Source organism: Muntiacus reevesi, chromosome 17, assembly GCF_963930625.1.
Source record: "Muntiacus reevesi chromosome 17, mMunRee1.1, whole genome shotgun sequence".
Taxonomy (NCBI): domain Eukaryota; kingdom Metazoa; phylum Chordata; class Mammalia; order Artiodactyla; family Cervidae; genus Muntiacus; species Muntiacus reevesi.
In genome coordinates, this window is record NC_089265.1 from 44,972,404 (window position 1) to 45,030,570 (window position 58,167).

At 39.9% G+C, this 58,167-nt stretch overlaps 1 long non-coding RNA gene across 1 annotated transcript; it reads right to left on the bottom strand.

Moving 5' to 3' along the window:
- Window positions 1-30,597: 30,597 nt before the first annotated feature.
- LOC136148765 (uncharacterized) lies at window positions 30,598-52,058 on the bottom strand. Its single transcript, XR_010659554.1, has 3 exons — window positions 51,926-52,058; window positions 39,717-39,910; window positions 30,598-31,202 (listed from the first exon to the last, which is right to left on the bottom strand). It is a non-coding gene; the product is annotated as an uncharacterized lncRNA (long non-coding RNA).
- Between the last annotated feature and the right edge of the window lie 6,109 nt (window positions 52,059-58,167).

Genomic DNA, 58,167 nt, shown 5'->3' on the forward strand with positions numbered 1-58,167 from the left:
ATTGCTTCTCTTGTGACTTGGTTGATCAGCTGCAGCGCATGATAAGATGTTTCACTATGTGCTCACTTAGTGACCACTGACAGACTTTCTGTCTTTAATAGGGCCTAAAAGCATGGCAGGAGTACTTTTTTAAAGACATGTGATTCTCTTCTGCAAATAACATGGCCTTGCTCCCAATTCCCAAGGCTCTGCATTGTGATTCTCCCACTGGAGAATTTTTTGCCACAAAAGCCATACAGCATCTTTTCCTACTGCTGATACCTCCAACACCATGGAGTCTGCAGGGTCATAGGGCCCAAGTAACTAGGCTGCTCACACCTCAACCTGGTGTGAGCAAAGTGCTCTATTGCACAAGGCCCCCAAAGCCCAACATGTACCTGGCAGCCTTTCATGTCACTGAGCATGTGAGCTGGAGAGGTAACTAACACATACATATGGCTTCAAGCAAATTCATCTGTTTTTGATAAACGTGACAGTGAAGGTAGTTGAATACCAGGGGACCCAGCAGAACAATTTCAATTTGTATATAGGAACCCAGCCAGAGTAAGTAAAAACTACAGAATACAACCCCAAAGTCATCTAGGACCTTTTTTTTTTCTTCCCAAGACATGCAAAAGTCAAACTTTCTAGTTGATTAGCCAGGTGTGAAAGTTCTACCTTGACAAGAAAAAAGTACATCCTGTTGTCTTCATTTTTTTTTTATCACAAATGGGGTCTTGTCAGATACTAATACATTACAATTCTTTAAACACAGGAAGTGGCAAGAACAAATTTTCTCAAAGGCCCAGAATGGTACAGTGTTGTTCCTCCCCTGCCCCCAACACACAAAAGATATCTGAGAATATACCTGGATGTTATGTGTAAATTTTCATTGACTCAAGTCTGCTAGAAGGGTCTAAGCAGCATATAGCATTGTTCTATTATAAATAAAAGTTCAGGATTTATTTGCAGTTATTTTAAGGGCATTCACTTTGGAAAGTATTCATAAAGTTCAAGAGTAGTTAGTGCCATTTTTCTGTTCCATGTCCTTTAAGCATAAGACTCAAATCTACTAGATTATCACAAGATAAGTAATACTCCTACCGATCACTTATTTGTGTTATTATTATTTATTGTCATAATTTATGCTGAGTGTAATTACATTTAATACTTGGAAAAAGCTAGTAAAGGAGGCTATGTGAGGGGTCCACAGGCTGCTTCCAAGTACAGTGATTTGCTCAGAGGACTCACTAAGCTCAGCATACGGTCATAATCATGGTTGTGATTTATTATAGTAAATAAATATAAAGAAAAATCAGCAAAGGCAAAAGGTGCAAGGAGTGAAGTTTGGAGGAAATCACAAGAATTTTTATCAAGGCTGTTCATGTAGGCACTCTCTGCCTAGGATGTACTAAAATTCCAGACTCTCAGAAGGAAAACAGGTATCCAGTATAAACCATATTGTCTGCAGTTTAAGGAAAATGAGCCACTTTTATAAAAGAATGGTGGAACTCCCCTCCAAATCCAATTTCCCAGGTGTCAACCATGGGCCAGCCTTGCAAGCAGGGCTTTCAAAAGATGACTACCTTGGGAGTTCTGTGTCTTTCTACATCAGGGGTCTCCAACCTTTAAGACACAGACCAATACTGCTCAGAGGCCTGTTTGTTAGGAACTGAGCCACACGGTAGGAGGTGAGGGACTGTCTTCTACAAAACCAGTCCTTGGTACCAAAAAAGTTGGAGACCACTGTTCCACACTATTCCTTTTAATTCTTTTCTGTAAACAGGCACTATCATCCTTTTTAAAATATATTCTGCATTTTCAAACTTTTATTTTTAAATACTATTTTACTTATACATTTAAAATATTTATATTTTACTTTTATACTTGAGCTACCAAGTCATTAAAAATGGAGAAATCTTAAATGCATGTTACTAAGTGGAAGAAGTCAATGTGAAAGGCTATATACTATATGACTCCAATTATATGACATTATATGACATTCATAGAAATAGTAAAAAAGATCAGTGGCTGCCAGAGGTTAAGGGAGATGGAGGGATAAACAGGCAGAGCAAAGAGAATTTTTATGGCAGGGAACCTAATTTGTATGATACTACAAAGATGAGTAGGTGTCATTATACATTTGTCCAAACTCATGGAATGTGCAGCAACAAGAGCTAACACTAATGGCCTTTGAGTGATAATGATGTATCACTGTAGGTTCATTAATTATAACAAATGTATCACTCTGGTTGGGGATGTCGATACTGTTGGAGGCTATGAACATGTGGGGACAGAGGGTATATCAGAAACCTCTGTACATGCTACTGAGTTTAACTGTGAACCTAAAACTGCTCTAAAATATAAGGTCCACTATACTCACTCTAAAGAAAAGTCAGTGAGTGAATGTATACTTAATGAATATGTTATATCAATAAACTAATTATAGATTTTTTAAATGATACATGAAAGAAAAGTAAGGAGATTCAGTTATGAAGTTTTGTTTGCTAGTTTCTTAGCTTCTTTGTTTTTATTTTCTTCTATGAAGAAAAGTACCAAGGAGAGGCACCCAAAAGGAAGTTCCCAGATTGGGTATCTTTTACTGCTTTCCATTAAAATGTCTCTGCTACTTTTCAGTAGAGGAAAAAGAAAGAGAGGTAATGTATCAAAGCTTATGTATGAGAGGCAACTCTTTTTCAGTTTCATCACAGAATTGAAGAAGTCTCCCTCTGAGTCATAACACACTAAGTGTTTACAGGACCAACAACTATTTTGGCTTTATAGCTTCACATGGGAAAAATCCCTGACACGGCTCTCAGGTTGAAATGAATGGAGAGATACCATACAAAAGATACAAAAATAAGGTCACCTATAAGAACTGTTTCATGGCTATTAAAGCACAAATACAAAAGGATAAACATATTGTCTTTTTAAAAAAAAGTTCAATCTACTCTTAACTTCCTTTTACAGTGCTAAGAGACTACTTTGTAGCACCGTCTATACAGTATATCCTGAAAGATTCTTGCATTTGATTTGCATGGCAGAAAAAGATGTTCTCGTAGAGCATTATTTACACAACAGTACAACAAGATATTTGATCAATTAACCAATTCAAATAAAATTAGAGCCCGTTCATGATTCATCTCAGTCTCACTTGTTTCCCGTCAAATCATAGAAGCTTTGTATAAATGAGATCAAGTTTACACTTAAGGAAGGAAGTCAGTGGTTATTTCAACCACCTCTTAGACTCTATGTCCTTCCTTTAGTCTCCCCAAATGATGCTTTTATAACCAACATCCTGCTGTAAGTCTGGCTGAAAATTTCAGCTTCTTAATTTACAAATGAAGTGAGCTTTAGCAAGTCACTTTAACTTTCTGGGACTTAGTTTCTTCATCTGTAAAATGGGGATAAGAGTAATACTCGTCTCATGATATGGCTGTAAGGATTAAATAATACAGTGCGTGTTAAGCTCTCAGCATACTCTTTAGCATATAAAAAATGCTCAGTAAGTTTTGTTTTTCATTGTTATCATAAGGGCCATTCAGTGATAGATGACAATCCTTTTCTGAACTGTGTGTAATCTATTAGGACAGATTTTTTTTCTTTTTAACCAGGAGCATTTATGCAATGCTAGCATCATTCTTATCTATGGAGCCTGGATATTGGGAAAGTCATGGGAAAATCCATGTGATACCTTTGGTGCCAAATGTTTGGAGTATTGGGATCCACCTGGGACTTTTCCAAAGCTCATGGGTGACAGCTGAATGTCACAGGATGCCAGAAAGCAAGGACTGAACACCAGTTGAGATCCTGGAAATAATTTTGGAACTAGGAATGGGGGTTCCATTTGCTGGCACTTTCTTACAAGCTTTCCTGATTGAACTTTTGCTTATTTGTCAAGTGGGTTTCTATGGTGATGGGATAATGGGAAGGAATTCTGCAATGGACTGTCCTAATCTATTTAAACTTTACTGATGTTTACTCCTTAGAGGTAAAACTGTGACAGCACATACCTAGCTGCCAAAATTTTGGTGAGCATCCTGAGAATACACATGCCTCTATCTCTCCTTCCTTTCCTTGTTACCCAGGAAGGCCACCACTCAGGCCCACTGGAAGGGTTCGGTGAGGGGTTATGGGTGTTGGCAGCAGTAAGAGTTTGCTTATGAAAGTCTCTAGCCTTTTATTGTGAGAATCATTTCACAATGTTTATAAATATCAAATTATTGTGTTGTATAACTAAAACTAATATATGTCAATTATATCTCAATTTTTTAAAAAAAGCAATCCAGGGAGACACCTGGCAGTTCAGTAGTTCGGACTCTGTGATTTTACTGCCGTGGCCCAATTTCAGTCCCTGGTCTGGGAACTAAAATCTCACAAGTGGCGTGGAAAAAAAAAGAAAGGAATCTAGAACCTTTTACTCTACGGTTGAAGAAAGAACTTGAGGTTTGGAGTAACAAAAATGAGGAGTTGAAAGCTTGCCTCTACCTCTTAATAACTCTGTAAACTTGCATATGTTAGTTTACCTCTGGAATCTTGTAAAACAGGTCAATAGTGTCTATTTTCATTACTTTAGAGTTGTTAAGAGAATCAAATGAATCAACAAATATAGAAACATAAACTGTCATACGTTAAATTAACATTACAGCACTGTCTAAATGACAGCCTTGGAGTGAAGTTTACCGCAGTCTTTTCAGAGAAGGGAATTTTCTGCCTCCAAGAATGAGCTGAGTGAACTTAGTTAGAAGATGACACTCCCTAAACAATCCCCCAATTTATGAGCACCCTAAATTACAAAGTTGGAAAAGTACTACATTCAGTATAATTTATTTTAAACCTGTTACTTACCTTCTGTCAGAAATTTCTCAGTAGGAAACATTACATTCGAAATTAAACTATAGAAATTAAAGTTCACCTGAGAGAATTCTCTGGAAGTCCAATGATTAAGATTCCATTGCAGGGGACAAGGTTCATCTCTGGTTGGGGAACTAAGATCCCATATGCTGCGTGGTATGGCCAAAAATTTAAAAATAATACATAAATAAAAATTAGAAATTTGCTTAATGTTTAAAATTAGTCACAGTATGGTCATTTCTTTGTTAAAAAAATAAATAAATAAAATAAAATAAAAAAATAAAACAGATTGAAATGAGTACAAGTCCCTTCATATCTTACCTCAACAGAAAGAATCAAGCTGTGAAATTTAGTGACAGTTTGAAATAGGATTTGTAGGAATAATAGTAGTATCTATAAGCCCTTAGGCTTCCCTCTATGAAAGGGAAATATAGGTAAGGTTACCAAATATTTTTTTCAAGTTGATTTTTTTAAAGGTTTGACAGGCTATGCCTCAGTTTCTTTGCAGTACATGTTTCAAGTTGTTAACAGGCAAAGCTCAAGAGTTTTGTACTTGGCCTTTCAATTTTTAATAACATTAATAATTTTTGATAACATGCCAATAGCTTTGAGGTTTTTTTCAAATAAGGATATTAGGGGCTTCCCTAGTGGTTCAGGTGGTAAAGAATCTGCCTGCTAGGCCAGAGACCCAGGTTTGATCCCTGGGTCAGGACAATCTCCTGGAAAAGGGAATGGCAACCCACACCAATAGTCTTGCCAAGAAAATCCCATGGCCAGAGGAACCTGGCTGGCTACGGTCCATGGGGTCACCAAGAGTCAGACACGACTAAGAGACTAACACTTTCACTTGGCACAGAGAGCCTTAGTTTTATTAATATTATTAGTGGCTTGTCTTTGAATATTTATTCAACCATGTGAGAGATATATAAGTGTTGTGAGGGTTTAAATTTGCCTGAGCACTTTAACAAGAGTAGAGCAAGCCAAATCAGCATATGTGATACTTGTAGTTGCCTCAGATCATTTTTTTAAACATACGCTTCGATTTTCTATCTGTTCTATTTTTGAAGATACCACGTTCTTTGTACAGAGCATGAAGAAAATAAATGTGTGGCATATTTCCATCACTGTAAAATATTTTTTACTTCACCTAATATATAGACTTGTAAGATTATTAGTGCCTATATTAAGCTTTAATCTTTTAAAAAAGTTTTTCTCATTGAAAAGAAAACAGTGTTTTTCATCATATGCTATATTTTACAAGACTTGCAACACTTTGCTTATTTATTAAAAATGTTCTGGGGAAATCAAACCATTTTACTGAGGTGCTTTGGGGGAGAGTTGAAGGAGTTGGAGGGGAATGAGATCTGAAAGTGGGGACAATGAGATCCAAAAACAGAAACAACATTTTAAAAAGAATTTTCTTCTCAGAGTGAATAACTTTTTGCTTCTTAATTATGCAATACATACAAAAGAAGCCATTAGTGTAAAAATACAGGGCAATATAAAAGCCTTTTGTTTTCTCTTGCTTTAAGGAAATTCAATCTAGTGTTTCAGCAAGGTTGGCAGGGGTGCCAATAGAGAGGTCGCCTTGTCCCAATTCCAAGTGCTTGAAACTGCATTTACTTTCTAGGCCATCTACTATTGTGGCAGGTAGGCCTTTGAATTCGAATATTTCACTAGATAAAGAGAGTCCTTTCTTATGGAATGTTTCATGACATGTATGGAAAATTAAAAAATAAGATGGAAGCAATTCTTCCCACACAGCGATATCAGGCTACTTGCTGCAAATTCTTCATGTCTCAAAAGGCAGTAGTCCTCAGTGGTGGGCTGTGGGATCATGGCAGGCCTCTGTGGGCAATGATACCATGAAAGGAAAATACAAAGTGGGTTTGGTTATTTTGCTGCAGTCTGGTCATGAATGGCATGCAGATTGCCTCTTCAAATCTGGTTCTTTGTCAAACGACTCATCAGCTTTGGCTATTATGCTAATACATGTCTATATCAGCACAAAAGAGCTAGATAATCATCACAATTAAGATAAGAATAGTTTAATTAAAACAAATAGAAAATGGCATCTATTTTTTTGTATAGAATACAGTTTGAGTTGTTGCATCTTAATTTGTAGCATCATTCAAGTCACTCTGTAAATAACTGCAGGTTCAGAAGCTAGCATTGTATAGGTGATCAACTAGTAACTCAAGATAAAGCAGGAGACTTTTCCTCTCTGAAAGAGCTGTCTGGGGTTCCTGTTGCCCTAGAATCAGAAGAGTCTGTCAGTCCACTTGGAGTACTAATATACATCATTAATATTGTTTGGGAGGAAGAACACTTTCTTCTCTCCTTCTAGATTCTTCTAACTAGTCTAAGAATTAATTAAATTGACATGAGACAGATTAGCAAAAGAAAATAAAATTTAATTTTGTACATATGGGAATCCAACATACATAAGAGAGTCAGAGAGTTCCACACATGAGAGTTTTTAGACAGAAAGGTAAAATGAGGTATACATGCCATCCTGAGCCAAGGAATGGAATAGGGGCTTGGGGCTCCCAAGGCCAGGAAGATCATTCATGGGACGATAAGACAAGATGGGAACTTCCCTGGTGGCCCAGTGGTTAAGCCTCTGCCCTTCCAATGCAGGGAGGCATGGCTTTGATCCCTGGTTGAGGAACTAAGATCCCACATGCCACTCAGCCAAAAAAAAGAGCACGTATTTGGTAATTAGATGTTTACCTTGCATATAGCTGGGGCCACTTAGATAAAATGCATTTCTGATAATAACATTTTTTCTGAGAAAAATCCCCAATTAAATTAAGGGCAGTAGTTTCTCTCGAGTTCACAGAGTCTTCTTTGCCTTTAGCTCAAAATAATCCACATGCCAAGGTGGCATATCTTGGGGAGACCTGTTCCAAATGCCTACAGTGTCTTATAAAAGAACTAATAAAACATTACAAGAATGGATACCTTCCTTTTAAATATGTAAAGATATCAAACATGCATGAATATGCAAGATTTCCCAGCAATCATCCTGAAAGTTACCACTTTTTCTTTTTTTTGGCTGCTTAGTTTGTGGGATCTTTGTTTTCCTGACCAGGGATAGTATCCTGGACCCCTGCAATGGAAGCCTGAGGTCCTAACCACTGTACCGCCAGGGAAGTCCCCCCAAAGCTACAATTCTCCCATGTAGAATAACTTTTAAAAACACATTGAGAGCTTGTTTGGAGGTTCTAGCAGGGGAGCGCAGCTACTCATATACCCTTGACCGAAGACCGGTCCTCCTCTATTGGGGATGGTCGTCCTCTTCGAGCAGATGAATGGATACGGAAGCTGTGGTACATATACACCATGGAATATTACTCAGCCATTAAAAAGAATTCATTTGAATCAGTTCTAATGAGATGGATGAAACTGGAGCCCATTATACAGAGTGAAGTAAGCCAGAAAGATAAAGAACATTACAGCATACTAACACATATATATGGAATTTAGAAAGATGGTAACAATAACCCTATATGCAGAACAGAAAAAGAGACACAGAAGTACAGAACAGACTTTTGGACTATGTGGGAGAAGACGAGGGTGGGATGTTTCGAGAGAACAGCATCGAAACATGTATATTATCTAGGGTGAAACAGATCACCAGCCCAGGTTGGATGCATGAGACAAGTGCTCGGGGCTGGTGCACTGGGAAGACCCAGAGGGATTGGGTAGAGAGGGAGGTGGGAGGGGGGATCGGGATGGGGAATATGTGTAAATCCATGGCTGATTCGTGTCAATGTATGACAAAAACCACTACAATATTGTAAAGTAATTAGCCTCCAACTAATAAAAATAAATGGAAAAAAAAAAACCCAACCACATTGACATAGATTTTAAGAACTACTCATATTTTTGATGGGATTGCTGAATAATTACAAACATTGTGATGCATTTGAAAAGAAAATATGAAGAAGCTGTAGGAATAGACCTGTATTTTGGAGGTAATGACCTTCCTAACAGATACACATGGGCATTTGTCCTGCACAAAGGAATAGAAGGAGGAGTCTGGCACCTGCGGATGTTTTCACCCTTCCAACAGCATCCCTGAACTAGTTTTGTATATGATGAAGATGCTATTTTAGAACTGAGTTAAAACTGTAAACTGCTGAAAGGTTTAATGCACGTACACAATAAACTTGTGGATCCACTATACATATGAAAGAAAGAATTTGAAGGGGATTGGAGCAAAATTCTGCTTGAATAAGCAGAATACTTTTTATAAGAAGTAAATGAAGCTCAGCGAGGCACTGTGATGAAACACGGGGGATTTCTAAAATTGTCATTTTTTAAAAGTCCAATATCCGTATGTTAAACAAATGCTTATTTAGAACGTATCTATTTTACACTAGTCTTTATGAGTTAGCCTTCATGACTGATCAGACATTTATTATACATTGCTGTTACTGTTGTTTAGTCACTAAATTATGTCTGACTTTTGGTGACTCCATGGACTGTAGCCTGTCAGGCTTCTCTGTCCATGGGATTTCCCAGGTAAGAATACTGGAGTGGGTTGCCATTTCCTTCTCCAGGGGATCTTCCTGACCCAGGGATCGAGCCTGAGTCTCCTGCGTTGGCAGGTGGATTCTTTACCACTGAGACACCAGGGAAGACCTTTTTATAAATAAATATCTTAATTACAAATAAATGCTATTACACATAGTCAGAGGCTATGAAAAAGCACAGAAATTAAATGTCTGAAGTACAATAAATTTTAAAAGTCACTTTAAAGGTACAAATTCTGTACATCAAATACTGTTTAAGATATAACTCCAGTGACATAATATAATAGGTGTATAATTTTAAATTATATGAAGACACTCCAAGCCTTTCAGGTATTGACTATCATTGCGGACTTTTGGAATGAATCTTTACATTTTCTCTGCTCTGTATGCAAACTTTTTCTACACAGTTGCTTTAGTCATCTTCCTACAGTGGCATTTGGACGTTGAGTATATTGTTAGTAAGGGAAATCTGAAGATAGTACCTGAAAGTATAGTTTATATCCTTTTGAAAAGTATAGTGCATATTTGGGTGCATCTTCTTTAGTATTTTTGTTTTTTTTTAGTTCTACCAGTTTATTGCCACCAACCCATCTCCCTCCACCTTCATGCACGCAAGCTCAGTCATGTACATGGACTGCAGCCCTCCAGGCTCCTCTGTCCATGGACTTTTCCAAGCAAGAATACTGGAGTGGGTTGCTATTTCCTTCTCCAATAGCATTTTTAAAAGAAATGTATCCTTAATATAAATAGCTTGGTTATTATGAGGTTTATACTAATATCACACTAAGGAAATTCTTCTGAAGAAATTTATTAGTGTTAAACTTCATAATGATTAACTGTATTCCTTTTATATGTTGAAAAATGTCTAAAAGGATAATTCGATGAAGCATACATAAAAGGAATATTGTAAACTATTTTAGACTGCCATAGAAATTTGCATTTTAAATTACAAATATAAGCATATTGCTTTCCACCTTGCTCAAATAAAGTTCATAATAAATACAGAGGTAGGTGGAAGATCTTCGGTGCTATAGAACGATTTGTTTGAGCACCCAGAGCCGTCAGATTCTCCATCCCCTTTCTGAAAATGGTCTGCTCTGCCAGCAGAGGGCACTGTTGCCTATCAGGCAGAGAGAGCCACAGGCTTGTTATCAAGTACTTCTGCTTCTAGCTCTTGGTTTCTTTCTCTCTGAAGTAATAACCCAGCCAGTGTGGGTATGATTGAGGGTATGATTGACCTGTGTGGAACAGTCAAGCTCTTCTAAAAATGCCCCTGATCTTCTCAACACCCAGAAGATCCTGAGTTCAGCCTTATCCCTGCTGAGAAAACAAAATATAATTATAATTGAATGACTGTTTTTAGAGGCTGCTGACAAAATGGATAAAGAGTGAGAGTTGAGGATATATCTTTGAAGTAGGTAAGGCAACAAAAGTCAGACAAGGCCTGGGGGTCAAGAGACCTGGTTCTCTTTTCAAGCTAGACCAATTCCTGAATAACTGTACAAGCGAAGGAACCAAGTTCTATATACTAGAAGCTTTGCCTTGGCTTTTAAAATTCATGCTCAATATGAGGACTCATATTTCTTTTACTTTGCTGTTATAATTATGAAAATTTGTATTTCTATCATTTAAATATTCATTAAATATTTGATATGGAAGAATACATTCATACTTTTTATTCATAGGATATTTAAAGATTTAACTACAGCTACCATTAATGGCAACCCACTCCAGTACTCTTGCCTGGAAAATCCCATGGACAGAGAAGCCTTGTAGGCTACAGTCCACGGGGTTGCAAAGAGTCGGACACGACTGAGCGACTTCACTTCACCATTCACAAAGTAACATTAATATAATACAGAATTACCTAACTGATTTTTAATCTGGCAGAAGACAGATAGCAATGGCTGATTTGCAAACTTGTGCATATTCAATTCAATATTTCTTTGAGACGCTCCTAAAAATAGGCATGCAATGCCTCAAGATTAAAAATGCTCATATTTCCAGAGGCAGAATTTTATATGAAGGGGAAAAAACCCACATTGTTGAATTGTTCAAAATATTAGACAAAATGTATATGAAAGGGCTGGTACATAATAAATTATTTTCTTCCTATTTACTCATAACATTATTTTATGATACATAATAAATTATTTTCTTCCTATTTACTCATAACTCAAAATATTAGACAAAATGTATATGAAAGGGCTGGTACATAATAAATTATTTTCTTCCTATTTACTTATAACATTATTTTATGAGCGATGGCTGCAATTGAAGTAAGTCTCTCTAGCTCATAAGTCTAATCTGAAAACAATAGGAGCATCTCATGTCCTGGTTCATTACACTGTCATGTCTAAAAGAAAGACCAATCCTGCTCCAGCGAGCAACCAAGAGTTATATAGATCTTAACTCTGGGTCTCATTGCACAACACAGAGCAAACCTTTATAAACATTTTCCTTAGTAAACACCCACCTATTCTTTCCTTTTCCCCAGTGTCAGTTGCTTTCACTTCTTGAATCATTCTCCTTAAAACACTCACCATTCCAGCCTTCCTTCTCAATTCTCCTGTTCCCTAGTTTTTCTTTCTTTGGGTAGTTCCCTGCGCTTGCTTCTACAGCAATAATTCAGTTTTTTCTTCAGCACTGCATCTTTTCCATTCCCTCTCTCAGCAAAAGATGTCCCTTGGGAAGTGAAGAAAAGGGAAAGACTGTATTTCTATCTATACCACCTAAGAAATGATGGGGGGAATTCCTTGGTGGTCCAGTGGTTAGGACTCTGTGCTTCCACTACAGGGAATATGAAGACTCATATTTCCTTTACTTTGCTGTTATAATTATGGGGCATGGGTTCGATCCATGGTTGGGGAACTAAGATCCAACAAGCTGATTGGTGCAGCAACAACAACAACAACAACAAAAAAGTGATGGAAATATCATACTGCCAAAAGAAACTACTTCTATAAAGAGATACTTTGCAAAATGATGTTTGCTTTAGTTAGATTTGACATCAGCCAAATTTGACACCACCTGGCTAAACTGCATTATCAAAATCACAAATAGAGTCAGGAACTCCTTGACCTGGAAGAGATCAATAAGTCCAAACCCAACATTTTACAGATGAGAAACCGAGACTCAGTATTGGGTTGTCCAAAATTCCCTCACTGGTCATAAAGGTGGGATCAGAATTCAGATCCATTGATCCCTCCCTCTTTTGTCCATTTCAACATAGTTTCTTCAGCTAAGTGTTTAGCTGAAGAACTGCCAACATTCACTGGATTATAGAGAAAGCAAAGGAATTTCAGAAAAACATCTATCTATATTTCATCAACTATGCTAAAGCCTTTGGCTGTGTGGATCATGACAAACTGTGGAAAGCTCTTAGAGAGATGGGAATACCAGACCATCTCACCTGTCTCCTGAGCAACCTGCATGCGTGTCAAGAAGCAACAGTTAGAACCCTGTATGGAACAACTGACTGGTTTAAGAGAAAGGAGTAAAACAGGGCTGTTTGTAAAACAGGGCTGTTTGCTGTCACTCTGTTTGTTTAACCTATATGCTGAGCACATAATGAGAAATGCCGGGCTGGATGAGTTACAAACTAGAAGCAAGATAGGCAGGAGAAACATCAACAACCTCAGATATGTGAATGAGTGAATGATACTACTCTAATGGCAGAAAGCAAAGAGGAACTAAAGAGCCTCTTGTTAAGTGTGAAGGAGGAGAGTGAAAGAGTCAGATTAAGACTAAATATTAAAAAATCTAAGATCATGGCATCCAAACCCATTATTGCATGGCAAATAGAAGGGGAAAATGTGGTAGTAGTGACAGATTTTCCTCTTCTTGGGCTCAAAAATAACTGTGGACAGTGACTGCAGCCATGAAGTCAGAAGATGATTGGAAAGTGACTACAAACCTAGACAGTATGTTGAAAAGAAGAGACATCACTCTGTCGACAAGGGTCCGTATGGTCAAGGCTATGGTTTTCTCACTGGTCACATACGGTTGTGAGAGCTGGACTGTAAAAAAGTCAGAATGCCAAAATATTGATGCCTTCGAACTGTGGTGCTGGAGAAGGCTCCTGAAAGTCCCTTGGACAGCAAGGAGATCAAACCAGTCAATCTTAAGGGAGATCAACCCTGAATATTCACTGGAATGGCTGATGCTAAAGCTAAGGCTCCAGTATTTTGGGTATCTGATGCAAACAGATAACTAATTGGAAAAGTCCCTGATGCTGGGAAAGATTGAGGGCAGAAGGAGAACAGGGCATCAGAGGATGGAGCGGCCGGATGGCATCACTGATGCGATGAACATGAACTTGGGCAAACTCTGGGAGGTGGTGAGGGACACAGAGGCCTGGTGAGCTGCAGTCCATGGGGTCACAAAGAGTCAGACATGACTGAGTGACTGAAAAACAACAACAACAAAGTGTTTAGCTACAGCATTTGTATTATAGTGAGATCTTCCATAACACAAGAAAAGTCAAAATCTTCAAACAAATAAAATCATCTTTCTTAGGATTTTCTCCCCTTGCTGCAATTATAGAAAAACTTTTCTATCTATACAGAGAATAAACATTCAATATTAAATAAAGTATTTATTAACTGCAAACATTTTTCATCCAAGTGAAAAACTATAAACGCTTTAGAAATATAGTGCATATATTTTTTTAAAAAAGATGATTTTCCAAATATTGGGGAAACCAAAGGTAGGTAACATTACACAAGTTTACTTAAAATTTTAATTTTAATCATCTCCTTTTCTTTTATATACAATAAACTTTTTTTCTCCTTTACCCTTGACGGTTTTGTTTTCAGATCAAGTACCAGCTTTCATGAGAAGTAGTAAATTCTGAGAACATGTTTCCCAGCACAGCCATAGGCACTAGGAATATGAAGATGAGTATGTCATTCTCTTGAGCACAACAACCTAGCCATACTTACTCCTGATTATTGAAACCGTCCAACCAACCAGAATGACTTGTTCCTCTCTAACAGTTTATAAATAATCCCACAAAAATGTTTCAAGTTTTTCTTCCCAGAAAGTGGGAAAAAGTCTATTCCAACAATACCTCTACTGTATGAAACATTTCATTTTTATCAAAATATTGCTACACAGAAGAATTTACCCTGACTTTACTGGCAGCGTACTTATCATACTCATGAAATAAATATTTGTTGGAAATATTTCTTATCATAACTGCGAAAGGCAGAATAACCACTTTTCTTCTCTGAAAAAAAAAAAAAAAAGATATAGCACTTTATCTGCTCCAAGATGAGTATTATTAGCTGCAAGCTGAAAAACTGAGTCTGGGATGGCATCATGACTTTTGTGCAAGGAACAAGAATAAAAATTATGTATACAGAAGTAGTTCAGCTATGATTGTCTTTGGGAACAAACCTGACTGTGTGAGTCTTTGTAACTTTTGTTGTTGTTTCGCCACTGAGTTGTGTCCAACTATAGAGCTAGGCTCCTCTGTCCATGGGATTTCCCAGGTAAGAATACTGGAGTGGGCTGCCATTTCCTTCTCCAGGGGATCTCCCGACCCAGGGATCCAAATTTACATCTCCTTCATTATTAGTAGGCAGATTCTTTACCACTGAGCCACCAGGGAAGCCCTTTTTGTAACTTTAGCTCGGTTTAAATTAAGGAAATGCATTGTGGTCAACTACCTATTGTTGTAGCCACGCAATCCGGGAAACAAACTCACTCAGAAGGACAATGCAGATAGTGGAGTGCAGTTTATTACACCGGCGGGCCCAAGGCAGAGTCTCCTCTTAGCCAAGGACCCCGACCAGCATTTGTGAAAATCTTTTATACCCCATGTGTACGTGTCCGAACCCACCACCCCAAATTCCTTGAGACTTACAAAAACAAAGGAAGGGTAAATACAATCCCAATAACCCCATATTCATGTTGCCATGTGCTCAGACAGTTAAACAACTAGCCAATAATCAATAAGCCCGAGGTTACACTCCAATAGGTACAGAAAATTTATGGCCTGTCTGGAGGAAGGGATGATTAGTGTATATGCTCTCTTAGGCGAGGAGTAACCTGGATACGATCCTCAAGGTTCCCCAGTCCGGAGGGGGTCGTTTCCATAGGCACTAAACACAGAGTTCTGAGTCCATGGGAGACGTGGCCGATCGTGATCAGCAGGCACAGGCCTGAGATGGAATCCAGGCCTCACTATATTTAAGGGCAAAGCTGAAATGCCAACATTTTTCCCTTATCATATCGGCAAAGATTGTACAAGCTAACCCCCTGTGTTAGTTGCGACACTGAAAAACTGGCTAATACACCATTGGTGGGAACGTAAATTGGCATAACCTTGCTGGAAGGCAATTCAGCAGTAGACAGCAAAGCTTTAAAACTTGAAACTAGTCATGCTATGATTCAGCAATTGTGATTTAAAGACTCTGCTTTTTAATACAATCACAGTTAAGGTTTATCACCACATTACATTAAAAAAAAAAGCTGAAGAGCACTTAAATACCCAGCAATAGAATTATCAGCATAAAATGACTATGCAAAACTGCTAAAAATAGTGTTAAATAAGATTTAATGGTATACAAAAATGTTTATGATGTATTTTAAGAAAAAAGAATATAATATCATATATAGAATCCATATATATACGTTTTAAAATCTGTAAAGAATATATATAATATGGAATTCCCTGGCGATCCAGTAGTTAGGGCTCTGGACTCTCACTGCCGAGGGCCTGGGCTCAATCCCTCATTGAGGAACTAAGATCTCACAAACTGTGTGGTGTGACCAAAAATAAATAAATAAATTACATTTTAAAAGAGCACTTCCTGATTATTCCCCTGGAATAACAATCTAATAGTTGGCATTTATTTTCTTCTTTGTGTTTGTCTACACTTTCTAAATTTTCTGTAATAAAGATGTAGTACTTTTGTAATTAAGAAAAAAATTTTGTTTTTTTTCTTTAAAATCTGGTCTTTCTCAGTTGATTGTCCCAATGTGGTGACATGTATTTAGGAGAAAGTTTGCAACAGTGTGCAATTCTGTTCAGATCATACTTCCTGTTGCACATTCATGCGAGCCATTTGTCACCCCTGGTTCTGGAGCTCAGCACAGAATTTACTTTCCTCTAGCAACATGTGATCAATCCAAGGAGGAACAGGAGCACCTCAGTGGACTGGCCCTGAGCCACCTAGCCTTCCAAAACCCTGTTGGAGGAGCAGAAAGGGCAATTCCCCCACTAACAGGCAGATGGTGAAACATCCTCTTGGCTCTTGTAAATCCAGCCATCTTGGTTCAGACACAGATGAAAAAAAGACAAGCAAGTTCTCCAAGGCCAGGCAAAATTAGTTCTCTCTCAAAGGAGTTTTGTTTCAGGCCAGCTGGCATTTCCTGCTATGCCCTCAGCTTTTTTCAAGGATGGACAATGGGCAAAAAAGTAGAGGCCATAATCTTGAGACCTGAGCATCTCAGCTGCTGAGGAGATAGGCACTGAATACACTGTCCGGAAGCAAATGATTCATATTGCAACAAAGTAGAAAGAGCTCTGGATTGCTTAGGAGCCCTGGGTGCTAGTCAATGCTTCCTTACTCCACTTTTCAAATTTCAGTTCCTTTTATAAGGTAGTAGGATGGGAGGTAGATAGATTAAATGAGCTAGAAAGTTGCTTCTCACCTAAAGACCTTTACAATGATTTATAATGTGGTTATACAATATATTTCATTTTACTCAATGCCTATTATACCAGGCAAGTGGGAGCCAAAGTGAAAAACAAAACAAAACAAAACAAAAACAAATTGCCTACCCTTGGGATTCACAGTCCAGAGCATTGACAAATTTCCCAGTTCTGATATGTAGTTATTCACTATACCATTTATTTTAGAAAATATTTTTCAGAAAGATTGAATTTTCTCTGTTGCTAATACAGTTCCAACCTGTCAATCCTAAAGGGAATCAGTCCTGAATATTCATTGGAAGGACTGATGCTGAAGCTGAAACTCCAATACTTTGACCACCTCAGTTTGAACCAACTCACTGGAAAAGACCCTGATGCTGGGAAACATTGAAGGCACGAGGAGAAGGGGACGGCAGAGGATGAGATGGTTGGATGGCATCACCGACTCAATGGACACAAGTTTGAGTAGGCTCCGGTAGTTGGTAATGGACAGGGAAGCCTGGCGTGCTGCAGTCCATGGGGTCGCAAAGAGTGGGACATGACTGAGCAACTGAACTATACCGAATATAGTTTCATTGTCGATAAGCAATGTATTTACTATATATTAGCAGTCAATATAGATGTGGGTTAAAAGCATGAGCTAGGATCAGAATTCCAGTTAAATCTAAGCTGTACCTTTTGCTAACTGGATGACTTTAGAAAAATAAATACTCTCTTCAGTTTCCTCAAGAAGGAAACTACTACTTTCCTCAAATTTTTAGAATTTTAGATTAAAGGTGACCTTAGAAATAATCAATTTCATTTCAATTCTCTCACTTTACAGTAACTCAAAGAAGTTGAGTAGGGCTCTCGGACCTGTTACTCTCTTTATACATCTCACAAATTAATTAGGAAACGTAAGTTTACTAAATTATGCAGAAATTATTTCTATGATTTCTATTATTTGAATCTTCTATTTGCTCTTTACTGAAATTCAATTGCTATTTCAGAAAGTCTTTCCAAAAAGAATTTGGCATTTTGGCTAAATAGCTCACTTGAACCTTGCCCCAGCTTCTCCCGGTAAACTTAGAATCTCCTTCCTCTGTATGTGTTTTGACGCAGTCAGTTTTCTCTCTTGGTTTTTCTAGCCACTCTTTACTAGTTATAGAAAAACAATTTCAGGTTTAGTTATGCCAAGTTTGTTTAATTGACTCCAATCAGACAAAAAAGACCTTCTCTGGAAACCAAGTCTCTGGATATTCAACAGTATCTGCAGGACAATAAGATAAAAGAAAAGGGAGCTGATAGAAAATAGAAAATAGAGAAAACAAGCTAACATTTATCCCATGCTTTCCATGCACCCAGGGATTCACTTAATCCTCACAACAACCTTATGAATTAGATATTACTATCCCCACTGCAGGTGAAAAAGCTGAAGGCCAGAAAGCAACTTGCATGAAGTCACTCAGACAGGAAATGATGGAGTATGAATTTGAACCCAGGCCAGTCTGTTTCCAAACTCTTTCCAGTAAATCAGCCACATTCTCTTCTATCCCTAATCCTTATGACATGCAATTGATAGAGTATTTCTTAATGCAAACAATAAAAAAAAAAAGGATCTCAGCAAGATGGTATAGTCACACATTTGAGAAAAAGAGATCCACTAAAAGTATGTTTAAGGTCTAGAAGCTGTTACTAAGGTATTGTACTTCAATCATTAAGACTCATCCCAAGTCTGAATGACTCTTTGGTCCTTCCTAATAAGATGTGCTCGTATTATGTATTATGATGCTAGTAATATAAGGAGAGACTTAATGGGTAAAGACATAGAATTATATACATTTTATTTCTATAAAGTTTTTTCTCTAAATTCAATCTCCAATTGATAGAGTCATTTTCCATGGCCTTTTGAAGGCAAAGGTTTTGTGTTTTCCTTCACCTCCCTCTCTGGCTTTTTCTCAAAGCATTTTCCCAGTCCACTTACAGTTCAGAACAGATGTAGATGCTGGCCTGCTCCCAGAACCTTGCTGCTGTATCATGACTCCACCATTCCCCGTGGACATAGTCGTGCCAAAGTAGAAAATGACTTCAACCCGTGCAGTCAACCCAGTATGAGCCCAAAGGAATTGATTCTGCTTGCAGTTTTTTTTTTATTTTTCATTTCACTTTATGCTGAGAATTGTAGTACATTGCATTTTGCATTTTGATGATTTATAGAGTACTTTCCCCATCCCCCACCCCATCCCAACATGGTCATTTGTCAATTCTTCAGACTGAAGAGGAGCAAAGAGACAAAAAAGTGTTCAGAAAATCTGAGACAAGCAGATAAACAGGAACTTGACGAGAAAATAAGAAAATAACCGCAAATTATTGAAAATGTGAATAGAGTATATGAACCAGAAGACTAATGTGATATAACTTTGAGTTACTCGATATATACTAATGTTAGCAGTACCATTTTCCCAACACTGACAAGTATAGGGAACTGTATAATGTTGACAAAGACAAGATGACTGTCAGTAATTCAGCCTTTTATTACAGCAAAACTACTCCAGAAAACCCTGACTCAAAAATTATAGTGTGCAACAAACAGCAGGAACACAAAGGGACCAAAAAATATTGTTACCACCTTCAACTCCAGAAACATTTGGAGAATATCCAATTGAAAAGCCATGTGCTAGTTACAACTGATCATCTTTATTATAGATCAAGCAGAATCATCAAGTGGTTTTCAAATGGCAAACTTTTAAACCTCAAAGAAACTGTCTCTTCAGAGGTGTCTTCATTTGCTTCAATATATTTAGGTTCTTTAAATTCTGAGATTCCCCCAAATGAGCTTATTTACCTCATTCACTTATCCATTCACCAAATATTTGTTGAGCTCCTACTAGGTTTGTTACAACAGGCAGGTAGATAGGTATGAGCAGAGAAAGGCGGGCAGAGGCCAGGTGGCAGGAAATTATACATCTTGTGGACAGCAGAGGTCCCTGGGCAGAAAGAGGAAAGCAGGAAGCAAGTGGCAGACAGAGAAAGGTGGGGAAAGGTGGGAATATCCTGTGTCCAAATGTAACCCATTGTTCATCATGCTCTCATTGCAATAAAATTAGCCATACAGATAACAAGTACCCACCAGGCACCAACGCCATGAGACTTCTGATCTCAGCTGTATAAGGACAAGGATCCCTCTTCTCCTCAAGAAATGGGAGCTGAGATGAAAAATCAGAGAATATGATCCCCAAACTCCTCCTTCCCCAGTAAATATTCCACCGCTTCTTCTGTATGCTCCTTATAGCCAGCTTATCAAGGAGGCTGGGGCTGCAGCTCCACACCTGCCTGCCCACTCTCCCTCTGAAGCATATCCTTATTAAATAAACCTTCACTTTACTGTCTTAATCTCTGCTTCATCTCCAGTTTCTTTCCTGACAAAGAAAGAATCTTAAATTCACAGATAACAGGGTCAGGCACTATCGGAGGCACCAGAATCAAGCGTTGACTAAGAAAGACATGGCATTCATTCCAGAATCATACCTCTTATGTTCCCAACAGACAAAGTTTAAGCATGTAATCTATTTTGTCAGTGTAGAAACTACTCAATCTTCACAAGGATGTTTCAAAACGAATGTGTTTTTACTGCCAGTGTCCATGTTTTTCTTTTTCAAGGGAATCCCTTCATTTTTCAGCCACAAAACAGTGTCTTAAACGGTAGTAAAAACAAGCAATGAAAATATGGAACTTTTAGAATAAGAGTCATTTATCTTATCGCTGTCACCTGTGCTAAGCTTACCCCACTCTAAAATCTCCATAGAATGAAAACACAAAGAATCCAAAGGAGCACACTGGTCTTTGACTCATATAATGCTCAAAAAATAACTTAGTTTTCTACTGATAACTGATGACCTTTGACAAATTAGCATAAAGGACTAAATGAAATGACCTCTTTTAGTAGAAAACCTAAGCAAATGGAGCAGAAAATAACACGTAATTGAAAGGGAACAGAATTTGTCCCACCAAAATATACCTCTTTGGCATAATGATTATCTTATCTTGAGAAGCTGTAGACAGCGGAGTATCTCTGAAAGCAGAGCAAAATTGCTCTTTTGTGAAGGGTATTTACATGTACGGGGAAATCTCCATTTGTAAGGAATTTTCCCTTTATTATGAGGAAGAGAAGGAGAAGACTTCTAATCTCTAGAAACTCTTTACCAATAGACAGGATTCCATTTATATCTGCATAACAACCTTATTCTTGTTTACAGTGTTTTTCTTTTGTTCTTGCTCAGGCACTAAGTCATGTCCAACTCTCTGCTACCTCATGGACTGCAGCACACCAGGCTTCCCTGTCCTTCACTATCTCACAGTTTGCTCAAACTCATGTCCATTGAGTGAGTGATGCTATCAAAGTATCTCATCCTCAGTTGCCCCCTTCTCCTTTTGCCTTCAATCTTTGCCAGCATCAGGGCCTTTTCCAATGAGTCAGTATTAGAGCTTCAGCTTCAGCATCAGTTCTTTCAATGAATATTCAGGGTTGACTTCTTTTAGGACTGACTGGTTTGATCTCTTTGCAGTCCAAAGGACTCTCAAGGGTCTTCTCCAGCACCATAATTCAAAAGCATCAATTCTTCAGCACTTAGTGGTGTTTATTTACCTCAAGTATTCTTGCCTGGAAAATTCCACAGACAGAGGAGCCTGCTGGGCTACAATCCATGGGGTCACAGAGAGTTGGACATGACTGAGAACTCATGCTTTATGCTTTTATTCACATCCGTACATGACTACTAGAAAAACCATCGCTCTGACTATATGGACATTTGTTGGCGAAGTGATCTCTCTGTTTTTCAATATACTGTCTAGATTTGTCATGGCTTTCCTTCCAAGGAGCAAGCATCTTTTAATTTCATGGCTGCAGTCACCATCTACAGTGATTTTGGAGCCCAAGAAAATAAAATCTCCCATTGTTTCCATTTTCTCCCATTCTATTTGCCATGAAGTGATGGGACCAGCTGCCATGATCTTAGCTTTTGAATGTTGAGTTTTAAGCCAACTTTTTCACTCTCCTCTTTCTTTTTCTTTGTGAGATCACATGGGATTTTTCTTTGTGAGATCACATGGGGTTCCCTGGTGGCTCAGATGGTAAAGCATCTGTCCGCAATGCAGGAGACCTGGGTTCGATTCCTGAATCGGGAAGATCCCCTGGAGAAGGAAATGGCAACCCACTTCAGTACTCTTGCCTAGAAAATTCCATGGATGGAGAAGCCTAGTGGACTACAGTCCATGGGATTGCAAAGAGTCGGACATGACTGAGCGACTTCACCTTCACCTTCTTTCTCTTTCATCAAGAGGCTCTTTAGTTCCTCTTTGCTTTCTGCTGTAAGGGTGATATCATCTGCGTATCTGAGGTTATTGCTATTTCTCCCTGCAATCTTGATTCCAGCCCGTGCTTCATCAAGCCTGGCATTTCACATGATGTACTCTGCATAGAAGTTAAATAAGCAGGGTGACAATATACAGCCTTGATGTTCTCCTTTCCCAATTTTTAACCAGCCCGTTGTTCCATGTCCAGTTCTAACTATTGCTTCTTGACCTGTATGCAGGTTTCTCAGAAGACAGGTAAGGTGGTCTGCTCTTCCAATCTCCTTAATAATTTTCCACAGTTTGTTGTGGTCCACATAGTTGAAGGCTTTTGCATGGTCAATGAAGCAGAAGTAGATATTTTTCTGAAATTCCCTTGCTTTTTCTATGATCCAACAAATGTTGGCAATTTGATCTCTGGTTCCTCTGACTTTTCTAAACCCAGCTTGTACATCTGGAAGTTCTCAGTTCATGTACTTCTGAAACCTAGCTTGAAGGATTCTGAGCATAACCTTACTAGTATGTGAAATGAGAGCAATTGTAGGATAGTTTGAACATCCTTTGACATTGGAATGAAAACTGACTTTTTCCAGTCTTGTGGCCACTGCTGAGTTTTCCAAATTTGTTGACATATTGAGTGCAGCACTTTAACAGCATCATCTTTTACTATTTTATCCATGGAATTCTCCAGGCAAGACTACTGAAGTGGTAGCCATTCTCTTCTCCAGGAGATCTTCCCAACTCAGGGATAGAACCTGGATCTCCTGCATTGTAGTGGATTCTTTACCATCTGAACCACCAGGGAAGCCCAGAAGATCTTGTAGCTTCATAGAACCAGTCAACTTAAGCTTCTTTGGCCTTAGTGGTTGGGGTATAGACTTGGATTACTGTGCTGTTGAATGGTTTGCCTTGGAAACGAACAGAGATCATTCTGTCATTTTTGAGATTGCACCCAAGTACTGCATTTCAGACTCTTGTTGACTATGAGGGCTACTCCATTTCTTCTAAGGGACTCTTGCCCACAGTTGTAGATATAATGGTCATCTGAGTTAAATTCGCCCATTCCCGTCTAATTTAGTTCACTGATTCCTAAGATGTTGATGTTTATCATGGCCATCTCCTGTTTGACCACGTTCAATTTACCTTGATCATGGATCTAACATTCCAGGTTCCTATGTAATACTGTTCTTTAAAGCATTGGACTTTACTTTCACCACCAGACACACCCACAACTGAGCATCTTTTCACTTCTGCCCAGCCTCTTCATTCTTTCCCAAATGAAGAATGGAATTCTGTTATTTATTCCCTCTGACTCTTGTTTACAGTGGTTTTCCTGGTAACCTTTCGTTTCAGGTTCCCCCAGGGCGTCCCAGGTGGTTTAGCAGTAAAAGAATCTCCCTACAAAGCAGGAGATGAGTGTTTGATCCTTCCATTCGGAAGAGCCCCTGAAGAAGGAAATGGCAACCTACTTCAGTATTCTTGCCTGGGAAATCCCATGGACAGAGGAGCCTGGTGGGCCACAGTCCACAGGGTTGCAAAAGTATCTGACATGACTTAGCAACTAAACAACAAAAACAATACTCAACCCCAAACGTCTTTCTTATGTCACTAGCTGAAGATGGCACTTAAGATGGGCTTCCCAGATGGCTAAGCAGGTAAAGAATCCACCTGCAATACAGGAGACACTGGAGATGCTAGCTTGATCCCTGGGTCAGGAAGATCCCCTGGAGTAGGAAATGGCAACCCACTCCAGTATTCTTGCTTGGGAAATCTCATGGACAGAGGAAACTGGAGGGCTACAGTCCATGGGGTCACAAAGAGTTGGACATGACTGGATGACTAAGCACTGGGCCATTGTGAAGAGTTAATCAGAGTTCCTGGGTTTCTCCTATATATACAGGAGGTATACATGTTATTCATGTTCTTTGTTTTTCTCTTTGTAATCTGTCTTTTATTACAGAAAGCTATAGAGGAGAAAAAATAATTTTCCTTCTACCCTTCTAGATTCTTGGCCAAGAGCCCCCATATAAAAACCATTTTCAGCTAAAGACAAAACAAAGATGTTAGGAGTTGGAGGAAGCTGATTATGGGAGTTTACCAAGAAAAGCATGGTAAACAAGGGTACGCTTATTATGTAGATTTAAATAGAAACTTCTGCATTCATAGTTTCTGGAGATTAGAATCTCATCTTGCTCTTCCTGAGAGGGAGACATTCTCACAAATGAATATTTCCCTTATAAATGTAAATGTCTCTTACAAAAATGTAACTTCTAATACTTAGTTTTCTGAGCTTTTCCTATGTCTGCTCTTTCTTAAAAATCACCTACTCAAGATAATCCTTATGGCAAAGAGGCATATTTTGGGGTAGCATATTCTACTCCCCTTCAGGAGTCTCAGCCAAGAATGCAGAAAAGTAGAGGAAAAATTATTTTTCTCTGCTATTTAATTCTCTTATAAGAGATATTAGATTAAGTGTGCCCTTTTTATAGATGGAGAAATTGAGACTTCCAAGAGGTAAAGTTTCTGTCTCCTAGTAAAGAACAGAGGTCACTAGGGTGGGGCGATCTCTACAATAAAATGATGACCACTGGCTTTCAGCTCCTCATCAGTAAAGGTTCACTTCCTTCTCATGGAGGAAGTGAAAAAAAAAAAAAGATGGACAGAAGCCAGGAGCCAAGTTTTAGCTAGGAACAACAGGAAGCAGCAGCACATGAAGAATCACTGTGGCTACTTCAAAAGGCAAGAGGTGAGGAACCAGCATGGCCTAGCAATTAAAAATGTATCTCTGAGCACAGGAAGACAGAAATCAGGATTTCAGAATCTGGAGTGCAATAATGAATAAGACATGGGGGGGATTCTGTTCTCCAAGAACTCTGAGTTTAGTAGCAGAAACAGATACCACGTGAGAAAAGGGAATGCAAACTTAAAAAATATTTATGACCTAAAAGTTGAGAGTTATATATATATATATATATATATATATATATATAAACAGGATCTTTTTAAAAATTTTTATTTATTTTCTTTTTGGCTGTGCTGGGTCTTCATTGCTGTGTAGGCGTTTCTCTAGTTGCGGCAGGCAGGGGCTACTCTTGAGTTGTGGTGTGCTGGCTTCTCATTGCAGTGGCTTCTATAGCTGCAGAACATGGGCTCTAGGGCACTCAGGCTTCAGTAGTTTTGGCTCCCAGGCCCTAGAGTGCTGGCTGAATAGTTGTGGCACACGGCCTTAGCTGCTCTGTGGCCTGTGGGATCTTCTCAGATCAGGGACAGAACCCATGTCTCCTGCATTGGCAGGATAATTTACCACTGAGCCACCAGGAAAGTCAGAGAGTTATGTTTTATTTGGTAGGAATTTTTTTTTAAGACTTCAAGACCAAGAGACAGCATCTCAAGTAACTCTGAGAGAACTGCTCCAAGGAGGCAAGGGGAGGAGCCAAGAGGAGATTTTGCAACAAAGGGCAGGTAGTCAATGTCAAAAGATTATTGTAGATTAAAGAAAGTCAGATAACCCAGGTTAAGGAATTTAGAACTTTTCTGTATATGGGAAGATGCAAGAGTCTGGACTCATTGAAGTCATTCATTTGATATACATCTAAGCTATTTGGGGCCAGTTTCCTCAGGGCTCACTGTGAGAAGTGGCTGCAATCTGATATTTGCTAGATGACAAGTATTCTTTCCTTCCTGAGATTCCCTCAGGGCTACCAGCTCACCATCTGTGGTGGCTGCAATTGTCGATGACTGTGACATCTGTTGTTGACTGATATGGTGGGAAACATTCCATTTCTCAGGCACAAGAGTCAAAATGAGAAACACAGTCCAGGAAAGTCAGGTAATTAAGTCTGTCAAATAACATAGGCAATCACACAGGAGGGATTATATACTGGGTATGAAAGTATAAATAGGAGTTTTCTAGGTAGAAAGTAGATGAAGACCATAGCATTCTAACTTAGAGAACAGCAAGTGTAAAGGTAATGAATTGAATCATGTTTTAAGGGCTTCCCAGGTGGCACAGTGGTAAAGAATTCACCTGCCAGTGCAGGAGAGGCAAGAGATGTTGGTTCAATCCCTGGATCAGGAAGAGCCCCTGGAGTAGGAAATGGCAACCCGTTTCAGTATTCTTGCTTGGAAAATTCCCTGGACAGGAGAGCCTGGTGGTCTACAGTCCATGGGGTCACAAACAGTTGGACACAACTGAGCGACTGAGCACACACACATATTATGACTGAAGCTTCAACCCCAGAGAGAAAAACAGCAGAAGGTGAGTCTGAAGAAGTAGGTAAGGACTTTGGACGTTATTCTGAGGAAGCCAATGATGTTTTTGCTTTGATTGCTTAATTTCATTTTTAAAATTATTTCAAACTTACAGAAAAGTGGCAACAACAATAAGAAAAGTACATAGAACACCTGCATATCATTTACCAGATTCATGCTTAACATTTTGTCCCATTTGCTCTATCATTCTCTATCTCTCTCTCTCAAGAGCAGGAAAGAATAGAATCCAGGTCTCTCTCTGAAGGACAGGGAAGAATAGAATCCAGGTTTTGGAACTGGCAACTAAATAGTGGAGGGACTGCCAAGACAGACAGCAATCACGGTGGAATATTACTCAGTCATAAAAAAATGAAATATTCCCATTTGTAGCCATGAGGATGAAACTAGATAATATTATACTAAGTGAAGTAAGTCAGACAAAGACAAATATATGATATCACTTATATGTGGAGTCTAAATCATAATACAAATGAATCTATATACAAAACAGAAATAGACTCACATACATGTGAAACAAATTTATGGTTTCCCAAGGGGAAAAGGAGGGGAGAAGGGATAATGTTCTAATTTACAGGATTAATTGATGCAAACGACTATGAATAAAATAGATAAGCAATAGGGCTTACTGTATAACACAAAGAACAATATTCAGTATCTTGTAGTCATCTTATTGTATCTATATTCAATATCTTTGTTATATGGAAAAATAATCTATCTATCTATATACATGTAAAACTGAATCACTCTACTGTACACCAGAAACTAACACAATATTGTAAATCGACTATACTGCAATTAAAAAAAGAAAAGGACAAGAAAAATGTGGGAGCCATGGGTCAAGAGACTATCTTAGAAAATTTGGAATATTCATCCTTTAATAACATCAGGAGATAGCTTGTCACTCTCTAAACCTCCAACCTTAGCCTGAATACTAAAGTGAACAGTGAAAGTCGCTCAGTTGTGTCCAGCTCTTTGGGACCCCATGGACTATACTGCCCATGGGATTCTCCAGGCCAGAACACTGGAGTGGGTAGCCTTTGCCTTCTCCAGGGGATCTTTCCAATCCAGGGATTGAACCCAGGTCTCCTGCCTTGCAGGCAGATTCTTTACCAGCTGAGCCACAAGGGAAGCCCAAGAATAATGGAGTGGGTAGCCTATCCCTTCTCCAGCAGATATTCCTGACCCAGGAATCGAACCAGGGTTTCCTGCACTGTAGGTGGATTCTTTACCAACTGAGCTATCAGGGAAGCCCTTGAAGGCTAAAGATTACATTAATTCTATATCTTTGTAATACTGGAAATTTTTATATATATATAAAATAAATATATATTATATATATATATGTAAGTATATGACAGTAAGAAATGCTGTCAACCACAAATTTATTTCAAATTATGAAATAAAATTAGATATGGAAATGGAAAACCAATTTTATTTGTATTTTAACATTCGAAGTGTTTTTAAATCATTGGGATGTAAATCAGCATCTCCCAGGCACCACTTTTTGGTCTTGGTTTAGTCATTTCCAAATTGACCCTGATGGACAGATTTACCGGGAGAACTTTATGAAATAGTTTCCAAGGTTGCGTCTATGATCAGAACAGGGTAGGAGAAGACCCACATTTTTATAAAGCTCTCTAAAGTGATTTTGATGACCAGCCAGTGTAAAATCCGACAGCTCAAAAATTAACTTTTTTGTTGTTGTTGTTCACCTGAAACAATTTCAGATTCAGTTTTTAGAACAAGAAGGAAACTTAGAAATCATTTTGTCCTGTTGCTTCATTTCACTTGTGCAGAGACTGAAGCTAAAGCTGTAAAATGACTTGTCCAAGGTCACAGAGAAAGTAAATGGCCAAACCAAGAGCAGAACCTAACACTTCCTGGCTCTAAATTCGGCGAGACTAACTGGAACAATTCAGTCTAATTCAATCCGTCTCCACTTGTTTACCCTTAACTCCCTGAGAGTTCAATAGTGCCATTACCTCCATAGCACTTCTGACTAAGGAGAGCGTGGGCAAAGTTGCTAACAGATATTCTTTGAAGAGAAATTCTTTCCTTTTTAATATTTGGTTTATTTTAAAGATTGATTTTTAGGAGGCAGGGGAAATTAAGCAGGATAAAGTATTCCCTATAAGACAAGCCACTTCTCCAGAATTTATGTGAGCTTTGAAGGAGGACTCAGCAGGATCCCCTTTCCCCAAATATCAAAGTATCGCCTCTTGTTCCATGTTAAAGCTAATTGTTATTTGGGTCTTGAAATTTGAAACAGCAGTTGAAAACACAGCTTACAGGGAAGGGTAACAGGAAAAACCACCTTCTTGTCTGCCCCTAGGCAAGGATTAGTGAGTTAAACTGAAGAAGGATGGACTGAGGCATGGGCAGGTGCTGAATGAGAAAAGGAATTTGTAAAGTAGGGAAGTAGGCCTGGCAAAGTTTGTCTACTTCATCATTTCCCAAGGGTTAGATCTGTTTATCCCCAACATAATTTCTGGGATTCCTTTTGGTCCTTACTCTCTGGTCTCTTTCAGAATCCACATCATCTTTGAGAAGTTCTGGGCTCATCTAAAACCTTGCCTTTTCAAAATTCAGAGGAGTAGCCTGGGTATCTCCTGGGAGCTTGCTAAAAATGCAGAATCTTGAGCCCCACCCAAAACCTACTGAAGCAGAATTGGCATTTTAACGAGATCCCCAAGTGATTCACACGCATATTAAGGTTTAAGGAATACTGCTCTAAAAGATAAACTGCCAAACACGAATACTGTGGCTGGAAGAGAAACAAAAGTTTTCCTAGGCCAGTTCAGAGTTTTCTCAACTGTATTAAAATCTAGGGTTTCATGAAATGTTTCCATGTTCCAAGAAACATAATTATGTTTTGCTGAAATTGTTGGATGTATAAATATTTTAAGCTTCAGGACTATATCAGAATCCAGTTTCTCTTCCTTTAAATTATACTCTTAGTTTCACCTGCAGTGGGGCATTTGATTCTAAATACAATCGAAAAGGACTAGTTCAAGCATTGTCATTCGAAGTAGAAACTACAAGAAGGTGACAACGGCTCTCAGCATGAGTGTTCGGTCACACTGAGACACTACTGTTTACCCTGTATACCTCCCCAAAGAGTAGAAGATCAAAAGAATTCCTAGTTTCTGGAAAGAGTGCTGCTGATTACTTAGTGGCTCAAATCAGAAATGTGGAAGCCATTTTTTACTTTGAGATCCATTATCCTTGTTCTCAAACTTATGACTTCCCCCCACAACCTTCCATTTCCTTATTCTCACCGCAACTAATCGAGACCAAGCCATCACCTATTTTTTCCTAAATCATGGCCTCCTCTGTGTGACTCCTGACCCTACTGCCCTTCACATTACCATTTACTCTGAAACCGGAAGGATTTTTCAAAAAGCACAATTCTGATGACAAACTTTCCCTACCTAGAACTCTTCACCAGCTTTCTAGGGCCTAGAAAGACCTTCCCTTTATGGAAAAGTCCCAAATCCTATGACTCATTCTGCCTTCAGATCTGGCCTTTGCCACCTTCTTTACAACCTCTTCTCTTGCTGCTCTTTAGTTCTATCATTTTTGAAAATCAGAACATCATCCAGAAACGGTATCTGTCTCCCACTGTCCCTTTAACCTGTTTCTTCTCTCATGCTTGGATGAAAATGCGTGCAGTATCAATAACTTTTCAGTTCCCTATTGGGTAATAGAAAATCTTATGGTCACTTCCAGTGTCAACACATTTTCAGTTCAATATTTCAAACCATCCAGTCGCATATGACACTGAAAACACTCAACTTGATTTAAAATTGAATGGTGCCCTCCCTCCTGCTGGAGTCCAGTGTGGGCTGGCTGCTTATGAAGGAAGGGGGTGGGTCACAGTTGCTTCTTTTTTTCTCCCACATGTTGCTCCCACCTCTCACGCCCCACTCTAATGTGTTAACTTTGGTTTGAAGCAGGGAAGAGAGGAGAGGTAAGAAAAGGATGAAACTTCTTTCCCAGCTCATATTGTATAAAGACGCCATACCAAATGTAACTTCAAGCTGATGTCTGTTGACCTCTTTGCTGGCTCCATAACTGCATTTGACTCCAGTTTTTAAAGCATGAGTTGAGGTCAGTTCACCATGTCTCCTAAACTCCTCAGTGTACATATTAATTCTACTCGTCCCACTGAAGTCCTCCTCTCTAATCATGCGGTGAAAGAAAATATCCCATCTGCCTCTCCCTGGGAGGCAGTGGCGGAAATAACTCTCTATCCAGTCATCTCCACAAGTCATTTCCTCACTTGGAATTCAAGAGTTAAATCACTAGTTTCTGGATATATACTTTGAAACAGACTATAGCATAGTCTGTTTAGAACTTGCTTCAAATTCAGATCTCTCTTACCTTAAGGTCAAAGCTTCCATTTTAGCATCATATAGCATGGAAGTTCTATTGGTTTCTCCAACACACCACATTTTCAGTGATTTCTGGCCTTTCAATCACGGTGTCTTCTCTTCTTGGAACATTCATCATGCCCATTCCTTCTCATTTGCCTCAGCACTACTCATGTATCTCCAACTCCTCACCTACATGTGGATATAAAAGGGTTGAGAAAGTAAAGAGAGATATGAACTGTATTTACTTCATAGATAAGGAAATCAGAAAAGCCAATAAACACATGAAAAGATGCTCAACCATATTAATTATGTAGGAACTACAAATTAAAACTAATAGATAGCACTTTCCACCCAGCAGACTGGCAGACATAAGAAAGGATGACAACATCAAATGCTGGGAGGATATGTAAATACTTAGCTCTTGCTGATACCAGCATAAACTGGTCCAAACTCTAGAAAAGAATTTATCATTGCCTTACTATGGTGGACGTGTGCATACTCTGTGACTCAGAAACTTATACACTTCCAGGCAGTTATAGAGTGATCAAGAGATATGTATAAGGATGTTCATGATAGCACTATTTGTAATGGTCAAAAAAGGGGAACGATCCAAATGATCACTGACTCAAAGAATAGATTAAGGTATGTTCATACAATAGAATACTATGCAGCAGTAAAAATAAATGAACCACAGCTGTATATGACAAAATGGATTTGTTCTCAGGAACATAATGTTAAATTGAAAAAAAAAAGCAAGTTGCAGAAGAATACTACAAGTATATATAATACCTTACATATAAAGTTTAAAAACAAAGTTAATAATATATTTTGTACATGCATATATATATACTTGTAATAAAGCCATAAAGAAAAGCAAGAGGAAAATAAAAATTAAGATAGTAGCAATTTCTGGATAAAGAGATACTTTACATACAGTATATACATGTATATTGATATATAAAGAAATTTTATTTATATGAGTAGTGGGCACACAATATTTCTTTTATTATATTCTTTATAACTTGTCTATATTTTATTAATATTTTATATACAAATGACACCCATAAATTATTTTTTATCTATAAAATATTTGATTTAAAAAGTATGGTTTTACTTATTTCTCCACTTATCTGCCATAATCAGTAGTCCCAGTCTGTTATTTCAAGGTAGGACATATGATTCTTGAACATCAACCTGTTTCAGGGCTAAAGTCTGAGCCCCAGTTCTAAGGAGACATTTTGCTTCATACTAAGAACCTGTCATTCTCCATCATGAAAGCAATAAGGTAAGAGTCTGTGTTCAAAATGGTGAGCAACCATCACTGTTATTTACAAGCTAAACTGAAGTCTGGGCACTACTTTAGTTAACTTACTATTTTATTTGACAACATTCATTGAATGATTACCTGCACCAGATGTTTTAATGAAGGTAGCTTCAATCTCACAAGTGAAAAATAGCATTTGTTCTAACCTTAAGGCTAGGCCTAATGAGGAGGTTTCTGACTCAAGTCATGTACAACATAAGAATAGAGTTATAGGAACTTAGGCTGTGAGCAAGTAAAATGTTTAATAAATATGAAAATATAACCCTTGGTGCCAGCATGGTACACAAGGCCATTCATACTCAACTGCCATCTGCTGAGTCATTGCTAAGCTGGGGAAACATGAGTTTCTGAAGCTACCCGGAAGGCTGGTTATGTCATTTCTTGTGGAAATGAATCCGAAAATACATGTCACCTCCTCAGGTGGTGGGGGTAGGAGGAGAGGTTTTAACTCCTGGGAAGTGAGATATTACTTTGTTCCAATTTGCAAAAATGACCTATTAGACTCCATTCCCAGAAACTGTCTCCTGAATGACTTAAAGCAAGACTGAAGAAACAGAATGCATATTTTTAATTGATTCTTTCTTTGAGCTGAACTCCAAGTTGCCTAATAAATTTTTTAATTTCCAAAGAGCTAGACACATTCAGAGTGACTCCAAAAAAGATGATCTATTTTGGAATGTCACAGGCATTACTCCCTTAAATCATCACAAATAAAACTGCTGCTTTGACTAATTGGGAGTTATATGAAGAGGGCTGACTTCTTTGTCCTCATCTGCCTTCTCCTTCCCTTTATTGATATCAGTTCTTAGAATTAGGGATATGAATCTGATTTATCCACCTATTAATAATTCAGGTGTTAGGTCATAGAAGGATCATAGGCTTTCAGAGCTGGCAACTGGAGCTCAGCGTTCTTACCTTACTTCCCAAGGTGACACATCTTAATGCAGTGTTTTTCAAGCTGTAGTGTATAATAGAATCACCTAGAGGGCATGTTAAAAACACAGATTGCTGGGTCCCATTCCCAGAGTTTCTGATTCAGTATGCATGGGGTGGGACCTGAGAATCTGCATTTCTGACAATTTTGAAGATGTTATTGATCCTTCTGGTCCAGGTCAGAGTTTGAGAACTACTGTCAGCTAACTGAAGGACCAGGTATAGAGGCCAGCTCTCAAGCAGCCAGTACTTTCTCCTAAGGCTTTCCTCTGTGCGTGTGTATGTATATCCTGTCTTTTATAAAGTTACAGAATTTATAAAGTTATGGAAACCAGAGTTACTTCTCCTGAAAGGGGAAAATTGCACTGGAGGCAGAGCTAAAATAAAAGCATGAGCTTTGGAATCAGACAGGCCTGGGTAAGCGAGGAGCTATTCCATAGTTTAGTTTTGTGATTTGGGGCAAGTTACTTAGCTTATCTGAGTTCCAGTTTTTTCATCTGCATATTAAAAATTATTAGTTCTTCTAAGGATTTGAGACTTCTGAGTGAACAGTTCAAAGACTATTTGACATAGAGTTATAGGATTAAAAATCATTAAGAAAGCATCTAATTTAGCTTGTTTACTTTCTAGATATGGAAGCAAATCCAGGGAAAGTAAGTGTCTGAACTAAGATCTCATAGCATATGGCAAAGGAGGACCATGAATCTTAGCCTTTTAATGAGTTTTGTTTTTCTTTAACCCATCACAGGATTAAGTATGTCTCCAGATTTTGGGCTTCCCAGGTTGCTCAGTGGTCAAGAACCCACCTGCAAATGCAGCGGACATGGGTTCAATCCCTGGTCTAGGAAGATTCCACTTGCTACGGAGCAACTCAGTCTGTGCGCCACAACCATCATCCAGAGCTCCAATTACTGAGCCCAAGTGCCGCAGGTACTAAAGCCCCCTTGCCCTAGAGCCTTTGCTCTGCAATAAGAGAAGCCACTGCAATGAGAAGCCTGCCTATCACAACAAGAGAGCAGCCCCTTTGCTGCAATTAGAGAAAAGCCCACGCAGCAACAAAAACCCAGCAAAAAATAAAAATAAATAAATAAAATTATAAAAAATACGTTTCCAAATTTTATTTTATTTTTACTTACAGAGGAATTTCCATAAAGAGTCTTCTCGTGACATGATGGTGTTTTGCAAAAGGGATGTGGCTGTTTATAGAATTCTTGCCTTTTGTTAAAATTGAGTACAGTTGAAAAACTCCTTAGCAGTTGGGAAATCAATTTCCACATCAAGGAGAAAAAAGTTTAAAAAGTATTAGGAAAATTATAGTAAATGTTTAAAAAGGAAAAAAAAGCAACTCAAAGAACACCACACACTCAAGCTATACTTGTTGGGGATGTATAAAAATTCGAGTGAGGGCTGGCTTAGACTCTTCGCCTAGTGGACATGAACCCTGGGTTGCAGTAGTGCTGGGAGACTTGCTAAGCTGAGCAAACAGCTTTGGCAAAGAGGAGGATGGAGCCCTGAATTCAGTGCTTCTGGCACAGTGACCAGTTCATCATCATGTTCATTTTTAAAAATAACAATATTTTCTAAAATATTAATATTTTGGTGAAGCCAGAAATAAAGGGTCAGTGTTGTGGATTAAGAAACCAGGGTGTGCTTTGGTGCTCTCTTGTTATTTGTCTTGATGTGAACCAACTGTTTACATCTAAATCAGGCTTGGCTTACAGTAAGACCAAGAACAACATATTTTATAAAGCTTATTTGATCCAAGGAATTTAAAACTCTTATTCTGAGAAGAAATACATCCACTTAGTGGTCACTAACTGTTTGGTTAAGTAGGCAAATGCTGGGCCTCTTCTCACAACTCCTTAGTTTCCTATTTTAACCTTCAGTATCCAGTTTTAATCAGTGCTGCAGCATTCAAGATGGCAGAGATATCCAATTACCTTGGAAGCATATACTAATGTGTCCCACGATCAGAGGAGGTAAGGCAGAGGCTTTGTTCACAGCTAAAGGGTGGGGCATTGTGTCTATCAGAAAGCCTAGCTTATTTGCCCACCACCTGATAACGAACAGTCCTCACAAACAGGAAGGTACAGTCCCCACTAACAGGAAGGTACAGTCCCAGGAAGAGAATGGAAATCTGTTTAAGGAGCCAGTTTGACTCTTACCAAAATTTGCAATGCACCCTACCTCAGATGATTAGAGCTCATTTTAAAAGGCCTGAAAATCTGAAAACAAATGATTTTGAAGTGATGAGATAAATTATGTATGAGTATCAATTGAATATTCAAGTATAATGAGTTTATGGAATACAAGAAAGCGTTTCTTTTGAGATGCTGCAATACTGCTATTGTTAGATTCAGAACCCAGCTGATTGCTTATAGGGAGCCTTTGTGCAAGTTTGAAAAAGGCACCCCCTCTGAATGATGCAGCCCTGTGGGTACATGATTTGGCAAGAGGAGCCTAGGCTGGATCCTAGCTCCCTTTTGTCCCATTGGCTGGGTGCCTTTGTGTAATGCACAAACTGCAGTTCCTTAAGTGGCAATCCCAACTGCTATTTGAAATATGTGCCAGCAGCAAGGATTTCAAGGCTTGAAGTGCTTGCACTGGTTGTTAGAGAGTCCATGTGAAATTTTAAAAAGTGATGGTTCCTTCTCTTGTCCCAGTGCAGAATTTATTTGCAAAGATGAAATGTCAGCTAAGTTCTAAAATGCCACGAAAGCAGGTTAAGTCTTCATGATAGAGAATAGAGATCATGTCTTGGCAGCTATGTTCCCTGAAGACACATAGCTAGTGAGCCACACTTTCCAAGCCAGGGGCAAACAACACCACCTGGGAAATTTAGGTTCTGGCACCAGAATTGTCTCATTTCCCACCTGCTGCACTAACACTGGAAGGAGAAAGCTGTTGTGTTGGGTGCAGAGGTAAAACCTTTTACATCCACCCAGACGTACCGGGACCTAGGGGTAGTGAGCATTAGCAATAAAAGTATATAGGCTCAAATGTTCATTTTCCTTCTTGGAACAGCTGCCTTACAATGCCACAGCAATGAGAGTAGAACTGTAGGGATTTGATATTGAGTTTCCAATTCCAGGGCAAAAGAGTAAACATACATCTCTTTGCTCCTCTAAGCTGCCTAAGGGCAGCTAAAGGCCCTGGACACTGTATATAAAACGAATATAATCCAGACTGGGTTTTGGACTCCGCAGGCAGCCTAGAAATAGGTATAGGCAAAAAAAAAAAAAAAAAAAAAAAATCCTACAAAAAATCATTTATCTGTAGCTACTGGAAAAGGAAAGGGGCAGTCTAGCAAAATAAAACTTTTAGACAATAATTTCTCTTCTTCAGCCAAACTCCACAGAAAATTATGAGTGGAAAGCTTAGACATATGTGCTTGCCCAGCTATATCAAGGCACTTCTCTTCCCTTCCAGCAGGGAGTTGAGACTTTTATCCCCACCGTATGGGAATGAGACTACCCCCAACCTCTGCCCCAGGTTGTCCGTAAAGACCAGGTGGGGAGCCAGGACTTGCCACTCCCACCCAGAGGGCTGGAAGCTGGGAGCTTTACCACATTTCAGCCATAAGTAGGTTCCCAGTCCCCCGTAATGTCAGCATAGGCCTAGTGGAGAGTCTGAACCCCCATTCCTATCCGGCAATAATGAGATGCCCCTCTGCTTTCCAGGATTCAGTACAGGCCAAGTAGGGACTATAAGCGTCCACGTGACCTGACAGTGATACAATAAGACATCACCATCCTTCCTAGGGCTGTGCTTAGTCACTCGTTCGTGTCCGACTCTTCACGACCACACAGACTGTAGCCCCCCAGGCTCCTCTGTCCATGGGGATTCTCCAGAACACTGGAGTGGGTTGCCATGCCCTTCTCCAGGGGATCTTCCCAATACAGGGATAGAACCCAGGTCTCCTGTACTGTAGGCAGATTTTTTACCATCTGAACTACCAGGGAAGCTCCATCCTCCCTAGAAGAACTGCTAAAATGGAAGATTTAAATATGATCCAGAATCTCACAATATAGTAGGGAAAATGTCCAAGATACAACTGAGACTCACTCATAAAGAACCAGGAAAATCTCAAATGAGAAGAGATAATCAAAAGATATCAGTTCCAAGATTATGTTTATGCTGGAATTACCTGACAAGGATTTTAAAGTAGCCATCATAAAAAGTGCTTCAACAAGCAATTACAAACATAGTTAAAACCAATTAAACAAATTAAAAACCTTGACAAAGAAATAGAAGATATAAATAAGAACCAAATGGAAACTTCAAATGCCAAAATCAAAATAAAACCTTCATCAATGGGTTCCACAGTAGAATATAGAGACCAGAGGAAAGGATCAATGAACTTTAAGAGAGAATAACAGAAATTACCCAATATGAACAACCCTAAAGAAAAGAGACAAAAAGAAAAATGAACAGAACCTTAGGAACCTGTAGGACTGTAACAAAGGATACCATATTCATGTCATCAGAATCCCAGATGGAGAAGAGAAAAAGGGCAGGGCTGAAAAATGTACTCAAGGAAATAACTGCAAAAATTCCCCAAGTTTGGCAAAAGACAGAAACTTACAGATTTAAGAAACCCAGTGCACCACAAGGAGGAGAATCTTGTACTAAGTTTTGTCATTAGGAAAAGCTCTAAAAGAGAAATCAATTACACAGTCAGGTGAATCACATTAAAAAAAAAAAAGTTTCAGACCATCGTTTTTATAGCATCCCTGTCATAGCGTTAGGTTTAGTAGACGTAAACATATTTGAGGATTAATGGCGTAATTTCAGAGAAGTTTACATCTGCTAAGCAAATAGTAATGTAATTCATTCAACCAGCAAGACACTGAAGTGGTTTCAAAGGATGACTTTTGAGGGGAGACTTTGTTTCAGAAGCCACCAGTATGACTCGTTTCTTACAACCATCACAACGGAAAATGTTTTCCATTCTCTAAATAGGTTGAGAGCAAACAGTATGTGAGCATTTAAAACTAAATTGAAGCTATTTATTTAATGTAGTATTTTAGTACAGGCATATCTTGCCTTATTGTGCTTCATAGATACTGCATTTTTCACAAATTGAAGGTTTGCGGCAATCCTCAGGGTATATGCAAAAGATTTTCAGCAAGGGTTCAGTTGGTTTCTCATCTTGTTCACAAGAAGCTAATCTAGGAGATTTTAGTCCCTTCCAAGACAGTGTGACCTGAATCTGCTAAGGGTTGAGGCAGACAGTTTGATTTGAATTTGATTTTAGTTTTTCATATCTTCTTCAGAATCTTTTCATTCTCTAAAGTTTTTTTTTTTTTCCCCAAAAATGCTAAAGTGTGGACATGACTAATTGCGTTTGAATTAAAAACATGATGTAACCTCATGTCATATTGGACATGATAGTGACAGGGAATGTCCTGTCACGCCCTCTTACTTCATTCACCAATCAAGCTGAAAGCATGACAATAGGAGAGAACGTATTCTCTCTGTACTGTTCCTACCACATGCTTTTTAGAACATACTTTTTGAGGGGTCCAAATTGTCATCAGCTAATTTAAATGAACAAAGCTGGCCAGCCCTGCCCCACCAACACAGCTGTGTTAGAACAGGTTGGACTCCGTTTAACCTTATGATGAATAAACAAATCAGTCATTTCCTGATACAAGAGATTTTACTTTTTGCCACGAGATAATAAACATGGATTATTTGGTGGTTACTATTTATTTTTATTTTCCAAGTAGGAATGATATAGCAACTTGGTAAAACGTTCTATTGTTAACTTAAGAGAGACGATTTTAAATGGGATTCAAATGAAAGAGAGGAAAGGGAAGGAAGAAAGGCAAGACAAGTGGTAACACTGAAAATAAAACACAGGTTTTTTCATGTGTTTCAAGGGGAACGTGGAAAGAAAACAGCTATAGAGAATAACATAAAAGTTAAGTCAAAGGTTCTTTGGTATAAACTTAGTGCCTTTAGCAGCAAAAATGTGTTTCTTTTTTATTCTGATTAAAAAGTAATTTTGAGGAAATTCCCTGGTGCTCCAGGGGTTAGGAGTCTGCCTGCCAATGCAGGGGACACAGGTTCAGTCACTGTTCTGGGAAAAGTCCACATGCTGCAGGGCAACAAACCTGTATCCCACAACTACTGAAGCTTGCAACTTGAAGCCTTAAGCCCATGCTCTGCAACAAGAGGGGCCACTGCAGTGAGAAGCCCATGCATCGCAACTAGGGAGTAGCCCCTGCTTGCCACAACTAGAGAAAGCCCACATGCAACAATGAAGACCCAGTACAGTCAAAAATAAATAAATAATCTTTAAAAATGCCTCTAGGAAGCATTGCTGGATTTAACAAATCAAATCCAATATTATGTTTTTATATATATTTATACTAAGAAATGATTATGCATATGAAATTCAAATTTAACTATGCATTCCATATTTTATCTGGCAACCTTACTTCCAGACAGAAAATTGAGGACTCACTTCAATTTTTTCTCTTCTCTTGGAACCACAGTCTTGAGTACACTGTGATCCCAACATCTGAAAACAGTCGTTTCACATGTGTTGTCCAGTTTTCTAGCTGTTTATGGTGGCAGGGCAATTCTGTACCAGTTACTCCTTCTTGGATAGAAATGGCTGTGTATGGTCCACCTTTAAAGAAAGCACGCAAAAAAATAAAAATAAAAAATAAAGAAAGCAGGCAAACAAACAAATAGGACAGCTGCCCTAATGGGAATTGTTCAAGGGAATCATTAAGAAACAGTAAGTAAATGTGTCACTTCTACCCATCCTGGAGTATGTTACATCAAGTTGTGTATGTGAGAAAGAGCTCAATTGCAATTCAGAGTATCTGCCTTTTATCCAAGGTTCTTATTTGAAATCCCCATGTCTTTTCTGCTTTATGGTCTCCACAGGCTTTAAATTTACCTCAGTCTTAGCTGCTACAGACCATGTCAACCTATCTCTTCGGGAAGTCACAGAGGTCCTGTAAGGTGAATTCTGGGGACTTCACACATCCTAAAATACCCTCTAAAGTAGTGAGATGCTGTGCGGCCACCTTCACAGGAGAGAGTTCATTTTATTTACATAGATTACAACAATGACTTATCATTTCTTGGGAAGTTCAAAGAGATAGTGTTCATCAAACAACAGTTACAGATAGTAGAAAGAACCTGTGCCTTGTGAGGATGAGAAGGCAACTAAAACTTATTGAGTATCTATTATATGCTAAGTGTTTTATATTCAGTGGTGTGCTGGAGCCAGCCCGTGCCAGCTCACATGGGCTTGTGAGAGGCAATTGTTAAATATTCAGGAATCTTGCCAGCCATTTTTTAAACTGTTGAAATCTTGAAACTGACACCAGGAGGAATTTTTATACCATGGAAATCATCAGATGGTACAAATTCTAGCTCCTTCATCAACTCCAAGAGATAATTGTTATGCATTTACCAGCACATTACTGTAATTCCATTTTTCATTTTATCTTATCCTCGGAACAACTCTGTAAGGTATTTATTAGAATGCAAAGGTTAAAGATGGAAAGAAGACACAGGTTTAGTTCAGTCACTTAGTTGTGTCTGATTCTTTGTTACCCTGTGGATCGCAGCACGCCAGGCTTCCCTGTCCATCACCAACTACCAGAGTTTGCTCAAACTCATATCCATTGAGTCGGTGATATATCACCCTGTCATCCCCTTCTCCTCCTACCTTCAATCTTTCCCAGCATGGGGGTCTTTTCCAAGCAGTCAGTTCTTCACATCAGGTGGACAAAGTATTGGAGCTTCAGCTTCAGCATCAGTCCTTCCAGTGAATATTCAGGACTGATTTCCTATCAGGACTGATATTCAGGTTTGATCTCCTTGCAGTCCAAGGTTACTTAAGTAACATGCCCAAATTTTTCCAGAAAACACGTACAAAGTCAAATCTGTGTAACTTCATGTTCTTTCTGCTTTCAGCTCCACACCTTTGAGCCAGGAGACTTAGACAGCGTTGTTGCCATAACACTAACTGACTTCATGAAGGACTAGTACCTGCCCTCTCTGGATTGTCATTTGTTCATCTGTGAATTGGGGAGTAATGACCTAATTAATACCCACGGTCTCTTTTGGAAGTATATGTTTTTGTTGTCTACTAATTCTACCCCTGCCCAGTAGTGGCAGAAACACTAAGAACAAACTCCTACCAAGTGGCTGCTAGAAAAAAAAAGTTTGTAGCAATAGGGGCATCCTGAGACTTAAAGCTATGACACTACTAAATTTTCTTTGCTCAAATATCTACCGTTAAGGAGACGTAATAGAAGCTTTGGGAGGTTTGAGGAAGAACGATTGACTCTGATCTTTCAGTACATTCTGATGATACAGACCCATAGCACTTTGGGCCAAATTCAACGCAATTCTGCCCAGCAACCAGAAGATCCTATGTGGTATGCACACAGCATAGACCCCCAGAGTAATCTGTACTACACTCCCTTGAAGGAATCATACTGTGGCATTTTGGGGGATGGCAGGCTGAAATTCACACCTGTCTACCCACTGCCTCTGGCTGGCCTTCTGGCAGTACTGGGTACCCCAGGATGGTGGAGAATTGTGGACAAGGGAGAGCCAGTGTTGTGCTCTTGACCCCTGCGCAAGCAGTAGCAGCTGCACCAGGGCTTTTTGCCTTCTCCCCAACCTCCGGGGGTCAACAGTAGCATTCTCCATAGCTGTTTTCAGTTTGGTAAAGGAAAGTAGCCAGCCCTATGGGCCAAGAGGCAACCCTAGGGGAAGCTCCAGGTAATAAGGACCTCCCTAACAAAACAAAATGAGGACATTTGGTCCAAGTTCAGGAAAAGGCACTGGGGAAACCCGAGTGCGAGAGGATCCCAAGGTAGGTATGCAACTGGTGACTTGACCTCTTCCAGTGAGTGCTTGTTTCTCTGAAGCGGGCTGGGGAGCCCACTGAGCCTCTCATAAGACTAGGAACCCCATTAACAGGAAGACCTGTGAGCTGCTGGCAAGAACAGAAGATCTGCCTGATCTTCTCTCCTTTCTCTGCTTGTGAGGTGAAGCTTGGGTGATTCTTCATCGACTGAGCTCCCATGGGCTCTCCCTAGCAAACTGGAAAGTATCCCATGGGAACCCCTCATGCTCTTAGCCCTCACCCAGCAGAAAGTCCAAAAGCCCCTCCTTTTTGGAGGAAAGAGAAGATTCCCACCTTGCATAGCTATGGCTCTCCCTAACGGACAAGTTGGTCAGGAACTAAAGTGACTAAGTTGCTCTGGCCTGGAGGCAGCCCTGTCTAACCACCTGTGGGAAGTTCTGAGTGAGGAGGGACTATCTCAGGCACAGGCCACTACAAATTCAAGGGAGACCCTCGGTTATATCAGAGTCCGTTCCATTTGGATATCTCCTATTTTGGTCTTTTGAGGAATCCATTAACAGTTTAGTGCTGGTTCCAAACTTCCTAAATGGGAAATCTTATTTGGGTTAAATCTTGTGGCATTTGTGTGCCAACAAATCAACCACCAATAAATCCAATCACCCCTCTCAGTAGTTTGAAACAAATCCAAAACAGAACATCTAAGGTTCACCACACCAAAGGAGCCCATTAGGGTGCATCATGCAGACCTGGTAGTTTTTTCGATAGGTATCACCCCCTGTCCATGCTAACTGCTAACAAAACTCTTCTGTGAGTGAAGAGGCAAAACATTTAATCTTCCTTTGTAATACAGTCTAGCCTCAGTGCCAGTTGGGAGACTGGGAAAATTGGCCAGTTAATGGGTTTCTAAATCTCTAATTTAAAATATCATTTTACAATTGGACGTGGTATGCCAGAGACAAAAGAAATGGGATGAAATTCCCTGTGTCCAGTTTTTTATGGACATGACCTTCAAAACAGATGTGGTAATCCAACAACCCTCCAAGAAAAGTATTCCCTTTAAGGCAGATCCTTGATGGAGAAGGAGGGCTCATCTAGGTTTTCACATCTCATTTGCACTTCTTCTCCCCACCACCCACCACCCCGCTCCATTCCACCCGCACTGACTAGGGATTGAATCTGTGCCCCCTGCAGTGGAAACTTGAAGTCTTAACCACTGGAAAAAGGGAAAGCCTGTCAAATTCTTAGCTGACACTAGAGTTGCCACTTACCCAATTTTGAACACCAAACGAGGCAAACGTGGTAACAAGAATTATAAACTCATGGGTGTGTCAGGGAAGGCAGGAAAGTGACATTCATAGAGCCATTAGAATGTAAATTGAATGAACACATTCTCAACCATTCCTTCCTGAATGTGACCAAATGCCCTATACCCAGGGTAGGACGACATATCCTACATAGATGAGGGGTACCATTCACTTAATGGGAAATAAATCAGAGATCAGTGTCCCCTTAGACAAAGGGCACTAGATGATCATGTTAATGGCTGAGGACAAACCTCCTTGGACAGAGTACGTTGATCTCCCCAAAATAAATCCCAATATCTGGGCCCAGGGACAGGTGGGACAAGCTGTAAGAGCCATCTAAAATCTGGACATGGGCTTCCCTGTTGGCTCAATGGTAAAGAATCCGCCTGCCAATGCAGGAGGCGTGGGTTTGATCCCTGATCTGGGAAGATCCCACTTGCTGTGGAGCAACTAAACCCATGCACCGCAACTATTGAACCTGTGCTCTAGAGCCGGGGAGCTGCAACTGCGGAGCCCATGTGCCCTAACTACTGAAGCCCGAACACAGTAAAGTCCATGCTCCACACAACCGAACCGAACCCACCGCAATGAGAAGCCCTCCCACCATAACTAGAGAGTAGCCCTGCTCACTGCAGCTTGAGAAAAGCCTGCCCAGCAGCAAAGACCCAGCAGAGTCATAGTGAGAGTGAAAGTGAAGTCGCTCAGTCTGTGTCTGAGACAGTCGCTCAGACAGAAGTCGTGTCCGACTCTTTGCGACCCCATGGGCTGTAGCCTACCAGGCTCCTCCATCCATGGGATTTTCCAGGCAAGAGTACTGGAGTGGAGTGCCATTGCCTTCTCCAGAGGATCTTCTCAACCCAGGGATCGAACCCAAGTCTCCTGCATTCTAGGAGCCACCAGGGAAATAAATAAAATAAAAAGTGAAACCTGGACACACATGGCCCAATAGGAAACAGTACCCTTTCTGCCAGGAGATCTTGTTGCGCACTGCCCCTGTTAAACAGGGCCTAACTGACCAGGGCCTTACCAGACCGTGCCACTCAGCCTTTAACACCCCCATTCTCCCTATGAGGAAGTCCAGTGGGGATACCAGATGGTACAGGACTTCAGGGCAGTCAAAGAAGTCCCGAGGATATGAAGCTAGGAGTCCCTAATCTCTAAACCCTGCTGGCCACTCTGTTGTCCACCAGAACCTAGCATTCTGTATTAGATTTAAAAGATGTCACTTTCTTCTGCGTACTGTTAGCTCCAGAGTCACAAGAAATTTGTTGCTTTTGTGTGGCAGGACCCATCCTCACAATAAAAACAATACTGCCAGACAGTTCTACCCCAAGAGTTCGAAAACCCCCTGCCATTTTGGGGGAATTTAGCTAAAGATCTAGAAAATCTACATCTGGAAGAGAGATTCCTTTTCCAGTTGTAGACGACATTCTGATCACCAGTCCTACTAAGGAGGTCTCTGACAAAAATACGCTCACAAAGGCCCAAATATTTCATATTAGGCAACCGACCTAGGCTTCATTCTCATAGAAGGTTAGAGAAGTCTACCCCAGGAGAGGGAAGAAGCCATTTGCAGCCTCACTCCTTCTAAAATGGGAAGATAGCTTAGGGGTTTCCTGGGGATGGCTGGGCATCTGGATCACTAACTATGTGTGGCTTAGTAGCTAGGCCTCTACCTGAAAAGTTGAAAGGAAAGGATGATGATCCTTTTGAATCGAATTCAGAATGGAATGAGGCCTTTCAAGAATTGAAAAAGCAATTACTTTAGGCCCCTGCCCTGACCTTTCCAGAGCTAGCTAAACCCTTTGATCTTTACATTCAGGATCAAAGGAAGGTAAGAGCCTTTTATATTCCGAAGAGAAGGCGTATCACCCCTGGAGTATTAGCTCAAAACCTGAGACCCCTTACCTGGGTGGTTGCTTATTTCTCTAAATAATTAGCTTAGACTGCTAAGGGCTTTCCAGATGGCTCACAAGGGAATGGCAACCCACTTCAGTTTTCTTGCCTAGGGAGTTCCATGAACAAAGGATCCCGACAGGCTACAGTTCATGGAGTCTGAAAAAGTCTGACAAGACTGAGTTTCTAACATAACACTCTAAGGGGCTGGCTTCTTGACTATAGGCAGTAGCAGCTACTGCAGCCTTGCTTAAAAAAAAGGCTGAACAGTCAACATTTGGTCAGCCAATCACTATATTGACACCACACCAGACTTTAATAAGGTCTAATAGCTATCAGAATAGCTATCCTCTGGACAGTTGATTCACATTCAGGCTATGCTTTTAGAGAACCCAGTGTCTACCATAAAAACTTGCCATGTACTGAATTCTACCACCCTGCTACCTACTGAAATAGGACCCCTGGAGTATGATTTAATAGAAACCAGAGACATGATTTATTGCAGTCACCTTGGGGAATCTATTGCAGTCTCTTGGAGGGCTCAAACAAAACCTTGTATGCACCAGGACCCAGGAGAAAGGAGTAGCGACCCCACAAGAGATTGACCCAGACTTGCCCGTGACTGTCCAGGAGTCTCTGGTAGAGGCATGGGTCAGTGGTGGCCTGCTGCAGGGCTGGCCTTCGAGTCAGTTCTTCACATCAGGTGGCCAAAGTATTGGAGTTTCAGCTTCAGCATCAGTCCTTCCAATGAATATTCAAGAATGATTTCCTTGAGGATGGACTGGTTGGATCTCCCTGCAGCCCAAGGGACTCTCAAGAGTCTTCTCCAACACCACAGTTCAAAAGCATCAATTCTTTGGCACTCAGCTTTCTTTATAGTCCAACTCTCACATCTATACATGACTACTGGAAAAACCATAGCTTTGACTAGACAGACTTTTGTTGGCAAAGTAATGTCTCCACTTTTTAATATGCTGTCTAGGTTGGTCATAAATTTTCTTCCAAGGAGCAAGTGCCTTTTAAATTCAAGGCTGCAGTCACCATCTGCAGTGATTTTGGAGCCCAAGAAAATAGTCTGTCACTGTTTCCATTGTTTCCCCATCTATTGCCATGAAGTGATGGGACCAAATGCCATGATCTTAGTTTACTGATTGTTGAGCTTTAAGCCAACTTTTTCCACTCTCCTCTTTCACTTTCATCAAGAGACTCTTTAGTTCTTTGCTTTCTGCCATAAGGGTGGTATCATCTGCATATCTGAGGTTATTGATATTTCTCCCAGCAATCTTGATTCCAGCTTGTGCTTCATCCAGTCCAGCATTTCTCTTAATGTACTCTACATATAAGTTAAATAAGCAGGGTGACAATATACAGCCTTGACGTACTCCTTTCCCTATTTGGAACCAGTCTGTTGTTCCATGTCCAGTTCTAACTGTTGCTTCTTGACCTGCATACAGATTTCTCAGGAGGCAGGTCATGTGTTCTGGTATTCCCATCTCTTGAAGAAATTTTCACAGTTTGTTGTGGTTCACACAGTCAAAGGCTTTGGCATAGTCAATGAAACAGATGTTTTTCTGGAACTCTCTTGCTTTTTCAGTGATCCAATGGATGTTGGCAATTTGGTCTCTCATTCCCCTGCCTGTTCTAAATCCAGCCTGAAGATCTGGAAGTTCATGGTTCACGTACTGTTGAAGCCTGACTTGGAGAATTTTGAGCATTACTTTACTAGTGTGTGAGATGAGGGCAATTGTGTGGTAGTTTCAGCATTCTTTGGCATTGCTTTCTTTGGGATTGGAATGAAAACTGGCATTTTCCAGTCCTGGGGCTACTGCTCAGTTTTCCAAATTTGCTGACATATTGAGTACAGCACTTTCACAGCATCATCTTTTAAGATTTGAAATAGCTCAACTGGAATTCCATCACCTTCACCAGCTTTGTTCGTAGTGATGCTTCCTAAGGCCTACTTGACTTCGCATCCCAGGATGTCTGGCTTTAGGTGAGTGATCACACCATCATGATCATCTGGGTCATGAAGATCTTTTTTGTACAGTTCTTCTGTGTATTCTAGCCACCTCTTCTTAATATCTTCTGCTTCTTTCTGTCTTTTATTGTGCCCATCTTTTCATGAAATATTCCCTTGGTATCTCTAATTTTCTTGAAGAGATCTGTAGTCTTTCTCATTCTACTGTTTTTCTCTATTTCTTTGCATTGATCCCTGAGGAAGGCTTTCTTATCTCTCCTTGCTATTCTTTGGAACTCTGCATTCAAATGAGTATATTTTTCCTTTTCTCCTTTGCCTTTAGCTTCTCTTTTCTCAGCTATTTGTAAGGCCTCCTCAGACAACCATTGTGTTTTTTGCATTTCTTTTTCTTGGAGATGGTCTTAATCCTTGCCTTCTGTACAGTGTCACGAACCTCCGTCCATAGTTCTTCAGGCACTCTGTCTATCAGACCTAGTCCCTTAAATCTATTTCTCACTTCCACTGTATAATCATAAGGGTTTGATTTAGGTCATACCTGAATGGTCTGGTGGTTTTCCCTTCTTTCTTCAATTTAAGTCTGAATTTGGCAAGAAGGAGTTCATGTCCTGTGCCACAGTCAGTTCCCAGTCTTGTTTTTGCTGACTGTATAGCACTTCAATTTTGATTGCAAAGAATATAATCAGTCTGATTTTGGTATTGACCATCTGGTGATGTCCATGTGTAGAGTCTTCTCTTGTGTTGTTGGAAGGGAGTGTTTGCTATGACCAATGCATTCTCTTGGCAAAACTCTATTAGCCTTTGCCCCTCTTCATTCTGTACTTCAAGGCCAAATTTGCCTGTTACTCTAGGTATTTCTTGATAAATATTTCTTTAGGAGATAAGCCCTATATAATTGATTAGTTGATGCTATGGTAACTCCTGACATGAAAAGTATCATCACTAGGATAGTTGAAACATGCCCCATATGCACAATGAATACCAGACCTCTCAGAGGCCTAAGGAGGCCCATTCAGACCAGGGGAACATATCCTGGGGAAGATTGGTAGATTGATTTTATTGTCCTACTAAGAGTACTAGGCAATTTCAGGTGGTACTAGCAGTCATATTTTCTGGGTGGGTAGAAGCCTTTCCTGCTAGAACTGAAATAGCAGCTGAAGTGGCTAAGGCTAAAAGAAATAATTTCCAGGTTTGGACTCCTAGGATCCTGACAAAGTGATAATAGTCCAGTATTTGCGTCTCAAGTGATGAGTGGATAACAAGTACCCTGGGCATAAAATGGACCTTGCTCTCAGCCTTGAAACCCCAATCATCCACTGGGGAAAGTGGAGAGATTTAATCAGATCTTGAAATGGGCCTTAGGCAAACTACATCAGAAAACTCCAGAAAATTGGATTAAGTTGCTTCTGATTGTCCTTTTCTGTATGGGGCTAGCCACAAAGGATAAGTTAAAGTTAAATGCATTCAAACTCATGTATGATAGACCCATTCTGTAAGCCCAACAAAAGGAATATCTTAACCTCCTTGGGCCATAAAGCTGAGCACCGAAGAATTGATGCTTTTGAACTGTTGTGTTGGAGAAGACTCTTGAGAGTCCGTTGGACTGCAGGGAGATCCAACCAATCCATCCTGAAGAAGATCAGTCCTGAATACTCATTGGAAGGACTGATGCTAAAAGCTGAAGCTCATCCAATACTTTGGCCACCTGATGTGAAGAACTGACTCATTTTAAAAGACCCTGATGCTGGGAAAGATTGAAGGCAGGAGGAGAAGGGGATGACAGAGGATGAGATAGTTGGATGGTATCACCGACTCAATGGACATGAGTTTGAACAAGCTCTGGGAGTTGGTGATGGACAGGGAAGCCTGGCGTGCTGCAGTCCATGAGGTCGCAAAGAGTTGGGCATGACTGAGTGACAACTGAACTGAACTGAACTGAACCCCCTTGAAATGAAACAATTCAAGTATGCCCTCCAGGTAGAAGAAACCATGAAAGCCCTCACTGAATATGGCAACCAGCTGTTGCACCTGGTGCTGTACCCATGACCTGGCCCTCCACTCCTTCCAGCCAAGAGACTGAGTGAACCTAAAACCTTGGAAAACTATCAGCTTGAAAAACCAACTCCCCTCTAAGTGGAACAGACCCTTGGTGATCCTTAGCAGCCTTTCTACCCTGAAGTTGCAGGGATCACTCCTTGGGTACATCACACTCGAGTGAAGAGGGTCTCCAAGCCCCAACCTCCAGAGAGACAATCTGGAGCAATGGACTTGCTTGACCACTCATGTGAATCTTCCTTTTTTTTTTTTTTTTTTTGTGAATCTTCCTTTAACCTGAAGTTTCTCTTCTGAAAAACAACAGAAGTGTGACAAGAGAGATTCAGTCCTGGCAGTAAGCCTCAACATCAGGGCACACTTGCCTTTAGGAAAAAGACCTAGAGACTTCTATTTTAGGAAAAATTAGATGTGTATGACCATTGTTCTCTTCCCAATATTCGGGCTATGTATCTTAAATTGTCTAGAGTCCCTTGTCTTGGAAAGGTTAACAAATGGTGGTCACTCAGGGATATAAACAGCTAATGCTGAAGCCTGGGGACAATCAAACTGGTCTAAAGGCAGCTGGGGGAGAGGCTCTGCCCTTCTGCCTGGGGTTACTAACATCATCTACTCAGCCAGAAGTATTAATAGTAACAGAAGCCAGACCTGAGCCCCTCAGTGCTGCTCAAGAATGAAGGGCAACACAGAGGGGGGATTTGTCTGCAACAAAGCCCATTAACAATTCCCAGGGAATAAAAATAGAATCTGAGTAACAAAATCTAACCTGTTCTTTTTTCTTTGTCCTTAGTCTAGTTTCGTTTGCTCATAGGGTGCTGCGTGCAGAAGCCTTAGAATTAGAATTAGAATTTACTTGAATTCTCAGCCCAGAATTCAAATACAAAATGGCTGCACCCCACACCTCAGCTTGTCAGATGGTGTGCAAGAGCAGAGCTGAGCATGGTCCTGTAATTCAAGATGGACATCACTGGCCAGGTGAGGAGACACTCCGATCTGGCGTTGGAACAGCACAGCTGTGCCTGGGCTGGGAGAACTCAGCCCCTGCCCATTTTTCCTCCCCATGGCCGAGATCCAATAAGGCAGCTGTACCCACAGCTTATGGGGAGAGCCTGTGCTCCAGGGAGAGAACGCTCACCTCTCCACTCTTTGATCAGAGAATAATGCTTTTCCTTTGCTTCTGATACGAGCTCAGTCTCAAGCAATACCAGGCCAGAGGACCCTTTCTGGGGACTGACTCAGGAGGGTCAGTAATACCAGCATCCTCTGGTCCCAGCTGGATAACCAAGCCTTTGTGTCATTGGTGGATTTTACCCTTGAGGAAAACTACATGGATCTTTGTTTTTACAGTTTGAGGGTTTCTCTGGTGGCTCAGATGGTAAAGAATCCACCTGCAATACAGGAGACCTAGGTTTGATCCCTGGGTTGGGAAGATCCCCTGGAGAAGGAAACAGCCATCCACTCTAGTACTGTGGTCTGGAGAAATTCATGGGCAGAAGAGCCTAGCAGGCTACTGTCCATGGGGTCACAAAGAGTCGGACATGACTGAGCAACTCTCACTTAAGGAGGTTGAAAATGGAAGAAAATGAAGGATGAGTACTTCAAAGGTAGAAGAGGAAAGTAATCTTTTTTTAAAGATGGATATATTCCTAAACACTGGGAGAAGAATTGCAGGTTTGTAAGGTTCAGGAGACTAAGTTTATGGGTTATTTATGGGAAGGACTTCTGGGTTGTCTACATGGAGTAGGCATGGAGAGCCTTGGCCTAAGGATTCTAGCAAAGTTTTAATAGCAGGGCACCAACAGAGGAGAGCCTCTAGAACCACTGCTAGCTTTTGAATGGACCGAGAAATGACTTCTGAAGTGAGCCTAGACAGAGCCGCTAATTTAGCTTCAGAGAGGGGTAAGCTCTGAAGATTGGCTACTACGCAACTTTGGTGTTTGGACCTTAGACCAGGTTTAATCTGGTTGTCATGGACAAATGAAATCTGTTATGTACAAATATATATGCCATAATAGTCAAATATCACCAGCTGTTGGAGGAGGTTATTGAGATGTGACTGCCAGTTTGACCTGACTGGTGGACTTGGACAATTAGATGCTCCTTACCCACTTCCCTGTCCTTGGAATATGTACTCTGATTGCCTTTCCCATCCTAGCAGCTGCCCCAGGACACTGCCTTACAAAAATGTTGTGGTGTTGAGACAGTCAGGTCTGTGTACATGACTGAACTAGTTAACATGTCTATAGACAATTTTAAGGTTTGGAGGGTGGGTGCAGAGATCTACTGATCTCTCAGTGACTCAAGATAGGCCTGGTAAATAAGTTCCCTTGCTTATTGAGTGTTTCCCTGGGTGGTACTAGTAGTAAAGAATCTGCTTGCCAATGTGAGAGACGTAGGCGATGTGGGTTTGATCCTTGGGTTGGGAATATCCCCTGGAGAAGGTGATGGCAACCCACTCCAGTGTTCTTGCCTGGAAAATCTCACAGACAGAGGAGCCTAGCAGGCTACAGTTCATAGGGTCACAAAGAGTTGGACTAACTAAACATGCATGTGCAGTTGCTGATTGAACCTGCCACCTACCAATCAAGAGTGGTCGACCTTTTTCTTCAGTCTCTCTCTGCCCTCAGCACATGGCAGGTAGTTTCAGATTTCACCCAGGAAATTCTGGAGGGGGTTCATGAGCCAACATCAGTGAAGAGATTCTAGGATTATACCTGTGTAGCAGAATGAAGAAGAAAAATGATCTTAAATGTTGGTATCATAATTACTTCTTTCTAGGAAGCATCTTAGTTCAGGTTCCAAGAAGCAGATAAAATTATATAGGTAATAGATTTACTGGGAAGAAAGATGTGAAGGATAAGGGGGAGAGGGGCAAAGTAGGCAAAGAAAGCCTTCAGATAGTGATGAAGATACAAAACCTGGGAGAGCAGACCGGAAGAAATAATTTGTAGCATGAGCCTTCAACTGCAGCACAGTTATGAAAAGTCTTGACCAGGTCAGCAGGGGAATCTTTGGGCAAAGTCCCATGGGACTCTGTGGAGAAGTCCCGTGTCAAGCAAGAATGCCTCACAATAATAGCCTCGCTGTGCACTGGAGACATCTTAGGGGAGCAAAACCTCAGTGTGTGTAGGTATGTGTATGTGAGTGTGTAAATCAAGGAAAAAAATCTAAGCTCCACCTCTAGATCAACAAGATACAAAACAAGGGCATTATGCATGGAAAAGAAAGACAATTTATAACTGAGTCAATTCTATAGCGAGGAGTTTAGAGTCAGGTTGGTCACTAGAGAGGACAGTCTCCCAGAATTCCCAGAAAGCTTGGGGAGAGCATTGGAAATCCTACAGATTGTGGAGTGAGAGCTTTGGATGAATCACGTCTACTTCTGCCAGGGTCCAGGAAGATTGACTGCAAGGGTAAGGCCCTCATGCTTAGCCACCACCAGGAGACGTATGAGATGTGAAAGAGTGGTAAGATTCAAGAAGCCAGGAGATTATGCTGCTCTCCAGCATTCCTTTGCCTCTCTGCTCCCTGTCTTCTAGGCAATTTCTAGTGTAATCTTGCTAATATCTCTCTTCTCCTTCTGTGTACCTCTTCTACAGCATAGAACGGCATCCATGATCTATCACAGAATCCTACTCTTCAGACTGGGCAGGGAAGAAATTATGCAGTCTGTAAGGTACTATAAATTATTTCTCTGATTCTGCAAGCAAATTCTTTGTTTTAATTCTAGATGGTCTAATTAGCACTATCCCATAACCAATCTCCTGCTACAGACATGAGCTGCCTTCTTTCTCACTTATTCCAATTTCAACTGGTGTTTTGAAGTTTTCCTGAATTAATTACAACAATAATAATCTTTGTATTAATATCTATCTTTTTAGGTGTATTATCTGATTAGATCTTTGAGAAGACCCAGTAAAGAAAGCTGGACAAATGCTATGTTGCAACCACTCACTGATGAGGACACTGAGGTTTAGAGAGGACTGCATAAGGTCACAGAGCTACTAAAATCATTTTAATTTGGACATTTCTTGCTCCAAACTCCTCCTGCTTTCCATTGTACACTTTTCAAAGTTTCCTTCTAGGTAGGTGATTTCCATAATTCCAGGTAGGTACAAATATATTTTAAGCAATGACAATATCTTTTTAGGAATATCCCAGAAATAGACTTTGAGACAAAAAGTTGAGTGCAAGTCATTCATTTTGGGAGATGAAGGAGACCCACAAGAGGAATGGGGAAGTGAGGTGGAGGGCAGGGAGGAATATGTAGCCAATAAAGTCTATGAAATCAAATCAGTTAGGACTGTGGTGACTGGAATTTAATCCCCTAACCTCTCAATGGAAGCATCAATGGAGTATTTCATGTACAGTCATCATACTCAATCTTATAATCACTATTCTAATTTTTCCTAACTGATATTATAATCTCTAACCAATATTATAATCATCATCATCAGAATGCAAAATAACACAACAAATTTAAAAGCCTTTTCACATATTCTAAAATACTTCTTTGATGAAAGCAACATCGTACAGATGAAAAATCTAGGTAGGAAAAGTAACTTTGCCAATTGTATTGAACACCTTAGGATGATTACATTTTATCTCCTCCATGAGTATTTCTCATGAATTTAAAAATGCTTTTCTTATATACCTAGTTGATTATTCCAAGTTTCAGTTTTCCCTGTTTTGTGAATTTGCAAGCTTTTTTTGATGGGGCAGCATGGAAGTAGGAAAATTGAGGAAGTATAGGGAATGAAGAACATTCTTGGACCCCTGATCTAAAATCCTCTTCTCAGAACTAGATAAGTTAGAACAGTATATTAGAATCTCATTTAAAAAAAAAAGTAAAAGAAAACCAGCTATCAATTGTAATTGGAAAAGACAAGCCATAAAGATAAAGTTTAAATCAAATAAAATTTGTTCATTTATGCTATGTCACATTATGTAGTAAAAGAAATACTTGCTTCATTAAATAATTTAAATCAGAGTGTTCCTCCTTCCTCCTTCTCTGAGTTCTGGAGAGATGAGCTTATTTAAATAAAGTCACCACTGAGAAGTCACTGGGAGAACTCAAGGACAGCTGAAAGGAGAAGATTTCTTATTGACTAACTTGTATTTCAGGGTAGTTAAGTGAACAGTAACTTTGCCTAGACAGCTCTTTTAATGGGATTGTCCCTTCTGGGTAGAACTGCTGTTTCAAAAAATGCTGTCATTCAAATCTGTTGGTTCCTAGATAATGCTGAGGAGTGACCCTGCTGCCAACACATTATAATGAGAAAACAAAGGACGCAGATCAGGAAAGGAATTTGCAAAGTTTCTTGTAGGTCATATTTTTGTTTCCTTATAAAGGAAAATATTATTTTTAGAAATTATAGGTTTATATTTCAATCATCCTTAAAAGAAATGGAATCTTGTTGTTTATTAACATGCTAGTAACTTACTAAATCTGTAAAGTTAAACATCAAATCACTAACAAATTAAATTTGAATACTTACTTTTTATACCGCTTGAAAAGCACTAGAATTTAAAGGATGTATTGAGGACTTTTTTTTTTTAAGTGAGCGCTAAGAATTTACCGTTACAGAGTAAATCTTTTCCAAAACCATGAGATTTTTATTTCAGCTGACCCAGTGTTATTTGTCTTGCTTCCAGCCTTTCTAGTTTAACACTCAAAACTAAGAACACAAAGGCAGCATGTTCGGGGACAATAGGACACTCTGGAGCCAAAGTGTCACAAGTGAAGGGAAGGATTGGACAGGACAAAAGGTGCATTTGCTCCCGTTTCTATGGGTCATCCAGCTGTTGCAGCCTTCCTGGCAGGATCATTTTAAAGCACAACAGACAGTAACTTTTGGTTGCCTTTTCTGTCAGTCATGTAAATAGGACCGGATAAGAAATAAGCTCGCTTTTATCACATTGCTGCATGGACTCAGAGTGTTCTCTGCAAATTCATTAGTAAACTGGCATATTATCAAGAATAAAAACTCCCTAAAAATTGTCTATAATCATTCATGGCCTGACCTTCATTGCTAGACAGAGATCTAGAGTTAGAACATAACCCCTTATATTTTTATATTTCTGTAGAGCATTAAATATATTCCCACTTAGGATTATTATTTAACCTTCATAGTAAACCTCCAAGGACAACAGAGTGAATATTATTAACATCCCCTTTGACCAATGATGAAACTGGGGCTCCAGGAGATTCATTACTAGGTCTGAGATTTCCCAAATCGACCTATGCTCTCTTCTCCCCTTGTACTGTTAATTTTGCTACTTTCTTTCCTAATATAATAAAGACTAAAGGAAAATATGAAGTCATAGCTCTGAATTATGAGGCTATTCTATAAAACTTTCAAATGAAGAAAAGGAAAAGTTTTACTTCTTCAGAACCTTTCCTTCCCTCATATTAATTTAGATGTCAGGAAGCTTTTAGTGACCAAGGAAAAGGTAAGGATACATAAACAGGGAAAGACATGGTCTCAGCCCTTCAGAGACTTTCAGTCCAACAGATAAGAAGGTAGAAGATAGCTTCTTTTAAGGCAGATCAGTGTCTCTAGGAAGTTTCTTTCTTCTTTTTTTTTTGACAATCCTCTGCATAACACTCTGTTTAGAGAACTATCTAGAACTGGTAGGAATAAAAGGGACAGTGTTCAATATGTATTCTATCTCACTTCAAGTGTTCTTAAGAACTTAGATGACTTCTGGAACACACTGGAAAGGATGTGAAACAAGGGTGCAGCCACAATAGCTATTGCTATGCCCTCCTTACAAGTCCTTTTACATTTTTTTAAACATTATTTTTACTTATTTCTCTTAGGTTCTGAAGCACAAAAATACAGAGACAAAATGTGACCCAAATAAAGGGTTAATGAACACTAAAGAGGCAATATGTTGTGCTGTGCTAAGTCACTGCAGCCTGCCAGGTTCCTCTCTCCAAGGAATTCTCCAGGCAAGAATACTGGAGTGGGTTGCCTTGCCCTCCTCCAGGGGATCATCCTGACCCAAGGGCTGAACCTTTCACTAGCGCCACCAGGGAAGCCCTCTACACTATTACTCATATTCAAATTAACTATTAACCCAGTTTTTTTCTTTTTGTCAACTACAAATGGGTGCTCGCCAAGGGCATTTGCCATCCTTGGAGGTAGAATTCCATGTGGAGATGGAATTCTCCCTGGAGATGGAATGCTGTGCGGCTGCAGCTGTTGACCTTAGACATGCCCTAAAGGGAGTTCAGGGGAGAGAATGAGACATTCTGTGCTCCAGGAAAACTGCTGTAACAGGTCTTTGGATAGCTAGATATTTTCAGGAACTGATTTCATGATCCCAATCCTTGCATCTCCTCATTATCTAGAAAAGCACTAAATCCTTTCATGGTGACATCAGCTCCTTGTGACTAGCAGAAAATCTTTTGTAAGGTAAGCACTTGATTGCGTGAACTCCCACTTCACCAAAATCATATATATCGATCTTTCCTGCTACCTCTAACTTTGGAGTAGTTTTTCAGAGATATCTGAACTGCTGTCTCCTGGGCAATCCTCATTTTGCCCCAAATAAAGCTCAGCTTGCAACTCTCACGTTGTGCATCTTTTTGTAGTTGACATTTTTTTGCAGTGTTGCTCTTCAGCTATCTCATGAATTGCAAAATATTTATTGGGCTTTCTCTGGTTGCGGCAAGTGGGCTTCTCATTGCACCGGATTCTCTTGTTGCAGAGCACAATTTGTAGGGCACAGAGGTTCAGCAGTTGTGATGCTCGGCCTTATTTACTCCGTGACATGTTGAATCTTCCCAGACCAGAGATCGAACCTGTGTTCCCTGAATTTCTAGGCAGATTCTTTAACCACTGACCCACCAGGGAAGTCCATAAAATATTTAATTGACAGGATGTTTGGACCCTACTGATACTTACCCTGCCTTGCTCCTGATTATGTAGTTTTGTTTGGAAGGAAAGTTCTATTCCATATTCCCTGATGTTTGCCATAGCTTAACTTTTTGTCTTCATGATTCTAAAGAGAACACTTTCAAATCCATCATCCTAGTCAGTGATGGCTATTCAAAAGTGCTAAGCTCAAGGCTGGTTGATGCATGCTACCGCTTCCTGTGGTCTCTTCAGATTCTCAGATTGGTAATAAGTTATTTAGAAACTACTGTTTCAACATTGGCAAAAGTTGGAAATGGCATTGCTGCAGGAAGGGGGACCCCTTCCAGGGCCTGAAACTGGGCTCTTGTCTAACACTCGGAAATGAATTGTCCGAGGAGACACATGGGAAAGGGCATCCGGGCGGAGAGGAGGAGGGTAAGGGAACCCAGGACAGCTCTGCCACATGGTCTCAGTCTTATGGTTTTATGGTGATGGGATTAGTTTCCGGGTTGTCTTTAGCCAATCATTCTGACTCAGAGTCCTTCCTGGTAGTGCACCCTTGTTCAGCCAAGATGGATGCCAGAGAAAAGGATTCTGGGAGGTGGTTGGACTTGTGGTGTCTCCTTTAGACCTTTCCTGAACTCTTCCGTTGGTGGTGGCTTATTAGTTCCGTGTTCCTTACCAGGACCTCCTGTCCTAAAACAACTCATGCAAGTGGTTGTATGGTGCCTGGCCAGGGTGGGCGGCTTCAGTCAGTGTGCTTCCCCTAACAGTATGTCGCTGTTTCTTGAAAATTCATGACTTAGAAACAAGAAGACAACAGCAGTAACATTCACCAGAGAGCAAGTTTCGCCATAAGTTCTAGAAATCTAGACCTTCTGGGTAGAACCCTATCCCCAAGGCAGCCAACAACTAATTCTTACCTCAGAGCGGGGAAAGCCTCAGTCTTGACTGTCT